The 71421-nt window shown below is 37.0% G+C and overlaps 7 protein-coding genes, 1 long non-coding RNA gene and 1 pseudogene across 8 annotated transcripts; 7 read left to right on the top strand and 2 right to left on the bottom strand.

Moving 5' to 3' along the window:
- Positions 1–11520: 11520 nt before the first annotated feature.
- LOC148690055 (S-protein homolog 5-like) lies at positions 11521–14731 on the top strand. The gene is made up of 2 exons (XM_088687168.1): positions 11521–11638; positions 14379–14731. The coding sequence occupies exons 1-2, from the start codon at positions 11521–11523 to the stop codon at positions 14729–14731; spliced, it is 471 nt and encodes a 156-aa protein (XP_088543294.1).
- A 2886-nt stretch (positions 14732–17617) lies between these two features.
- Positions 17618–21683, top strand: LOC137732159 (beta-glucuronosyltransferase GlcAT14A). Its single transcript, XM_068471459.2, has 4 exons — positions 17618–18964; positions 19072–19147; positions 19266–19381; positions 20921–21683. The coding sequence occupies exons 1-4, from the start codon at positions 18289–18291 to the stop codon at positions 21433–21435; spliced, it is 1383 nt and encodes a 460-aa protein (XP_068327560.2). The 5' UTR covers positions 17618–18288; the 3' UTR covers positions 21436–21683.
- A 143-nt stretch (positions 21684–21826) lies between these two features.
- On the bottom strand, positions 21827–26445 carry LOC137732160 (protein PAM71-homolog, chloroplastic). Its single transcript, XM_068471460.2, has 10 exons — positions 26089–26445; positions 25287–25440; positions 25009–25192; positions 24487–24534; positions 23680–23776; positions 22982–23145; positions 22831–22896; positions 22527–22577; positions 22329–22433; positions 21827–22231 (listed from the first exon to the last, which is right to left on the bottom strand). The coding sequence occupies exons 1-10, from the start codon at positions 26204–26206 to the stop codon at positions 22166–22168; spliced, it is 1053 nt and encodes a 350-aa protein (XP_068327561.2). The 5' UTR covers positions 26207–26445; the 3' UTR covers positions 21827–22165.
- A 972-nt stretch (positions 26446–27417) lies between these two features.
- Positions 27418–28744, top strand: LOC137732780 (uncharacterized; annotated as a pseudogene).
- A 7358-nt stretch (positions 28745–36102) lies between these two features.
- LOC148690054 (senescence-specific cysteine protease SAG39-like) lies at positions 36103–37282 on the top strand. The gene is made up of 2 exons (XM_088687974.1): positions 36103–36526; positions 36690–37282. The coding sequence occupies exons 1-2, from the start codon at positions 36103–36105 to the stop codon at positions 37280–37282; spliced, it is 1017 nt and encodes a 338-aa protein (XP_088544100.1).
- Positions 37283–45393: 8111 nt separating this feature from the next.
- Positions 45394–46962, top strand: LOC137732344 (GATA transcription factor 1). Its single transcript, XM_068471654.2, is given in 3 exon segments — positions 45394–45722; positions 46390–46783; positions 46786–46962. Coding segments are annotated over 3 exon segments (576 nt in total). The 5' UTR covers positions 45394–45575; the 3' UTR covers positions 46821–46962.
- Positions 46963–62746: 15784 nt separating this feature from the next.
- LOC137712268 (uncharacterized) lies at positions 62747–63986 on the top strand. Its single transcript, XM_088688111.1, has 4 exons — positions 62747–62960; positions 63074–63172; positions 63258–63338; positions 63440–63986. The coding sequence occupies exons 1-4, from the start codon at positions 62781–62783 to the stop codon at positions 63878–63880; spliced, it is 801 nt and encodes a 266-aa protein (XP_088544237.1). The 5' UTR covers positions 62747–62780; the 3' UTR covers positions 63881–63986.
- A 3417-nt stretch (positions 63987–67403) lies between these two features.
- On the top strand, positions 67404–68965 carry LOC137749225 (uncharacterized). The gene is made up of 3 exons (XR_015957422.1): positions 67404–67553; positions 68283–68456; positions 68737–68965. It is a non-coding gene; the product is annotated as an uncharacterized LOC137749225 (long non-coding RNA).
- Positions 68966–69778: 813 nt separating this feature from the next.
- Positions 69779–70256, bottom strand: LOC148690053 (S-protein homolog 5-like). Its single transcript, XM_088687256.1, has one exon. It carries the CDS (start codon positions 70254–70256, stop codon positions 69828–69830), a length of 429 nt encoding a protein of 142 aa, XP_088543382.1. The 3' UTR covers positions 69779–69827.
- Between the last annotated feature and the right edge of the window lie 1165 nt (positions 70257–71421).

Raw genomic sequence — 71421 nt, 5'->3', positions numbered from 1 at the left:
AAAATTTAAAAACCCAGGTGAGAGCCTTCACGTGATAGCACTCACCATCTTTTATTAAAAAGTCAAACAATTTGAAATTTAATAAAAACCCTTGGCTTTTCATTAGTTTGCTTTCAATCAAAATCAACTTTATCAATTATAATATACCTAATTGTCTGCTGCTCCTGTTCCTCACGCCACCCAAGCTAGGAAGGCCATAAACAGCAATTTCAGAATTTCTATAAGTTTTCTAGTTTAGTGTTAGTTCATACATATTTATTGTTAATTTGTTAGGATTTTTAGTTTTAGTTTTTTATTTTTATTTTATTCGTTAGGATTTTCTGATATTACTTAGATTGTGTTGCAGTGTTTTTTTTTTTGTTTTTTTTGTCGAAGATTGTGTTACAGTGTTAGTTCATACATATTTTTCTAGCTTCATCAATTGATATAGATTTTATTATTAATTGATATGGGTAGAAATTAGAAGTACGGAACGATATTACAAGAGAAAATCATCATCGATTAGTTCGGACAAAGATTATAAATGAAAAGTTGTAGTTTGCCATTTATTATTCAATGTTATTTTCGTTTTTTTTTTTTTTTTTTTTTGGAGCTTTTATATTAGGACCACCTTATGTTAAAATCCTGGATCCGCCACTGGTAAGGTGTTGCCAAGCCAAGGCCACAGACACCACAGTGCCCTTTCAGTTCACCACTATTGATTTTAATTCCCCTTAGTTGATCTTGTTTATCGATGGTTGCTGATGTTATACAAACCTATAAGATTATGCTATGTGAAAATATGAACAATAAAGTAAACACACCACGCACAAACACAAAGAATTTAGCAAGGGTCGGCAAACTTTGCCTACTTCTCATGTGATCTCTCTTGAAAAATCACCCACACTATGAAGGATAACAACCTGGTTACAAGAGAAGCTGACTTGTCATTTGAGTTCACACTTCCTATCATCTTCATCATCATATTATTCTACATAGCTCGTTGTTACAACCAAATTCACTCACCGCCGTGAGTGGTGGTTATGCACAAACTCAAGCAACCCGCAAATCATTCAACAACACTACTACAATATTAGCGTTAGGTGGCGAATGATGGTGGCGGATATTAGAAAAATCATGTCGGATAAATTATATCCGACACATCATTTAATTAGTGGCGGATATTAGAAAAATCATGTCAGTTATATCCAACATAAAGTTGTCACATCTCAGCCCGAGGCGGATCACTTCCCGGGCCCGCTCTACCATCGTAGCACGATATTGTCCGCTTTGGGCCCCAACCACGAGATTTTGTTTCTGGGAACTCACACGAGAACTTCCCGACGGGTCACCAATCATGGGAATGTTCTCGCGCGCTACTCGCTTAACTTCGGAGTTCCCATGAAACCCGAAGCCAGTGAGCTCCCAAAAGGCCTCGTGCTAGGTAAGGATGGGAATATGCATTTAAGGATCACTCCCCTGGGCGATGTGGGATGTCACAATCCACCCCTCTTAGGGGCCCGACGTCCTTGTCGGCACACTCGCGACCAGGGTTAGGCTCTGATACCAAACTGTCACATCCCGACCTGAGGCGGATCACTTCCCAGGACCGCTCCACCACCGTAGCACGATATTGTCCACTTTGGGCCCCAACCATGCCCTCAGGGTTTTGTTTTTGGGAACTCACACGAGAACTTCCCGATGGGTCACCCATCCTGGGAATGCTCTCACGCGCTACTCGCTTAACTTCGGAGTTCCCATGGGACCCGAAGCTAGTGAGCTCCCAAAAGGCCTCGTGGTAGGTAGTGATGGGAATATACACTTAAGGATCACTCTCTTAGGCGATGTGAGATGTCACAAAGTACCGCCGGATATTTAATGGCGGATATCAAAAAAATCCTTTCGGTTATAACCGATAGTATTTTTTTAATCCTTTTTTAAAAATATTTTTGACATATTCTGACAGTTTTTAAGTTAATGGTGACGGTTATAACCGACAGAAATTGACTATTTTATTATTTTACTTTCTGGTGGTTATTATTTTAGTATTCTGGCGGTTATAAACGACATAAATGAAAATTTTATAATTTTAAAATGTTATATTGATTAAAAATAAATAAATAAACACATATTTAAAATTTTTTTTTCACTCATGACCCTAAAGTCTAATGAACCCAATTCCCACAAGCCATAAATTTTCTGAGAGAAATAATACCAACATACTACAATTTGAAGCTCAATCATTTTTGTAATAAGGATTATGCTCCCTCACAGGCAAGCAACAAGATACAAATTCAAACAATTTTTTTCAATGCATCACAAAGAACACTGTCTGGCACATAAACACACATGAACATCTAGTGTACTCTATCATGTTTGATTTTATTATTTTAAAATGTTATATTGATTAAAAATAAATAAATAAACACATGTTTTAAATTTTTTTTTTCACACATGGCCCTGTCGGATATAACCGACACGAACAAAGGAAAATTTTGGACGGTCACTAGAATCATCTCTTAGTGTTTTTTTTTGGTGATTTTTTACACATGCTATCTCGGAGTATATACAAGCATATTTGACGGTTGGATCATTGAAACTAGTTTTGTAGAATGCATATCCTATCAAATTGATAGATTTAACAAACACTTAAGAGTTAATGTTATACTTCCATTAAATATAAAATAAGATTTATCCAATATTTTAAATTGAAGATCGAATTCATTCATTACATTCTTATAGGGTCAATGAGTGTAGCTGTAAAAAAATCATCAAAATCGGAGCTAAAATAACCGTTAAATTGTGATTTTTCGTTTATAACCATTGAAATCTTTTGTTCCGTTACCTAATCTCTGAATGTTTGTTTTTTGTGATTTTTTACTTATGCAATTTTGGAGTGTTTACAAACAAGTTTGACGGTTGGATCGTTGAAATATGTTTCGTAGAATGCGTATCGCATCAAAATGGTAAATTAAACAAACACTTAGAGTTAATGTTATATTTCCCCATTAAGTATAAAATAAGATTTTGTGGTATCCACTAGTGTAAATATTTTAAATTGAAGATCGAATTCATTCAATATATTCTTATAGGGTCGAGGAGTGTAGTTGTAAAAAAATCATCAAAATCGAAGCTAAAATAACCGTAAATTGTGATTTTTCGTTTATAATCGTCGAAAACTTTTGTTCCGTTATGTAATCTATGAATGTTTGTTTTTTACGATTTTTTACGTATGTGATCTTGGAGTGTGTACGAATAAGTTTGGTGGTTAGATCATTGAAAAAAGTTTCGTAGAATGTGTATTGTGTCAAAACGATAGATTAAATAAACACTTAAGAGTTAATGTTATACTTCCATTAAGTATAAAATAAAATTTATCCACTAGTGTGAATATTTTAAATTGAAGATCAAATTCATTCATTGCATTCTTATAGGGTCAAGGAGTGTAGCTGTAAAAAAAAAAATCATCAAAATTGGAGCTAAAATAGCCGTTAAATTGTGATTTTTCGTTTATAACCGTCGAAAACTTTTGTTCCATTACATAATCTCTGAATGTTTATTTTTTACATATGCAATCTCGAAGTGTGTACAAATAAGTTTGACGGTTGGATCGTTGAAAAAAGTTTCTAGAATTCATAGCGCGTCAAAACGGTTGGTTAAACAAACACTTAGAGTTAATATTATACTTCCATCAAATATAAAGTAAGACTTGTGGTATCCACCAGTGTAAATATTTTAAATTGAAGATCGAATTCATTCAATGCATTCTTATAAGGTCGAGGAGTGTAGCTATAAAAAATCATCAAAATCGGAGCTAAAATAACTGTTAAATTATGATTTTTCGTTTATAACCGTCGAGAACTTTTGTTCTGTTACCTAATCTCTGAATGTTTGTTTTTGTGATTTTTTACGTGTGCGATCTCGGAGTGTGTACAAACAAGTTTGACGGTTAGATTATTGAAAAAAGTTTCGTAGAATGTGTATTGTGTCAAAACAGTAGATTAAATAAACACTTAAGAGTTAATGTTATACTTCCATTAATTATAAAATAAATCCACTAGTGTAAATATTTTTAATTGAAGATCAAATTTATTCATTGCATTCTTATAGGGTTGAGGTGTGTAGCTGTAAAAAATCATTAAAATTGGAGCTAAAATAACCGTTAAATTGTGATTTTTCGTTTATAACCGTAAAAAACTATTGTTCCATTACGTAATCTCGGAATGTTTTTTTTTTTATGATTTTTTTATGTATGCGATCTTGTAGTATCTACAAACAAGTTTGCCTATTTGATCATTGAAACTAGTTTTGTAGAATGCATATCTCCGTTAAATTTGCCTAAATTTTTAAGTGGGAAAAGTAATTTGTGCTAAATTTTTATTTATGTTTTTCAAGTATTGATTAGACAATATTTAGTTTGTGTGATAACATTTTCATTGTACAATTATCTTTTTGTTTCTTTATTGCATATTTTACCAGGGTTATTATCTATTAAACCAAACAATTATTTATTTAATTTTTAAAAATGTATTCTATTTAAATACATATTATTTATTTATTTATTAAGCCAAACAATCATTATTTTATTTTTTTTAAATCATAACAAAATTTTGAGGGGGAAATTAAAATTTTGGGAGGGAATGTTAGGGGGATTTTTGCCGCCTTTTTTTTTTTTTTTTTTTCTGTCGGTTATAACCGACAGTAATGAAAATGTTTTTGTCGGTTTAATATTTTAAAAAATGTTTCTGTCGGTTTTAACCGACAATAATGAAAATGTTTTTGTCGGTTTAATATTTTAAAAAATGTTTCTGTCGGTTTTAACCGACAATAATGAAATTTTCCAGAATAAAATCTCTTCCTTGCGCCTGTGCCTTCTTCCTTCCCCCTACCTTCCCTCATTTCCTTCTCCTACTCTTCTCCTCATTTACTGTCCGCATCTCCATTCTCCTCTTTCATCACAACAAAGTCAAGAAAATGTTTGGAGTCGTCTTCCCGAATCGCAGCTTCCTAATGGACATATCCTCCTTCTCCTAAATCAACAACTTCCACTGGATTCTCTCTCTCTCTGAGAATTGATGACAATTTTTTGTAACATTAAATTCCTTATAACTGATATATTTCTTACTTTTTTTTGGACAGGAAAACGATCATCTTAGGTGCAGTGTTTTCATCAAGCAGTAGCCTTTCGAGTATGTTTCCTGCATAGGAGAAACAGAATGAGGGTAACAAGGAACCACTTAGAGCTATGGTACAGGGGCATTTTAGAGCTCTTGTATCACAATTGTTACAAGGTAAGGGTGTCCAAGGCGAAGCCAATTAGTTCAACAAGAAACCATTGAAAACCCTGATGTTTTTCGAAGGGTGTCCAAGGCGTCTTTGCTGCACAGTAATGTTTTCCGTATACAACATTTTGTTATTTCTTTTACAGTTCGAGTTTCTGCTGTTTGTTTAATTGTGCTTATTGCAATTTATTCATAATCTACATTCTGATAAAGCATAAAAGGTTTTTAGAGCCTGGTGGGTTGATCTCTTATCTTATCAGTTTCTGTTGCTGGTTCTGCTGAAGGGTGCTTGTGTTGAAGAACTAAAGAAAATCAAGCATGTTGTCCAGTATGCAGTGTTTGCAGCTTACCATTTATCCCTTGAAACTTCCTTCCTTGCTGATGAGGGTGTTACTCTACCCAAGACGACTCTGAGACACATCAATATATATATTTTTTTATTATTAATATATTTTATGTCGGTTTTAGCCAACAAGAATGCTTTTATTTATTCCTTATTAATATATTTTATGTCGGTTATAATCGACAAAACTTGTGTTGATTTTAGTTTTTTCTATTAGTTTTATCCGACAGAGAATGCTCTAATTTATTCTTTATTAATATATTCTTTTTCGGTTATGTCCGACACAATTTATGTCGGAAAATTCATTTCCTGACGCAGACAATTTTGTCGCTTATTATATCCGCCACTGCATCCATTTTCTGTCAGATTTTACATAATTTTCGACAGTATTATACGTTTCTTGTCGGTTTTTAAACCGACACTAATGGGTACTTTTGTAGTAGTGCAACTGTGAGCAAGCTGTAACCAGGGGGTGTTTGTGTCGGCCAAAGGTTCTCCAATGGTCAAGTTAGTGAATGATTTTAGACTCAAATAGTGGGCAAGAGAATTCAAGTGTTTAGGTTGCATTTCTAAGACATATTCTGAAATCATAGAAATTAGACATTAGGATCAGGAATAAAGCAAATCAATATAAAATAAAGATGAACTAATTAAATTAAACTTCTCTATAGAATACGGAAGACATGGTTCTTCCAAATGATAAAGGAATCGGTGTATGCATAAAAATGTCTTCTATCAAGAGGTCAGGCGCAAATCCAAGGGCCGAGTGCTTGGAAGGATGTGACATCAGGTTGACGTAAGCATGATGTCAACCATGTTCTAAAAAATTTTGTGCCAGGCACGTGGGCAACACGCGCAAGTGGGGGCGTGTCTCTGACATATTTTCAAATGGTAGGGCCCGAGTGTCAACCCCACTCGGTTGCCATTGAATTTGAACCACTTGATTTCTAGATCAACGATCCACGTTTTTCAACTTTAAATTTGTTTTTTTTAAATAAATAAAAAATTAGAAAAAAAAAAAAAAAAAAAAAAAACAAGCAATCATAAATGTAACGGTGGGCCCCATGTCAAAATTTGGACTGTTGGATTTCAATTTTTTTGTAATCCAACGGTCCAAATTAATTAAGTCAATAAGAAGGTGAAAAATAATTAAAAATCCGAAAAAAATTCAAAATTTTAAAAAAAAAAAATTCTATAAATACCGTACAATTTTCTCCCACCTTACACCATATTTCAATATTTTTAACGATTCTAAACAGGTAAGGACACGTCACTTGACAAAATTGATAAAAAAAAATCTTATTGAAATCTATCTACAAAAATTGAACTTTCGGATAATGACATGAGGTGTGACGATATCGGTTAAAAATCTTATCAGAAATTAAAATAAAATTATTTTTATTATTTCATAAAATAAAAATTACTAATATTTTAATACGAATTGTCTGGGGTATTCAGTATAAGGGTGGAGATATAATTGGCAATTACTGTTCATTAAGGGCAGTTACTATGACCTTGAGGGGATTAAATTGCCTATTGCCAAAGGGAGCCTTTACACACTAGAAGTGCGCTTATTGTGAGAACATGGACAATCCTTATATAGTTTCTAGGATATCTCTCAGTTAAGCCTATTATTAATTGAGAAATACCATAATCACAATTATATATTTTATATCCCACCATAATAAATCTTACCAAATAAGAGTTATGGAATTGGTCAATCAGAGTTTAGACTCTATTATTCTAACCATATTAGGGCTGCAAGATCACCCGAATCAAGTGATGTAATTGACAAAGTTATTGACACTCACAATAATCCTTACAGCGTTACCATAGATAGGTGTATTTATACCTTGAGAGAGAGACCATTTTAGGATAGAATCCTCGTTTTAAGCTGAGAGAATCCTAGACGATATCTAGAAATAGATATTGCACCCTCTTAGGAGTTGCGATTAGTTGCGGCGCAAGCTAATCCATAGAGTCCAAGAACTCCAAGACTTAAGGGAACTGATTGTGTCTATATGTGGATCAAATCACGTGTCGTGCGAAACAAGCAAGGTCATCAAGTGGAGTCGTAAGGACTCCGCCTATTGCCCCTGAATAGGTTGATGGTGGCACTGCTACTTCATTTAATACAGCTCCATCCAGAGTTGGTAAGTCCATGACTGGACTTTTGAGGTAACTGTATTCGGATTAACCTTACTCTGGCCCTGAAAAATCATAGTCCCACACTCGTGTTGGTCCTCCTGCCACAAGGAGGTGAGCTAAAAGGATGGAGCTGCCCTTTTGTGAAGACTAAATATATCTCCAGCTCGTGCAAAGTAAGGTTGCACAAAGGTATAAAGCTGCTCCTTACAATAGATCTAGGAATTGAGCTTGTGGTGGTACTTTGTATGAACCTTATTACACTAGTGGATTGGACTCTGTGGAATCCCTAATTTATTAACCTAGTTAGGTGTTTTTCCATTCAAAACTCTTTGTGTTCTTAGTAGATTAAACTTTTTCACATATCTTGATCATTACCATATGCTACTCACTTTATATGATTAGTTGTTTGATATGTGTTTGTTCCTACTTCTCAAGTTTATACTACATGATTATGAGACAATAACTGCGTAGTGTTGACTAGGTTAACTTATTGTAAACTAAGTTTATTTGTTGGTTTTCTGGTTTTATAACTAACGAATCTGTACTTAGTTGACTGGTTCATTTGGCTAGTCAATTTACAATACATTAGATCATAAATGTCGGATATTCGGTTTGGTATTAATTTCAAGGGCTATCTTTAGAATACCCTATCACGGATGACCATTTATCCAATTAGGCCTTAAAGGAATTTAGTGTTGTTTTTAGTTCAATAAGGAACCCAAAACAAAAGGCTCAAAATGTTAACTTGAAGCTTTATGGAAACACACTGAACTGCTTCTTTATTTGGTTTTGAGTTTGCAATAATCAACCACTAAGTTAAAACATAATGAGTTGCTCAAATTTATTTATATTTGATTCATTCAAAATACACAAATGAACGTGCATGCTAATTTGTATTATGCATCTTGTTTATGTAAGCAACTACATTATTTGCATATCCAGTGCTAAATAGTAGATGTTGTCCTATTCCTTCTCAAGTCTGTCTTATTAAGCTTAGAGCAACTCCACCCCTAAAAAAGCGCTAGCATCCAGCCCATTTAATCCACTCAAATGAATAGTGATTGACCCCAATGAACAGTAATTGGCCAAATGCATCTCCACCCTTAAAAAATGCCCTGGTACCCAGCCCATTAAAATATTATTAATTTTTTTAGAAAATATTTAAAAAAATTAGTTTTAATTTCGGATAGGATTTTTAACCAATCTTGTTACGCCACGTGTCATTATCCGAAAGTACTATTTTCTGGATAGATTTCCGAAAAGATTTTCAACTAATCCTGATGCGCCATATGTCACTATTTGTTTACAATATTTTAACTAAGATTTCGATAAGATTTTCAATCAATCCCGCACGCCACGTGTCATTATCTGTTTACAATAATTTAGCTAAGATTTCAATAAAATTTTCAACCAATCACGTAGTGCCACGTGGCATTATGCAAAATCTCATCCTTTCTTTTTTTGTCCATATAAACCCTACATCCATCCTAATTCATACACCAATCTCAATCCTTTAGCTCATAATCCTTCTTCATCGTTTTTAAATCTTGAGTTCTTACAATGTCTTCTTCAAGGAGATTGTATGAAATCGATAAGCAACAGAAAAAATTGTTGGCAGAACAGAACGAATTGTTCAATCTCGAGGAAGATGGAGATGAGGCTTTCGCAATGAAAGAGGATGAGGATGATGAACATAGAAGGCAGAAAGCCTCATATTCCCTTCGTGTCATGGAAGCTGTGGTTTAGATATCCAAACCCAGACATGCCGCAAACTTGGATAGAAAGAGGGAAAGATGAGGTAAAGATCTCTTGGAAGATTATTTTATCCCCAACAGTTTGTTCCCTGATCATCTTTTTAGACGTCGTTTTAGAATGCAACAAGTCTGTTCGACAAAATCATGATTGTTATTTGCAACCATGATCCATACTTTGTGCAAAAAAATGATGCTTTTCATGTTCTACGTCTTCTTCCAGAGCAAAAAATTATTGCTATCTTGCGGTTGCATATGGAGCATCTGCAGATCAAGTGGGATGAGATAGCGAGGATGGGAAAATCAACTGTTCTGGAGTCCCTGATGAGGTTTTGCTCCGCAATCGAAGCCCTCTACATCAATGAGTACCTCTAAAAACCCAAGACAATGGACTTGCAAAGGCTTTTGAAGAAGGGTGAGATGCGAGGCTTTCCTGGCATGATTGGAAGCATCAACTGTATGCACTCGACCTGGAAAAATTGTTCAAGTGCGTGGCAATGAGCTTATGGCGACAGAAAATGAGCCAAAAGTATCATTTTGGAAGCAATGGCTTCATTTGATACATGGATTTGGCATGCTTATTTTGGTGTTCCGGGAGCTCACAACGACCTCAATGTCCTTAGCCAATCTCCATTGTTCAACGAGGAGCTGCAAGGAAAAGCACCAAGAGTCACATATTTGGTCAATGGCCATAAATACGAAGAAGCATACTACCTAGCAGACGACATTTACCCAAGGTGGACAACATTTGTCAAAACAGTACCACATCCACAAAGTGAAAAAGAAAAACACTTCGCAAAATGTCAAGAGGTGTGTAGGAAAGATGTGAAGTGTTATTTTGGCATCTTGCAAGCTCGTTGGGCGATTGTCAGGGCTACTACCAAAATGTTTGATGTCGAGGCTCTTCGATCCATCATGATGACATGTATCATTCTCCACAACATGATTGTGAAAGATGAGTATGATTATGATGCCATCGATGAATATTAGCCGAACACGATGAACAACTCCAGAACACGTATATATTGTGCTTATGACCGCACCAAAGATCCCATACAACATGAGCCATTGGAATGGGATGGACGTTACACATAATTTATCATTGATCAGTACACTTCAATGCAACGACCATACATGCACTTAAGCCATCAAAGTGACTTGATTGAGCACTAGTGGGGATTGCAACAAGGTGAAGAAACTTAAAAGGAGTTTGTGGTGGAAGAATAATCTTTTCTTTTTTCCATTGGGGTAGGGAAAGTAAACCTTACCTTAAAGTTCTAACTAACAAGGATGTTAACACAAATTATTTGTGGTTCAATCAAGCAGATGTTCATCGTGAAGAAATATACCAAGAGAACATCAAAAGGAACTGGAAATCAGACCAATGGCGATGAACTAAACACCAGTTCTATCACATTAATTTTTCTAACATATTACTACAAGAAAAATCATTACAATTGAAATGCAAATGCTATTTTTGTCTCAATCCCACTCTTCCCTTTCCCATTGCACCATGAAGCAAAATGATTTCACTCCTATGAATTATGATTTCATACGTTCAATGCAATCTTTCTTCTCTATCAGGATTTCTACATATAAGCGCTTCCCTTCCCATTAACTAGAAAGAGTTGTCTACAAATGCAGACTACAAACGACGGGCTTCCAATGTCTCCCTATAACATTTAAGTAGCATTTGAAAAGGATATTCATAGAAACACCAACTGAACCACATTTGGTTTGGATTAAAATGCACCCTGTTCAACACCAACAACAAATCTAAAATTTGACCCCAACAGCAAACCCTAAAATTTGAAAATTCTAATTAAAACACAAAATTACATAATCAATTGCATAATTAGAGATAAAACAATAGCTAGATTCAACCAATTGAAAGAAAATTGCAACAAAAATAGGAGGAGGGGAAGAACAGAGGGAGGGCGGAACTTGGGAAGAAGAAGACAAATGAGAAGATGAACTGGGATTCAAACGAAAAAGAAGAAGACGAACCTGGATTCAGATGAGAGAGCAAGCACGCAAGAGGCAGAGAAACCATCTGGAGAGGAAAAGACTACGTCTGGAGAGGAAAAAGAGAGCGACCAAATTGTCCTGTGGTTTTGGAGAGTATAAGGAAGCAGGTATTCACTCTATAAAATAAGTGAGCCCGAATTATTTAATTAATACATCGAACATCGTGTTCTGTATTATTAGTACCATCTGATGCCTTATATGGTGTGCCAAATGACGCCATAAAGTACGAGAAATAAATACGAAATTATACAAAGTCTAAGGAGCTAGGATATGTGGTGCTAGGATCTTCGTTGCTAGGATCTGTGTAGCTAGAACCCCCTCGACTTGATCCCTCGTCTCTCGCACGCCTCATTCGCACCACGTCTCTTTTTTTCAATGTCCAAAAATATTTAGAATTCGGAGACATTCCTACTAGAAGCTTGTTCATAGTATCACAATTTACTTGAGCCATCATTTCTTCTCTAAAAGCTCCATTTCTCGATTAAGTATTTCTCTTTGTCTCTTATTAGCCGCATCATGTCTTTCAGTAGCTGCTAAGATTGCTTGCATAGTCGTAGCTTTTGATATTGATGTGGGTGGAATACATATAAATAAATAAAAATATTGTCACATGATCCGCTAACCTTCTCCCACTACTCAAATTAGTGGAAGCATGAGAAAGAGCATTTTTCCAACAAATAAGCAAGTTGCTGAGTTTTTTCCAACGACCTTGACTACTTCTTGTGTCTTTTCCAAGCCTATCGCAAAACACTGTAGTAATTCTACTCCACAGTTCTCACAACTACATCTCATTACCCATAATTGGGTCATGAGTAATTTGAACCCAGCATTGACACAGTGTAACATCTTCGATGAGCTTCCACGTAGCCATTTTTTTCACAGAAAAGTATATGAAACATTTGGTTGAAAGTGTTGAAAATATTGAAATGTGGTGTAAGGTGGAAGATGATGGTTAGGTATTTATAGGAAAAATTAATAATTTTTTTTTAATTTTTTTGTATTTTTAGTAATTTTTATTAATTTTTATTAAGTTAATTAATCTGGACCATTGGATTTGAAAAAGATTGAAATCTAACAGCCCAGATTTGGACCGTGGCCAACGGTCATAATTCTGACCGTTTCCTTCTTCTTCTTTTTTTAATTGTTTTTTGGACGAAAATCGTGGACCGTTGATTTAGGAATTAGACGGTCTAGAACGCTCCATGTCACTAGCCATTGGTTTTGAATTTCAAATTTTTTTTACCGTTGGACAGAAAACTAGCCCATTGGAAATCTAATGGTCCAAAACGAGCCACATGGCTTTTTCTGCTCCTGTTTATAACGCCTGCAGCAAGCCCCGCCACCTTTTTTCTGTCAGAAACGCTCGCCCAAGCGCTCGTGTTTCTCACACGCCTGACACATAAAAAATCAGTAGTGCCATGTGATGTCATGCTGACGCTAGCATGACGTCACATAGGCTGGGACATTGCTCAGCACGTTTTGGACCGACGTACAAGCTGGCTTGGGCTAGGTGCCAACTTATTTGGATCAATTGGAAGGTTTTTTAGGGAAGCCAGCCTATTTTTTAGGCTTTGTGCCAGCCTACCCCAATGGGGTGAAGTTACTCGACCTGACGCCAACGAAACTCGAAGCCACGTCTGGCACGGGTTTTGAAAATTCTAATTTTTTTTTCTTCATAATAACTAATTCACAATATATGCAAAATAATATTTTCTAAAGGGAATTGTTATTAGCACTCCTAAAATCTCATTTGACACTCCAAACTTTCTACAATTAGAAAGAAAAATACATTTGTGAGGAGTGTAGAAGTGTTCGGTAAAGAATACAAAAACAATATAAGCAAAATCTTAATATGGAACGCATAAAAGTTGGGTTCCTACATCATGGTGAAGGCTTATGCAATGACGACTGAAAAAATATCGACAGTTAAGACCACGTTTTAGAAGAACTTGGATGCGTAATGATAATTGTGAATTAGTATGTAGCACCGTGTTGTGTCCAATTTTCTACAAGGAGAGAAAGGGTGCAGCAAGAGAGAATGGAGAGAAATAAGGCGGATGGAAATTATAGGATATATTCAGTGCCTTTATTATAGTAAACAACGAGGAAAGAGAAACTTGTTCCTCAATAAAATACAAGTCTAATAGAAAAGAATCACTAGAAATGAGTAATCTTAAAATTCACAATAATTCTTGATTAAAATTCGCCCAATGCGAATCTTTGGTCGTTGATAAACACGATGAGGGAATGATACTCATTTTCTTACAAATGAAATTCCTTTTAAGTAAACATGTCATTGATGTAATCCAATAAAATTTCCCCTTTTTTTGTACAAAACAAAACAAAACAAATTTCATTCCTTTTAAGTAAACATGTCATAAATACGTGCTCCATACAATGTACTCAAGCATATGCTATATACGTTTGATTAAAACATAAGCTATATACTCTTCAAATTGTATGTTATAACATCATATCAAATACTCATATTCAATACACCTAAAATTAAATATTTATAACATAACAATAGCTATCAACAATATTATTATGGAAGGGTTTTTTTAGCAAACAAAAATGTTTTTTTTTTTTTTTTTGGTGATAACAACATAATTTCCTTTTATTCAAATAAAAAATATGTATACCAAGTTCTATGAACCACATTGATTTAGACTATATAAAACTTATCACATTAAAGAACATTTTGCAACCCAAGTGTCCTCCCAGTCTCCCACCAAGAAACTCTCCAGCCTCCAGGGGTTTCGAAAATTTTCACTATGGCTTTCTACATTAGAAATGCATTTCTGCTGACGGTGTTGGTGTTGTTCCTAAGTATTACGTGCGAAGCAGGGATTTTGCCGCATAAAAGAAGTATCAATAGCACCAACGATGTGGGCGCAGAGTTGGCGATACACTGTAAATCCAAGAACGATGATCTTGGTGCCCAAGCAATTCCTGATAAAGGCAGCTACGCATTTTCTTTTAGAGCTAATATTTTGGGGACTACACAGTTCTGGTGCAGTTTCGCATGGGGGTCTGAATTTCATTATTTCGACATATACATACATAATAGAGACGATTGGTTGTGTAATTACTGTCCGTGGATTATAAAGCCAACTGGTCCATGCATGTGGAACTACGATACCAATGCGTGGGACATTTGCAGCAAGTGGAACGAGAGAATTAAGTTGAAATTATATTAATATGCTAATAAATTTTAATTAATCACTTTGTCATGATGTGAAATTGAAACTGTTAAGTGTCTTTAATTTGTGATATGCATATGGAATAAATAGGAGCTTGATGAATTGGTTGCTTTTATTTCTGAAATTAACTTTTTTTAGTTTACTAAATTCTTGATTAGATTTTAATGATGTGAAATATTTGTCTAGTGTCATGTGGTTCATACGTAGCATTAGCAAGGACACTGGCAGAGGCGTGCGTGGTAGAGGGGTTGCCGAGCCAAAGCTGCACCCCCGCGCCGCTTTTGAACATTGTTTTGGGTTTAGGAACCACTCCAAGTCCAAGTACTTTAATCGAACAAAATCATCCAAGTGCAAGCCATCGAAAGAAAACCGCAAATTACAAGTAGTCATTTCTTAACGCAATCTTTACTCCCCACTGCCTTGCGGTTATCAATTAATATCCAAACAAATATGTCTGTTTTGCTCCCCACTTCTTAGATTGTGATGATGGGAAGTTGGACAGTTTCCAACTGCTGACCTATAAATTTCTCACCAGTTAGAGTTTCAACACTGTTAGTTGGAGTTGGCTTATTTCTTTTTGTTTCCTGAATTTTTCCTTTCCATTCTTCCTTCAAGTTTTTGTCTCGCACTGTTTTTTTCCTTACCACTTCTTAAATATTTTGATTTGTTAGCTTGATCCGAAAAATTACAATGCCTATGTGATGCGCAAACCGAGTAATTATGAGCTAACAACGTTCTTCTTGTGAATGCAAGCATGCCAACTTGCAATCGAGCTCAGTCGGGCGAGTCGAAGAGATGGCCGTCTTATTAAATGTTATACGCTTAAACGGTAAGTTTAAGAAATACGTAATTAAGAGAATATGATATAAAGAAGTTAGATTCATAAGACCCTTCTCTTTCATACACATATCTTAAACGTTTCAGATCATAGGATTATCAATTGGGCATTGACGACTCGGATAGATTAGTACATGCTATATCTTCTCTCACAAGATAGGGATTGGTCTTGAGTAATTAGTGTGATGACACTAAGACAAATTTGTAGGTGCCCAATAAAGAGTGAGTCCACTAAACATGATCAATAAGGAGTTCTCATACTCATGTCACATGAGAACTCATGGTTGAGATAATGCAAAGTAGTCATTTGACTTGAGACATTGTAGTTGTCTTGTAGTTATGTCCTTAGTCTTTGACAGTGTTAAAGGCATTCCATTTGAGGGTGTCCACGATATCGTTGGGGCTAAGCTACTTAATCATGTGGGCATGTGAATGTACAACAAGGGATCTTTAACCTTCAAATCGTGGAGGGAGAATACTCTAGATATGATTAAGAATCTTTGATCAGAGTATAAATGAGATTTAGGAAGTCATTCCAAAAGACATTCATTGTAATCATATATAGAGAGAAGAATCGCATTGGATAGTAGACATGAATAAACTATCAACCAAACAATGTGATCAAGAGTATTCAAATAGAGAATGATTTGTGGAAGCCCTGAAGATTTATAATCACTAAAACAAGAATTGAAAGTAAATTTCAATTCACAATCGATTAGTAAGAGTTCTAATCGCCCACTGTCTTGCTGAAAGAAACCTAAGGAATCGCACACCATGTAAAGTAATGATTGAAGAATACAACGGAGTTGAGTAAAGAAAATTAAATAGTGAAATTGTTTATGGCTAAGAATAATTAAAAGTTAATTAATAAAAGACGAAACGTTCATATTGGGCCTTAAGTTAGTTTCGGGCTTCATAACCCAAATGGGTTTTGATCCACAAGACCATTAACTTTAAGTTGTATTACAACTAAAACAAAATGGACAATTAATCCACTAAAAAAGGGAAGCCGGCCATGGAGGGTAAGTTGGTTTAATTTCAAGTTTGCCATTCAATTGTTAAGTAGTATAAAAGTGAAGTTATAAGGCTTAACCTGATTAGGGTTTCTTTGAGGAAAGATGAGAGAACATCTATCTCTGCGTCTGTGTAATTATACATCCACAGATTCAATGGCTTTGTAATTATACATCTCTGCGTCTGTGTAATTATACATCTATCTAGGCTTAACCTGATTAGGGTTTCTTGGAAGACTATCCATATGGTAAAAAAAATTAAAATTTAAACCCTTGTGGTGAAAATTATTAGCAAAATTAACCCAAAAAACAAACTTCTGTTAAACTCAAATAAGTATAAGGATAAATATGTCCAACCGCACTCTTTATTTCTGCTAGCCTTTTCTTACTTTCTCTGCGTCTGTGTAATTATACATCCACGGTGCAATGCAAGGCCACGATCAGATCAACACGTGTCTCCTCGCGAGCTGATCGTCGAGGTCTTCCGGCGGCTTGACTCCAAGCCCAGCCGTGATGCTTGCTCCCTCGTCTGCAAGCGCTAGCTCGCCCTCGGGCGCCTCAGCAGCACCGCCCTCTGCATCGGCACCACCAGCGGCCCGGACCTCATCGTCGGCCTCCTCGCCGCCAATTCTGCAATGCTTGAAATCTGCAATTCTTGGGTTAATGCTGATTCCACCCATTTTGTGTGTTTGCTTTTGCTCATTTGAAGATCAAAGAGTCAAGTGCTTGCTGTTCGTTTTATCCGAGTCATAATTGCCTGAACATGTAAGAATTTTAATGCTTGAAGTCTGCAATTCTTCGTTTGAATACTTAATTGGAAATTATTGGTACATTCCTAAATAGGTTTCTTTTGGGGTAATGTCTTGCAGTCTTGCTTTCATTAAAGGTGTAATTTTTTTTCGTAAGCATTCGAATAATGTTATTCCTACATTTTTAAGATTACAGAGACAGAAAGAAAATGGCTAACAGAGAATAAATGTGTGAGAGCCTGGAGAGTGAGCCGAGAGGAAGTAGAGAGAAGAAGGCTAAAAAGAAAGAGTGGTTGGACACTTTTATCCCTACATTTAACTGAGGTTTAACAGAAGTTAATTAAGGGTGTAAAATGTAATTAATCCAGAACTAAAGGGTGTATTCAATTGAGAATTTAAGAGATTTTAATAGATTTATAAATCCATGGATTTTTATGGAGTTTAATTAATTTATAGAGATTTCATATAAAATTTTGATTCAATTCTCTCAAAATCTCATGAGAATAGATAAAATTTGTAGATGCTTAAAATACACTACGAAATCTCTCAAATTCTTTCAAATTTCTCAACTCTATCAAATCTTAAAAATCAATTTCTAATTGGATACACCTAGAATGTTATAAATTTCTTTAAAATCCTAATTGAATACACCTAGACTTCTAATGATTTGAATAAACTATCTTAAAATTTTAATTAAATACACCTTAAATTTCAGAAAAATACTTGAAATCTTGATTGAATGCCTATAAATTCATTAAAATAATTAAAAGTCCTCAAAATTTCAGTTGAATACATCCCCTAAAATTAGGTGTAATTGTGAATTTGAAAGGGACAAAAAAAAGGGAGGAAAATAAAGAAAGAAGACACAGAAGAGGGTATTAGGTAGGCAGAGAGAATCGAATCAAAACCTCATTGTCATCAGATCGTCCATCCGCCACTCTCACAGTACCCAGCAATGCATAACTCCACCCATTCCCCATCGCCACCGCCACCAACACCAACACCAACACCGTCTCCATTTCTCTCCTCCACACCCACCGCCGCCGCCCCCGCCGCCGCAACCGCCGCCGCCACCGCCCCCATTCTCTCAATCAAAGACCCCAAAGCCCTCCTCTCAATCATCCTAGTCTCTTCCCTTTTCGCCCTCCTCCTCTTCCTCTCCTCCTCCTCATCATCATTATCCTCCTCCGCCGCCCCCATCCATTCTCGACCCGACCCATTTCTCTTCCCCAACCAGCAAGCCCACCGCATCATTTACCACGACAACAACTCCTCAGATCCCATGCCCCCCTCCATCGCCTACCTCTTGTCTGGGTCAAAAGGCGACTTGGGTCGGATCCTGAGGCTCCTCTACGCCGCTTACCACCCCAGGAACCAGTACCTCCTCCACCTCGACCGGTCCGCTTCCGATTCCGAGCGGGAAAAGTTGGCTCTGAGAGTCCAATCACTGCCCATTTTCAGAGCTGCCCAGAATGTCCATGTCATTGGTAAGGCTGATTTTGTGTACCCAACTGGGTCTTCTGCTATCTCTTTTACCCTCCATGGCGCCTCGATACTTCTGCGTCTGTCGCCAAATTGGGATTGGTTTATCAGCCTCAGTGTTCGTGATTACCCACTAATCACACAGGATGGTACGACGCTTTCAATCCTTGGCATTTTAATTAACATTTCTGATTTTTGTTTTTAAAATTTTTATTTTTTGTATGATTTTTTATATGGGGTTTTCTTGGTCCTGTAGATCTTCTTCACATTATGTCGTTCTTGCCTAAAGATCTCAACTTTGTGAACCATTCAAGTTACATCGGCTGGAGAGAGTACAATCATTTGCCGTTTCTAGTTTATTGATTTCGAGTTCTATGTTATTGTTACTCTTAACTTTTTTGGTGGATGCTGTAAGTGAAATGTAAGGTTTCTATTTGTTTTTTGCTACAGGTCTAGGAGATTGAGACCGATAATTGTTGATCCGGGGCTTTATCTTTCGGAGAAAACTGACATGTTCTATGCTACACAGAAAAGGGTGTTGCCTAACGCTTACCGGTTGTTCTCTGGTACATTTTTTTTATACTTTTTGTTGACTAATTTTTGCTTAAATTCTTTCCGGTATTTCATTTATCAGAGCGGAAATTGTAAGGTTAAAGGCGTGATTGCCTGTAAGTTAGTTTGAGCTATAATTGCATGCAGTGTGCGTTGTCTAGGACCCGAACAAATTTCAATGGTCTATCTAGGTTAGCCTTGCAAAAAGTTGACTAAAATTTATTCATCTACTGCACTTCCATTAGTAAGTGTTATAATTTTAAAGTGGTGGGAGCTTGTAGAATTGTATGATTAGGCTAGATCAACAGTGGCTAGATCAGCAGTCCCACTGCTGGGTTCTCATGTATCCTTATGTAGTTAAACAAGGATTACCATGTCAGTTAATGTTGGTTGACTTAATAACTAATAGTTTTAGAACAATAACAATGTCGTTTTTTTGGAGGATGGGGCTCTTCAAGTGGTTATTGGATTGAAGCAATCATTCCCTTGAGCCTAAAGGGTTCATCGGTTCTGCTTGCATTTCTAGAGATGAAGACAAAGCCAAAAGGAAACAGCCTTCCGGTTTGTTTTATCACTGTCATTGGTGTCAAGAATGTTGAGGGAATACGTTGTGGACCTATGGTTTTGGTGGTTTAGGAGAAAAACAAATCTTGGTAATAAAAGAACCAAATTCTGGAACATCAATCTAGTGGTCAATCCTTTGGTTTGGAGGTGGAGGACCTAAAGATGAATAGAGAGGACCTCGTATGCTGTATATGAAACCCTGCAATTTCCACTCCAACAAAGTGGGTTTGAGTTCCCAAACAACTTTGTGTTTTAACTTTGAGTTCAGAACTGATTACTGGTTACCGACAAACATAGTGTTGGTTTGCCATCCATAGCATCAACTGCAGAAATGTACAAGGAAGAATCCAGTTGTGCCCTTTAGTTATCAAACATTGAGTTAGTGATTCTCTTTTCCTTCCCCATTGAATGCTATACTACTCGTCTCCAATCAGAGACACCAGGTCTCTTATCTCTTTCTCACACACACCTCTCTACATTTATTTGTGTAAAAAAAAAAAAAAAAAAAAAAGCAAGTTTGCAACATAGAAAGAGCTATGCATGAATCCTGATGATGTAATATGCAAGATTCATAAATTTACTTTCGAGTTTTGACACAAAACGATGGTCTTTATAAGTTAATATCATCTTTATACCTGGGTTAAACTTGGATAGATTCAAGAGTAATTGACTATACTGCAATGAATACAGTTTCCATTTATTTTGGGACTGAGACCATGGAACAACTGATATGTACCAGTTACTACTCGCGCGATGCCTTTAAGGTATCCCGAAAGCACAATACTTGGGAGATACACTGTAATGATAATTCATTCGTAACTGTTTGATTACCACTGTCGTGTAAAACTTAAGTATTTTATCTCTTTCTGTATTAGATGGGGATCATTTTGGAAACTGAGTAGTAGCACTTTATGATAGGAGTAATAGCACTGTATTATAGGGCAAATAATAAATTGTCAACATAACTCGTTTGATAATTTTTTCTGCAGGTTCTTCTTTTACGATTCTGAGTCGCAATTTCATTGAATTTTGTGTTGTCGGTATTGATAACCTGCCAAGAACTTTGTTGATGTACTTCTCAAACACGCCTTCTGCTCTTTCGAATTACTTCCCTACCATTCTTTGCAACTCCCAGCAGTTCAATAAGACTATCATAAACCATAACTTAGTATATGCTAATTCTGAGACACCCCCTAGAGAGAAGCCCCAGCCAATCAGTTCCGCTGATTATGATGCTATGATTCAGCATGGAGCTGCCTTTGCCACTGGACTCCGGGTAGATGATCCGATTCTTGACCGGGTGGATAGAGAAATTTTAAAACGCAGGCGAGGAAAAGTTGTTCCTGGCGGCTGGTGTTTAGGTGGGTTTGCAAACGACACATGTTCAGTCTGGGGGGATGCTGATATTTTGAGGCCTAGTCCGCAAGCAAGAAGACTTGAGCAACTTCTAGTCGGATTGCTCTCAAATGGCACATTCCTGTCTCATCAATGTATATACGAGTGACCTGGGGCATCAGTCCCACGACGGATCGAGAGAAACGGATAACATAAGTTGCCCGCCCCTTGAGCATTTGGAAATTTTGGAAGAAGAGTAACTGCTACGGGCTGATTCTTTTAGCGGCGCTAGGCTCAGTTAAATCGTGATTATTGTAAAATGTATTACAAATCATTGTGCTATGAGTTATGTCCCTGTTGTACAAGTGGCGTTTGCCTCCATTCTCTCAAAGTAAAGTAGTTTGTGTTTCTTTTTAACTCTCAAGATTACGTTCTTTGCTGGAAGTCAATTGCTTCTTGGAAAAGCACATGGAATTGCTTCTTGAAGGAGTCTCTGTCACTAAACACAACTACAAGACATTAACAACATCCAGAACACCGCTAACATTGCGAGTAAAGAGTGTTTAAGACCGTTAATTTTGTCATTCAATTTCTAATGATGGCGTTCATAGGAATTGGAGGAACATTATACTTATAGAACAAAGAATCCAGAGCAGCCACTGAGGAGATGCCGAACATCTAGCCACTGACCTCTGCCAAACTTCTAAACATTTCACTACGAAACCTTTTGGATACGAATTAAGTTACCTGCAAGGATATAAGCCATGCGAATACTCCACTAACACATCCGCAGCTCTTATATATCCCTCCAATCACTATTCCACGCCCGTCTCATGTGCATCGATGTTTTCTCTTTATGCACTGATGTCTCTCTCTCTCTCTCTCGCTTGCGAGAATTTTCAGAAAACTCCGAAAAATGTGGCTACTGCAAAAACTAGAAACAACGCACCTCCCATGTAGCCAACCTGATTGAAAGATACGGTGAGTTTGCAGCCTTTTAACACAGCATCAAACGACAAAGTTTTCAATCTTATTAACATCACGGAGAGTTGTGGATCTTACCAATTTTTCGGAAATGTAGTTGGCAAGAAATGCCCCTCCTAGAACAGCAATAGATGTTGCAAGTACATGTCCAGCAATGGCTCCACTTGCCACGCCCCATGGAGACTGTATTTAAGAAGTGTTAGAGGAAACTATCACCAAGATTAGTAGACCATGGAAGAAAGATTTTCATGCGACTGAAATTGAACAAGGTTTCACCTGCGCAGCACCGAGAGCGATCGTGGCGAGCATTGAGCGATCTCCCCATTCCTAGAAGCAAAAACAATGTAGTCAGGTTTGAAATCTGTTCTGATGACACAGTGGCAATAATAAGCTTCATCCCTTTTATTGCAAATGAAGGCACTGACATTCGCATTGATATGCGGTTGATGGTAAAAAAAACACGACAATGTAGGAGAACAAAGATTTCCATGATGTCTGGCATTTCTGGGAAAATTGGTAGCTAAGCAGACATTAGATATGCATGTAAAGATGTTGCTGCAAATAAGTGAAATATGCTTACGGCAACGAATACAAGGGTGAACGATTTCCAGACAATTTCAAGTGGATTAGTGAGCCGCTTTGACACCTGAGAAAGGTCAAAACAATAAGGTGCATAAGAACAGAATCGTCTAAAATGGATCTGGAAAAATATACGACAGCACAGAGTCTACCTTCTCTTTCACAAGCTCCTCGGCCTCGGTATATTCACCGAGCTCAGGGCTGCTCTTATCACCACTCTTCACATCCCTTGATGGAAGGTCCCATGCATCTTTTATTGATTTGAGACCGAAGAATAGTAGAAGAGTTACTGCTGCATATTCTCCAATTGGCAAGGCTGTTGACATGACCACAAAACAACAAAAACATGAGGAGATTTGAGATAAAATGTGGTTATAGATAATTTCATCAGGCCATTGCAGAATGTATCTCAAAATTCATCGAGATTTAAGCACCGGTATTGACATGCGCGAAAAACAGCCAACTATGGGAGGAGTTTGTAATGGAAATTTACAAGTAACTATCTCATATCATACAGTAACATCCAATCATATACAACTCCAACTCCATATACTTGCATTACTACTCATTAATGAATTTACAAACGAAACACTACGTCGAAAGAGGTGAGAAGTTTATCTCAAAATTCAAATTCTTCAAACAAAACTTATAGGCACCCATGACGGTTTGACAATGGCTTTGATGCACCGTATTCAGAAATTAGGTTTCTCTGATTTGGCGGTTTTCTGGTAGAATTTAGGATGGGAAATAGGATTGATAGAGATCAAACGAATATTTCAACCTGTTCCTGAACATGCAATAAATTATGAAAATATGTCCTGGACGAAAAATACTAAGAATTACAACTTACTTGTCTGGAATTGAGCAGGGACCGAGTTAAATATTCGCCCAATAATGACAGACAGGACTGTCATAAGTGAAAGAGCACCAGTTGACCCCAACAGAACCTGTTCAATTTAAGCAAGCAACCCTAGTATATTCTTCAATTAAAACTGAAGATAAATATAGCACGTGCAATATAACCAACACCATTTAACTAAGTTGTTCCCACAATGGTGCTTCGATTGTTTTGTATTAAGGGCGGGTGAAGATGATAGACAGAGATTCAATTAAACAATGGAACTCGAAACTCATGTCCAAGATATCAACAGGTGATTACAAATCACAAAATGAACAGAATCTTGCGATAAGTTTTCAAGATTTTTTTAATCTCCTAACAGTCTATAGTAAAAATTGTAAAAAGTAAAAAATCACATTGTCCAAGTTCCAACCAATTCTCTAACACAACATTCCTCCCACGAACGTTTTGGAAATCCAGGAATTAGGAACTTCAGTTGATAATTAGGAACCTATTATGATATGCCAAACATAATTTAGTGTTTTAGTTACGTTATGTCCTTCTCTTTAGTAAATTAGGGGAAGAATAATCAGAAAATGATAGATCTTCTGTTGGATGAGAGACCATTTTCCCCATATAGAAAGTGAAGGTTTATCCATATATTAGTATAATTTTATCAGTTACTAGGCGTAAAAATTCATCAAAGCAAAATATACATGCATGTATCCATGTCTGTAAATAGAGGCAAAATATGTAACGAAAGAACAAATCAAACTTAATAGATAAAAAGTAAAACTTTAGAGAAAGAAAAAGTCATACCAGTACTTTATCATATTGCATGGCTAGGAGTGCAGCAATGAAGAATGTCTGGTCAATAGACAGAGTATAACTTTAGGTCCAGTTTCGTCTAGTAGCATACATATGATTTGAAAAAATTACGGAGAGTTTCATGTCTTGAAAACTAGCTTTATGACATTGATTTCAGGTTCTACAGTTTAATTGTATAACCCATCATAGTATATCTAATCGTAGTTAACACAATACAAAGTTATTGACAATCAACTAGTTAAAATTTAAAGAGACTTCCTCAAAATAACAAAATAGAAACTATTATTTTCTTAACCCCATTACCCAAGTCAACTGGAAATTTCCAGCTCAGTAGGTTTAGTTACATGGATCTTTTGCCCCGTGGCACATTACTAAGGGTCGCCATTCTGCTCTACTTAGTAACTTATCTTGGAAACGCAGACGCTTATTTACATGTAAAATACACGGCATCCTTGCCACTTTTTGACATAAATATGGAGAGAAAACAGAAGCAGAGGGGAAAAAATTAGTTACCTTGTCACCAATTTCAGAAACAAATATTAAAGAAAATGCAGCTGTAAAGCCTGATTTTGCAATTGCTGCTAAAAGTGCTGAAGGTCCTCCTTTCACAAAGGCAATCAGAGCAAAAACTAAGGCGCACCCTAGTAGCACAAGACCCACAGAGAGAGGATAAGGGATTTGAACTGGATGCTTCTCACTGCCAAATCATGAAATATTAGTATCGTTCAGGTGACGGTAGCAGTTTAACATCCAATAATTCAAAGTAATCTAATACATGGACTATAACTCACATTTCAAATGAACTGTCACTGGGTGCATCACTGGGAAATATTTTCTTGTTCTTGTTTTCCTCACTGTCTTCATAGCCTCCAGATCCGATACTAACATTAGATGCTTGGACTCGTACGTTTCTGCCAGCACACCTTGATATCACTCTACATCTCACTATAAATATGTTAGCCAGCGTATTGCTTAGAACATGCTATAAACACGCAAAAGATAAAAATCACCACCTCGGAAAGTAGACAGTGTGATGTATTCAAGCAAAACAACAATGTATTCCTTAAACCATTTCAAACCCGTCATAATTTGTTACTGGGTAGGCTGTAGGTACCCCAAACAACTGTTGCCATGAAAATGCAGCTTGCAAATAACCATTGGGAATGAGTCACATATTTTTATTTATCCTAACAGAAGCAGTTCATGTCCTCAGTCCACTACCACAGTACCAGTGTACCACCACTACCAAAGTAACCGCCTCCCTGCACCGAACTCTCACACTCAAACAATACTGAAAACGGATAAACTTACTATGATTCTCCCAACCCAGGATCAATTCACAAGGTCAACAACCCACCCAGGTAGCCATTGAATCTTGCAGTTGCCTATAACTTATCAAAACCATGATACCCCAACTTCGAACCAACACAACTAGCAGTTAGCCAAATTCTATGCAAAGCAATGTAAATTCGAAAAACCAATTAACCAATATGCATTAACTTTAGCTTCAATTACAGTGAGAGTAAAGATTAAAACTTGAAAAATTGACGTAGTTATAGCAAGAGAGCAACAAAAAGAAAGATAGGAACTTACACGATGGTTTTCTGGAAGGAGTGCGACAGCTTGGAAGAGCGTCCGTAAAAGCTGACAAGGGAAGCTTCTTGCTTGGATTGAATGGCAATGGTGTATGAAGAATCCCCAGTCCTTGCATTCTTTCTTCTTTTGCTGTAAGACTTCGTTATTACAGTTTTTTCATCTCCTTTCCTTCTCTGCAAGTGCAGATTAAACCCAAAAGAAAGACTGGTTTTTTATAAGTTGAGTTTTGGGATTTGGTAGGATTGAGCTGGGGAACCGTTACCCAGTTGAGCAAGTTATCGTTTCGGAGTTTCCAAAATGTTCCAACTGCAGTTCTGAGGGTGGGGATTTTGTAGCCTGCCACGTGTCTGTTGTGGGAGAGATAAAATGGAAGGGATGCAACTTTGTAATGTGAATTCCACGCGACGGCAGAGGAGGATTCTCTTCTTTCTTATTCTCATCCTCTTTCCTTCTTTTCTTTCACATATTATTTTTTGTTTTATTGTCTCTATCAAAAAATCAATATATAGGATGTTTATTAAGGGTACAGTAATATAGTTAATAAAGTTGTTAGAATTTCTCTTATAAAAACAGTGTGTGTAATATTCATTTAGTTAGTTAATACAAATCTTATTTCCCTCTCTAAATCCCCTCTCTAAAATCTTTGTGTTCATCTTTCTTCTTGATTTTCTTTTCAATTCCTAAACATTTCAATGTAGTTAACATGGTATCAGAGCCACTAGTCTTACGCCATGGATTCTGGTGGTTCCGTTTTCATTAGATTTCATCGTTTTCTAGTTTGATTTTCTATTCAGTTTTTCAATAGAAATTCTGTCAAGTTATTCGGTGTTTCCTCGATTGTCCTATAATTTTTTGGTTGATTTTCGTCAGGGCTATGAACAGAGATTGTCGATGATATCTAGATCATCAAAATATGCGTTGCCAAAATTGTTTCTTCAAATTTTCATCGAGTTCTTGATACAAGGAAGGAAGATGGGATGTCAAGCAATTTTTTGGATCCAGTGGAATCCTTTCATCTCAATCGGCGACTGCTACTACCATTAGGTTCCAAGAAGAGCATTGTCTTTGCAGATTTCTCCACTAATCTCGAAGAAGTTGTATTTGTCCTTCGAATGCTACAGTGCCACCCCAACACCCTCTGGTGCCCAATTTTCTCTCAACAACGTCAAGATCACATCAGGGTTCTTCATCTTTTGTGCGTAATCTGTAATTTCAGAGATGAATTGTTTTTGGGTCTTTCATCTATCTTGTTCAGGGTTTCATAATCAAGTTGTGAATTGGATGCAATTTTCAAGTGCATTCTTGCACGTTTATGTATTTGTCGAAATGCCCAGCTCAAAAATCTCATATGAAGGTTAAGTTTTTCAGTAAGGTGATATATTTGGAATTTGGCTATGATTTCATTCTGAATTCTTGGTTCAATTTCACTTTCTTGAGAATCGTCCATGTGCTTGGTTCATTCTGTATTCTGCAAAATATGGAATTGTTCTTTTTGGTTAATTTTTGAAGTAGTGTACTCTAAAATTTTCCATTTTGCTTGGGCAGTGAAAGTTGTGGCACGAAGCCATTAGTAATTGAAATCTGTGTGCTTTCTCTGTCGCTTCTTCCGATTTTCTGGATTCATGATTGGGTTAGTGATGCCATGTGATCTGCACACCGTTGGGTAAGGGGTTCTTGCATATCACCTGTTCGATCTTATGCGTCAATGAAATTTAAAGTTAGAACAATGTAACTACAGATCTTGGATGCCTAGTGTTCAAGGTTTTACTCACCTTTCTCAGTCATTCTTTTATTAATGAAGATTGGTGGATGAGTCACATTCTCTAGGTACATAGTGGTAGACGTGGAGTTCATTGCTGGCTTTGTGATGGGAAAACAAGAAGGCTCACAAATGAAGACAGTCAGAAATAAGGTTTCTTTTCCCGGTCTTGCTTTCCATATGTTCCTTGCGAGATCTTATACTGGAGTTCTTACAGAGTTCTTTCCAAAATTGCTTTTGAGTCTAAAGATATTTTCAATTGAGGAGAGGTATAAAAAGATCTGAGATATGATTCCCAATCCTGATCAATCTATTACTTCTAAGCTTCTTGGAAGGTGTAAGAGAGAGATAAACCTTTGGTTCAAAAGAAGACATTAATGTTGTTAGATGGGAGCAGCTACAAACTATGTTGCAATCTGGAAAACTTAAGCTGCAAGGACTGCATAGATGCATTGAAGAGATTGTGTTCTCTTTTATCTACCCTAGGCTTGACATGGAGGTTTTGAAACACATGAACCATTTGTTAAAGGCACATTTCTGTGTACACCTAAAAACAGGTCGTGTTTGTGTTCCAATTGATCCAAATCATTATGAGGACTTCTATCCTACTGCAGTACTAACCCTTTCCACTCTCTTAGAACAACTCAACATTGGCGGTTTGAAAGCAGAAGGTGATAATGAATGGGACAGAACGTCATTCTGGAAATGAATCAGGTTTTTCAGATCGTCGTTTCTTGCCTCAGCCTATAATTTCGTAGTCTAACCAACTCAGTTGTTAGCATGAATCTACAGTAAGTCCGGTTATACGATGAAGTTTGAAGAAGTTGTAAACGGTAAATCCCACGAAGGGTAATTCCGTGATGTGAATAGGTAAATCCCATGAAGGGTAGAAGAAGTTGTAAACGGTAAATCCCATGAAGGGTAATTTCGTGATGTGAATAAGTAAAACCCATGAAAGGTAGAAGAAGTTGTTAATGGTAGATCCCACGAAGGGTAATCCTGTGTTTGAGTAGGTAAATCCCATGAAGGGTAATCCTACATAGATGTTGATTTTCAGTTGTTGAAATTGTGAAGGCCAATGCCATTGTTAAGAGTAGTTGGTTTTTTGGTAAAATCCACAGAAGGCGATCCCTTGGTACTATAGTTAAGGCCAATGCCACACTATAGTTTGTTAATTTTCTATTTTAAAGGCCGATGCCAATGTTAAATGAAGTTGTTGACGATAAATCCCATATAGGGTAATCCCGCAAAAAATTGTTATAACTGGCATGAGGGTGTGTTACAACTTTATAAGAGGCTATTCTTTGATTAAAGCTCTTGCACAAGGTAGAGGAGTATTAAACTTTTGGATGTGCTTCCTATTGAGCTTGCAGATTCAGTTTGTTGTAGTGAGTCAGTGAATATATTTGGGGCAGATTGATGTTCAATGCTGCTCTGCAGCTTGTATCTGTCATAAAAGGTTCGTGTTGATATAACACTTGTGTCTTCGCTCTGCAGCTATAATAAACTCTTTATTTAGAAAAGGTTCGAGAGAATTTTCATATTTGCAGAATCAAGGTTGCAGTTGGTTCAAGCTGTTCTGTTTTTCTAGTTTCATAGCAGTGATTACAGATGTTCTTCCAATGTCAAACTAGGTTTCCCTAGTTGAGATTGAGGGGGAGTATTAAGGGTACAAGTGTAATACAGTTAGAAATACAGTTAGTAATATAGTTAGTAAGGTTGTTAGGATTTCTCTTATAAAAACAGTGTGTAATTTTCATTTAGTAAATTAATACAAATCTTATTTCCCTCTCTAAATTCTCTCTCTAAAATCTCTGTGTTCATCTTTCTTCTTGATTTTCTCTTCAATTCCCAAACATTTCAATGTAGTTAACAATGTTGACGTGGCTACACCGTAACCGTTCAAATAGGAGGAGAGGGAAAGGGAGAGAATCCTTCTCCCATGACTATAGATTGGCTGGAGTTTGTAGGGCCCCAGGCTATTACAAAAGGTCAAGGGTTTGTTTTGTTATGGAAGGGATCCTCTCCGAATTGCTTCCTCCTAATGCACCAAATCAAGGGATATGTGCCGTTAAAATTTGATCCAACAGTTGAAGTTAATATAACTTTTAAAGTGAGCCCTTGTTTGTAGCTGTTGGACCAAATTTCAACAGAACAGATTTCCTGATTTGGTGGATTAGAAGGAATGGATCCTCTTTGGATCCTTTTCCTTTCGTTATCCCTAATTCGGCTAAACCACCTAATGGGTAACTTAAGAGTATCTCCAATGAGGGCTTTATCCACCACGAGACTACCACATTTCAAGCCATAGTGAGAAATTTCATCCCCAATGAGCTGGAAAATGGGCGAGATCAACCACTTGGGTTAGCAACTTCCTTTATTGAGTGTCATAAAATTGGGCTACATCTAGCCCCAAAAACAATGGATCCCATAAGAAAAAGTAACAACTCATGTAAGCAAAATTCTATCATTGTCACTCCACTTGCAAATACATTTATACTCTCCTTTAATTTTTTTTAATTCTTTTTTGGCTAATTAATGATTGTTTTAAATTCCAAAAAACTAAAATTTCAAATTGATTTAATGTTCATGGGCATTAGTGGGTGAAACTTTCAAATAAATTTTTTAAAAATTGTATGATACTAATTTACCAATTGGTGCTAGTTAAAGTGTTGTATAGTACATGAAAATCAAATTATTTTATAAGGCGAATGGGGGGGGGGGGTGGTTTGTATCATTCAATGGACAGAATTTGAACTGTTTTAGATTGAAAGGTTCTGTTTGGGCCCAAAATAATATTATTGGGCCGAGCTTAGGTTTATGTTCGGCCCAAAGTTTTTAAATGTATTATGGGCTGTCTAGTGGTCCTAAGCCGCTCAGTTGGGGCGATCGAGTCCTATTGCAAGAATGAGTGGTTTGGATAAGAGTAGATGGGTCGAAGTCCTAGTACAATAAGGGGTCCTAATGCAATGAGGATTATTGGTCGGAAATGAATACGGCCTGAAAAAAGGGGTGAGTTCAAAGTCATAATAGAAGTAGGATTGGTCGAGATAAGGTTGGATCATAATAAGAAGTCCTAATTTGAATATGGTTTTAACTCGATCGTAAGGAGAATTGGTTGCTATAAATAGAGAGCAGAGTGCATCATTCAAGCCCCCTTCAATTCAACACACAAATTGCCCTTCGCAAACCTCTCATACATTTTGAGATTTTTTATTTTATTTTTCCGCCAACACACCTTCAGTTTGGATAAACAGCACTGTGAAGGCAACCGACGAACATCTTCGGTTTGGATAAACAGCACTGTTGCCGTAGAATCAGCCGACCGAGGAGCACCTTCAGTTTGGATAAACAGCACTGCGTCGCGGCCGACTGGTTACCTATCCAAGTCTCAGTCGAGAAAGGTTTTCGAATCCTTGTTGGCAGAGGTCATCGTATTAGCCTTCCCGGTGAAGTAAGGTGTTACAAGTTATTACATTCGGCGCATTGAACGCCGAGTCATTTTATGATTGGATACTCACAAGTGAGTTTCAGAGTTCGACATTCTAACGGCCGAACCACATTTACCATCAAGACATACATCTCTTTTGACTACCTATATCTGTATAATTTGGAGCCAGTTCGACGTGCTTATACTCTTACGAATATAATCACCGTAACCGAACCCGGCGTCGACGATTCGTGAACTTCGTAGAACTAGCAACCTTGCCTTCAGGCTCAAGAACCCAAAGGCCGAGACATGTTCCTTCCTCGGTTGCAGTTACAAGATCAAGAAATCAATAGCGCGCTTAACGCAACATCAACAAATTTTACTCCTCGGTTGAGCTCGGCCGATGAGTTGGCATACCCCGCATCAATCGAAGGACGTAGTTAGCTCATTAGTTACTCGGCCTGCACGCCACGTAGGCTTGGTAGTTTTTAGGGTTAACATTTTGGCACGCCCAGTGGGACCTAGTGCTAAACCTTCGGAGTTCATAATCATTAAGACATGGTCAGTAAAAAAGAAAACAGTCATGGGAAAGTTAACGACCGACCTGCCGGTTCAGGGCCTCGGACAAGATTTATCACAGGCACAAAATCCTTTCATTACTGTGACACCTGAGGCTGCAAGTAGGACACACCGAGAAAATGAAGTTTGTCTCGGCGGCCAGCCTCACAACGTAGAAATTCCCAACAAAATCGCATGCATTTTAATCGAATGAATAGTGGAAGACTGTGACGAAGATGGTGGGGAAGGTTCTGATCCCCCGACTAGGTCGTTTCTTCGAAGACAACTTGATGAGCAATCTCGGCAGGTCGAATAGTCGGTCGTCCAAAAAATGAACAATTTTTGCTCGAAGTGATACGAAGAAATGGTGATACACACACTAGATTGCTTGAACTATTGGTCAGTAAAGCTTTCGAAGATGGACACATAGGTTAACCTTTACATCTTCCATTTAAGAGTATTCCACTGCAAGCCGAGACAGGATCCGCTCGACTCCAACGGATTGACTTGGAAGGGGAGGATCAAGTAGTAGGTCGGACGGACCTGACCAGGGGGTGGAAACAACATCTTTCAATATGACTGAGGTCCAAAGGATGATTGATTCGGCCTTAAAAAAAGGGCTGAAGTTCCCAAAATTCATCTATCCCTACCCGGCTTATGTGGAGAAGTTTAAATATCCTAAAGGCTTCAAAATCCTAGATTTCAGCCTTTTCGCTGGAGAATCGTCATTGTCTTTGTTAGAACATGCAGCTTGGTTCACTGCGCAATGTGTAGACGTTAACAGTGACTTCCATAAACTGTGACTATTCAACTTCTCACTAACAGGTTTGGCATTCGCTTGGTACATCAACCTCCCACCTAACTCCGTCCAGAGTTGGGAGAAACTAGTCGAAAAATTCCATGAACAATTCTATCGACCGGGGATGGAAATGTAAGTTTCATCATTAACTAGGATGGCTCAAGCATCAGACGAGTCACCAATGGAATACTTAACAAGGTTTAAGTCGGCCAGAAATTGGTGTCGAGTACCTCTCCCTGAAGTTGAATTCGTCAGAATCGGTCTAAACAACCTGGATGTGGAATACAAAAATAAATTCCTGGGGGCAAATATTCGAGATATATATGAACTGGCCTAGCACGTTGAGCAGTATGATTATTTGCTCCGAGAAGAAAAGATCTCAAAATCCCCATCCTGGGAAACGATATACAAGAATCCTACGGTTAGTTACGTATTGGCCGAAAGCGAGGATTACCAATACGCCAATGTAGACGCGGCTGAAATAGTAATAGATAAACCATACGTTTACAAGGCATTAGCTCAAAATAATTCCAAGGATGCCAAAACCCGCTCGGCCTCTGAAGAGACAATTAAAACATCAAAAGTCTACACTTTTGATATCACCAAGGCCGATGCAATTTTAGACCAGTTATTGTTGGCAAAGATCATAAAACTTCAGCCAGGACATAACATTCCTAAGGCCGAAGAGTTGAAAGGAAAAACGTATTGCAAGTACCATAATTCGAACAAGCATACCACCAACAATTGCATCGTGTTCCGTGATGCCATTCAAAGCTGGATTGATGATAGGAGTATATTTATGCTACTTAGCTATGTTGTTTCCTTGCATTTAGTGAGCTAATTACTACTTATTATAGTGTTTTAAGCTATTTTCGTGTGTTTGTAGGTCCTAATGACAAAGTAGGCAAGAAAGTGCATTTTGGAGCCATTTGGAGCAGTTTTGGGCATGGAATGGATAGCTTGCATATGGAGCAAGGTGGATGGACGAATTTGAAGTTAAAAGAGGCTAGGAACATGCTACAAATCTGGACAAACAAGTTCAAGACAATGAAGATAAGGAAAGAGCAAGAAACATGGAACATTATCCAAACAACCTTATCTTATCCAAACCTTATCCAACCTTATCTTATCTTATCCTATCTTAATCTTTTCCTACCTTAATTCCAGCTGCAAAGAGGACTCATTTTCACATTAAATCACCTAAATATCAGGTTCTAGAAGCCCTATTTTCGTGCCCTAAGTTTATGCCACATGTAATCCTTCTAGAAGTTCTAGAATCTGCCACAAGGACCATTCATTGTCCTCCTTGGAATCTGATTGAAAGTGACCTTGTTCTTTGGTGATTTGGAGTCCTAATTCCTCTCATTTTAGCCCAATTTCATGCCTTCCCTTCACCCTATAAATATATGATGCCGCACCCATCATTCACCACCACCCTTTACCACAATTGCACACCACACCATCCACCACACCTGGAGCTGTGCTTGTTATTCAAAATGTTGGATTGTTGGAGCGTTTCTAGGTGTATTCTATTCTTTGTTTTCAATGTTTAAATTTAATTATCTTTGTTTTGCAAACATGAGGAACTAAATTCGTTTTAGTTAGAGGTGAATTCAAAGCCATGAACATATATGTGATATGAATTGATTTCATCCAATTATTGTTTCATAAATTGTGAATGCAATTTGCTTAACTGCTTGATTGATAACTTATTCTTGTATGTTGATTAAGGAGGCCTACTTAGTTTGCAAGCATGAATTTGATGCTAGAATATAAGGGAGTTTCACATAATAGTTATTCACTTATATTCACAAGTAGTGGAAGTCACTAGTCATGATTGTGTTAAGTGAATCCTTGGCAGGAGTCTCATGCGTTTCATAGTGATGAATGCCTTGTCAAAGCTTATGATTTTCATAGAACTTAATGACTTTTGATATGTATCTCTATCATGCGTTTCATATAGGGAACTTGAGAAAGATAATTTGGTTGTAATGCGTATTCATTCAATTCAATGAAATAAGGAAAATCTGATGGTTGGTTGAACGATGCCATTAACTTGGGGCATCGACATTCATGGTTTAAAAGAATAATAACTGGAAATCGATTTGTATGCATGTGTCATGTGTGGATATGAACCCTCTAGCTAGCCATTCACCCATATTTTACCCAGTTTCGTCCAAGTTGTTTAGAGTCTTTACAAACTGCTTGTTTTTACCTTAATTTCGTCCAAAATCCAATCCCCCTTTACTTTGTTGTGTCAAATTAGTTAGAATCTGTCCAAACTTGTGTTTTTAAGTGTTTTGAGTCAAGTTCAAAGTAATTTTCGTCCAAATCATCCTTTAGTGTCTAGTTTGAGTCTATTTGATTATTTTGTGCTATTTTGAGTCTTTTTAGTTTGTTTTGAGTCATAGAAGTCTAGTTAAGTGTTTTTAAATTTAGTTTTGTGTTTTTAAGTCAGTTTAGAGTAGATTAGCATCTCTTCTAATCCCCTTCCTAAAACGATCCATACTTTCATATACTATAATCATAGGGTTTTAATTTTCCCTCGACGACAATTAGCATGGTGGATGCTCATCTGCCTAAAAACAAAGGGAAAGAGATGGCCGAGTTCATCCTAGTACAGCATGTCCTTAAGCAGAACTCTCAGCCATGACTCAAGATTGATTTATTTTCAAATGAATTGCCCACGAAGTTTTCGGGACCAGCCATAGTCGAATCTATGTCAAGCTCCAGTACCGAAGAGGCTAATAGATCGATGGTTTTGTGCAGCCGTTGTAAAACGCGTGTCATCCTGACCAAACCTAATAAATGTAAAATATAACAATTACATAAACTTACATGGAGCTGCTCAATGGTCTCATCGCCGAGTATTTCGTAGGGAATTGTTATTGGCAATCCAAAAATCTCATTTTGCACTCCAAACTTTCTATAATTAGAAAGAAAAATACACTTGTAAGAAGTGTAGAATAAAATTTTTGGAGTGCTAATAATAGTTCCCATTTCATATCCACAACATTTAGCGATGAGATGCTCTTCAGAACATCATTCAACGAAGTCCTTGATGAAGTCATGCATGGCTTGCATCGGGTGACATCCAATAAAAAGTAGCAGCATGCATGAGAACTTCTGCATATAAAACAAAGGTATTTGTATAGTCTCACGTAGTTTACTGTCAAATAGCACATAATAAGCCCAATATGAACCAGTATGCACATAAGGACATAAGTTTTGCTAGTAGTTTATCGTGACTTTAAATTAAAACAATAGTCATAGAAGCAAAACCTTGCAGGTTTATATCAGAACATTTTATAGGGCACGAAGTTTACAGACCAACTTTTAGGGCACGGAGATAGGAACGTCGTCTCTTATCTTTATAAACCGTGAAGAGTCTACCATTTCAGTATACCTTCTCTTGAATTCATTTACTCCATCAAATCCCTAGTTGCTTCCCTTCCTAGCTATACCATGGAGTACTACTGCAAGTGCATGTGTTTTGCCTTGATATTCATGTTGGGAGCCTTGTCTTCTCACGCCACTTCTCTCACTCTTCAAGATGCATCAATGTATGGGAAATACGAGCAATGGATGGCTCGTTATGGACGTGTATATACCGACATTAACGAGAAGGAAAATCGTTTCAATATATTCAAAGCAAATGTGGATTTTATAGAATCTTCCAACAACGATGCAAATAAACCATACAAATTGAAAGTCAATCAATTTGCAGACCTTACAAATGAAGAATTCAAAACATCTAGAAATAGATTCATGGGGCATGAATGTTCCACAAAGACGACTTCTTTCAAATATGAAAATGTTACAGCACCAGCTACTGTAGATTGGAGAAAGAAAGGAGCTGTAACACCCATCAAGGACCAAGGCCAATGTGGTAATCAATTTTATTTGGAAACAAATTTGGAACTTGATCAGATAGTTTCTTATGTTCTAACTAGGATTGAATTGCAAATTAAAACTCTATGTCTGTATCTAACCATTATTTAATTCATCCATAAAAAACAACAAAATATTTAATTTCAATGAAATACTTGCAGGATGTTGCTGGGCTTTTTCAGCTGTGGCAACTATGGAAGGGATTACTAAGCTTACAACTGGTAAATTGATATCTTTGTCTGAGCAGGAGCTAGTCGATTGTGACACAAGCGGTGTGGACCAAGGTTGTGAGGGTGGTCTAATGGATGATGCATTTCAGTTCATCACTCAAAACCATAGGCTTAGTACCGAAACTAATTACCCTTACATGGGTGTTGATGGTTCTTGCAACACCAAGAAGGAGGCCAGTCATGCAGCCACGATAATTGGCCACGAAGATGTGCCTGCAAACAGTGAAGCTGACCTTTTGAAGGCTGTTGCTAATCAACCAATTTCTGTTGCCATTGATGCTGGTGGTTCCGACTTTCAATTCTATTCAAGTGGTGTCTTTACAGGAACTTGTGGAACAAGTCTTGATCACGGGGTTACCGCAGTTGGTTTTGGAGTAAGTGCTGATGGGACCAAGTATTGGTTGGTGAAGAACTCATGGGGCGCAGAATGGGGTGAAGAAGGGTACATAAGAATGCAAAGAGATGTTGAGGCAAAGGAAGGTCTTTGTGGCATTGCTATGGAAGCCTCGTACCCCACTGCATAATATGATTACCATCAAAATCCATACCTACAATGTATAATATTAATACCTCCAAGGTATATATGTCATGATATGTACACGATCAACTTGTACGTTTAGTACAATATGCCTTATATATGTATCTAAACTACCAAGTGTTATAAATTAATTATCAAATGAACAACTTATCCCAATCCTTTTCGTTAAAGAAGAAGATAATGGATATGCAAAATAACCCAACTAATACAAAGCCCAAACAAACACACTAAAAGCCCTGGTATAACATTTTTATACCATATTTCAAGTAAAGAGTTTTGCTAACTTGCACTTTTTTTTTTCTCCAAACAATTAACATATTTAACCTTTTACACATGAACAAAAAAAATGTGAAAGGACCCTTAAATAAGGAATGAGGTATTTTGTTCGAATCCTTGGAACTTTGTCCAAATTCCCACCCCAGTGAAGATTACAGGATCCAAAATGAAGTCCATGGCCGCCCTCTTTGACATCTTGAAGAAGGAAGAAATAAGTGCTGATGTTTGGCATTTTGCTTAGGGAACTTTGGCCACGGGTCTGCAGTCCCTAATTTGGTTTCTCTTATATGCCTCATTTCTTATTTCTTTGACAGGTGTCCAACCATTTAAACCTAACCTTAACCCCGTTAACTTTTAATAAAATTAAGAAACTAAAACTAAAAATAAAGAAGCTCGCAGCCACCGCTTTCCCACCCACCCCGGATCCCGACAGTCTCTAGCCCTAGCAACCCAGAAAGTCACCCACGCCAGCCAACCCCATTCCAGGAGCGGCTACCCCAACTCTTGTCGCCAAAGCCTCCTCCATCTACACTTAAGAATAAAAAAACAAAGAAGTAGCAGATGCTGTCCACGCAACCAGATAAACCTCATCAGTCGCCAGTAACCCGATTCTGGACACTCCTACTCGTTGCCGCCAAAGCCTCCCCTTGGATCCTCCCTCTATCTCTCTTTCTCTCTTGGCCCAAGATTGAAATAATTATCTTCCCATTCAATATCCACAGTCAAATCAAACTTCTGTCAGATTAATTTCTGGGTAGAATCTATTGCTAATTTTCTTAGGAATAATGTCACTGATTAGGGATATAATCTGGGCTTTGGTTGAAAATCCCAATAGAACATATCTTCTGTAAAAGTTCTAACAAATCCTGAAAATAATGAAAGAAATTTGGGGATGATTTGATGGTTATGTTGGAACTTAATTGGATTTTACTAATTATAATTAAGGTTAATTATCCATATCAGACATTAGAGTTCAGTTAGAAGTTAATGACTTGGTTAATTGAATCTCCTATAATGTAGGACCAGAGAAAACACCTCAGGCTTCAACTTCATGGCAACTGTCCACGGCCGCAACAACACCTCCAAAGGAACTCGGTGCCGGCCAATGCCAGAAGGTGTTCGAGAGACTCGGCCATCAGGTACGAACAAATGGTCCAACCTCAGCCAGACGGCGTCTTGACTTTGACGCGCTGTTTTATAATGAGGACTATTACTCGCGTAACGCCAACAGTTTGAGTTCATCAGTGAGTCAAAAAACCTTCAAGCCACCTAACCCATGCGACCAACATTGGTATAGTTACAATTCTCCTACTAGCATGTATACGGCGTTATCCAAATCTCAAAAACATCGCCACCAGCGGATAGACTGCATGGCTCGACGACAAGAAGCACAAGCTAATTCGACTACTAGATGGCAGCCAAAAGAGGCAGTAGGAAGTGGCGATAGAAGAAATAATGCTTTTCAATTGATATATTATTTCATCTCAATCAAGGGTATATATACAATCATATACAATCCTATAAGAATAAGGGAAAGAATAATTACATCCTAAAAATAGGAAACCAAATATGGTAGGAATCCCACAATTGTAGGAATCCTAATACAAGTCAACACTCCCCCTCAAGTTGGTGCATAAATATTGCATATGCCCAACTTGTCTAGAAACCTCGAGAACTTGTCACTTGAAATCGCCTTAGTGAGAATATTTGCTACTTGGTCTTCCGTTCCTATAGGAGGAACCTCAATTACTTTGCTATCTAGCTTCTCTTTAATAAAGAACCTGTCAACCTCTACATGCTTGGTTCGATCATGTTGCACTGGATTATGAGCAATATCACGAGCAGCTTTATTATCACATAATAACTTCATTGGCTGACCATGTTTGACCCCCAAATCTTGTACCAGAAACTGAATCCACAAGATTTCACAAATACCAAGTGCCATGCATCGAAATTCAGCTTCTGCGCTTGACCTTGATACGACATTCTGCTTCTTGCTTCTCCACGTTTCTAGATTTCCCCCAACAAATGTGAAATACCCGGATGTTGAGCGCCTATCATCCGTTGATCCTGCCCAGTCAGCATCCGTATAGCACTCAATTCTGAAATGCCCATTTTTTCGAAACAAAATTCGTTTACCAGGGCTTCCTTTCAAGTAGCTCAGTATTCTCATAACTGCACTCATGTGTTGTTCTCCTAGATTGTGCATATATTGGCTAATTACACTTAAGGCATGAGCAAGATCCGCCCTAGTGTGAGCCAAGTACATCAACCTTCCTACTAACCTTTGGTACCTCCCTTTATCAACCGGTACTTGGTTCTGATCAATACCCAACTTCATTCCTTCAACCAACGGAGTAGACACTGGTTTGCATGCCGCCGTACCTGTTTCTTCCAACAGGTCAAGAACATACTTCCTTTGTGATAGAAATATCCTAGACTTGCATCTCAATACTTCAATCCCAAGGAAATATTTTAAAGAACCAAGATCTTTCATTTCGAATTTTGTGGACAAATAATTTTTTAAAGCTGCTTGCTCAACGTGATCGTTATCGGTAACCACCATATCATCAACATATACGATGAGAGCTGTAACCTTTCCGTTCTGACGTTTTAGGAATAACGTATGATCCCAATTACTTTGCTTATAACCGAATGCTCTCATGGACTTGGTAAATCTACCAAACCAGGCTCTCGGAGATTGCTTTAACCCATACAATGATTTCCTAAGCCTACATACCTTCTATTTCTGTGTGTCCGGATCATTACACCCTGGTGCAAGATCCATGTAAATCTCCTCAGTTAGATCTCCATGGAGGAACGTATTTTTTACATCGAACTGTTACAAAGGCCAATCTAGGTTTGTTGCTAAGGACAATAGAACATGAATTGTATTGATCTTTGCCACTGGTGCGAACGTATCAGTGTAGTCAATGCCATATTTCTGTGTATACCCTTTTGCCACCAATCTTGCTTTAAAGCGATCTATTGTTCCATCTGCTTTGTATTTTACTGTATAGACCCATTTGCATCCCACAGTTTTCTTTCCAGCTGGCAAGTCAGTTATTTCCCAGGTAGCACTCTTCTTCAATGATCTCAATTCCTCGCTCATTGTATCTTTCCAGCAGGAATCTGCTAAAGCCTCATGCACACTGTTAAGAATAAATACAGTAGATAATTGATTTACAAATGACTTATTTGATTCTGACAGGTAACAGGTAGACACATAATTATTTAATGGATATCTCACTCTTGAATCCGAATTTAGCTCACTCACAGAATACTTGTGTTTACACTTAGGATCTACCTCATAAGTAGGTTCGGGAATACCTCGATTAATAGGCTCTGGAAGACGATGGATTGGAGGTGCACCCGGTGTAGAAGAGGATTGGTTATGAGAATTAACAGAATATGGGTTCATATTTGGACTTGATATAGCGTCAGGAGGAAAAACTCGGGACAATTGTTGCGGTTGCTGCTCGGTTCCATTACAAATAGTGGGCCGCTACTCATTTTCAAATCCAAACTCCATAGGACTCGCGGGTTGGTCTTCCTGCCGATTTGGTTGTTGCCGCTCAGTGGACATATCACCAAAAAACGTGGGCTGTTGTTCTGCTTCATCTGCCGTGGACTCCATAGTGGACTGATTATCAACACACATATGCTGCTGCTTTTCTCCAGACGCCGTGGAGTGCAATGGCTGCTCTTCATGCAGTTCGATTCTAGCACTAGGAGAGTAATCAAAGGTCAAAACTTCATTATTATCTCGGGTCAGCAGGTTACTCGACCTGCTAACTACATCAACCGAATGATGTAGTTAGCTTATTAGTTACTCGACCTGCGCGCCATGCAGGCATGGTAGTTTTTAGGGTCAACAGGTTCATAAAAAATAAAAAAATATTAAGATAACAAGTCCAAAAATCCTCTTAGGAAAAGTTAACACAAAAGAAAATTATCACATAATCAAATTACTACATAAATAAATATATATAGCCCCATATACAACCCGAAAGAAATAGCCCCTCATTGGGAGAGATTCTTTTATAAAGCCCTAAAGATTCTTCGGAGCTCTAAAATTGGCTATATCCACCACTTATTCAGCCCCATATAGAGCCTCTTACTGAGGATGCTCTAATGGATGGTGCTAACCCATTATATTTAGGGCTAGCCCTGAAATTTTGGGGGCCCTGTGCAAGACTCCAAGGAAGGCCCTTAAAAAGTATAGAATTTTGGTTGATATGTTTCTTTTACCACCAGACTGTAGTACTGAATGGCAACACAACTCGTGCTTTTAAATACCAAAAAACAAAATAAAATGAAACATAAAATAAATTAAAATAAAACACAAAAAAATAAATAAATAAAACACAACTCATGCTTTTAAAATACCCAAAAAATAAAATAAAACACAAAATAAATGCCACTGGGCATATTTGTAGAACAGTGGCCAAAATGGTCTCTGAGATTCTCATTTTGGTCCCTAAGGTTTAAATCAATAGAACTGATCCCTAAGTTTATCCACCGTCAATCATTTTGATATTTTCATGAAAATCTTCATTAAATAAGGAAAAAGTGACAAAATGCCCTTAATCTTTGTCAAAATTTTAGCTCATTGTTTATTAAATTAATAATATTTTTGTCATTTTAATCCTTATTTAATAGAGATTTTTACGGAATGAATAATATGATTGACGGTTGACAAACTCAAGAACAATTTCTATCAATTTCAAATTTCAAGTACCAAAGTGAGTTGTGACAATCTTAGAGACAATTTTAACTAAAAAGCCTTTATAAAACCAAAATATCCAACAAAATCATCAAATTATGCACTAGAGAAAAATAGTTCTTTTTTTTCTTTAGATCCAAAAATTAGAAATGAGGATTGTCAGAATAAGTTGACACAACTTGATTTGTTTTAACAAAGGAGAGTGATATCTACACACTTCTTTTTTACTTTTAACACGTCTTCTTAATTTTCTGTCGACGGATCGAATGAAGGATCAAAGGATAAAAATTAATAAGGGGTGTGTGAATATCACATCCCTTAACAAAAAATCATTTACTCTTTACCGAAACGTTGAATTTTTAGTGTTATTTCGTGTTTTGGTGGTGTGTAATATTTGTCACTCAGTACTACGGTCTGGTGGTATTCATTTTCAGCTAGAAGTGAGATGTCTTATGTTCGAATATCGTGAATCACAAATTCGATACCAAATTAAGCTGTCAATTATGCATTTGTGTGACTTAGCCAAATTTTCTCTCCATGTAAAAATATTAATGTACTAAAAAAAAAAAATTACCACATCCACAGCATGTGCTTTGTGAAAGGAGTCAATCACAAATCTCTTTCATCAAGAGGATTAGCTGGCAAGGCTAAAATTCAAATAAAAAAATAGAAAAGAAAAGAACTGTATTTCCACGTGCTGCATGTTGATTGGACAAGATACGTGTCCTTTAAATGGGAGTGCGACTTCGTTGCAGTCATCCATTCTAGGCAATATTTTGGCGGCCCAACCTCGACCCCTCTCTTTCCTTTCGTGTAAATAAAGTTTTGTCCCCATATTACCCCTTGTGCCCTTCCCACCACTACTTGTAGTTTATATTTTAGTAGATACCGTGGATCCTCAAATCACATTCGTTCATCGTATATTGTACAGTTAGAAACATGGTCGACCTAGGCCCAGTGTAGGCAGGGGGATCGTCCGGGGCTAAAAAAAATTGGGGGCACCAAAATTATTAAGGTGGTATATTTATATATGTTTTTATAAGAGTATATATTTCTAAAATTTGGTTTAGTGACAAAGAAATTTAACTAGAACTAGTGGTTTTGTTGTTTAAAATTAATGATGAGGTCTTAGGTTCAAAACACCATGTGTGCTTATTAATATTCTAATTTTTACAAATTTCTTTTCATAATAGTATAAATTTATAAAATTTAGCTAAATGATCAAGAAGTTTAATTAGAAGCAATGATTTTTTTTGTCTAAAAATAACGAGAGGTCCTAAGTTCGAAATGCTATGTGCATGTTTATTTTTTTCAATTTTTACAAATTTTTGTTTGGTTGTTAATTTATTCAAGAAGTTTAATTAGTAGCTATGGGGGTTTTATTTTTAAACATCCGTTCCAATTCAAGTCTAATATTCAACAAAGAGTAATGCATAGACTAAATTTTTAGACCAAATTTGCAAATAATATTACGTGTCATCAAAAGGTTTAATTTAGTGTTCATTCATTACTTATACATATCCTTAAAGACTCAAAAACATTATTATTTTTTTAGTCTTATATTGACGAGGTTTGTAAATAAGAAAAAATACCTCACGATTTATACAAAAACACTTTAAAAGCTCATATGGAAAACAAAACTCATAATCTATCTACTTGTAAGCCCGAAGTTTTTTTGTTTCCTTCTCTCGATACAAAATAAATTAGTTATTCCATGTTTCTAAATTATTGAGTTTGAAGTGTTTTTCTAAATATAATTTTATCGATGTCTTATGTGTGTAAACAAATAATTTTTTTATATGAAGTGAGGGCACATTTTTTGGCGTCGCCTTGAGTCTCAAAAATCTCTGGATCGGCCCTGGTCAGAAATCATTGTAAATTTTTTATTTAAAATTGAATATAAACAGAACCTGACGAAAACTGGCCGCACGATATATGATGAACAGATGTGATTGCAGGATCCCCGAAATCCTCACAAAGAGGATCTGGCAAGGATCCTCTCTCATATTTTAGTACCATTGTTTCCCAACATAATTTTATACTTGTTCCATGAAATCTTTTATCTTCTTTTAGCATTATCACATCACTTATTTATACCACATCAGTGTACCATCTTAAAATATCGCACATTCTAAATTCACTTAAGCGGTGTTGGGGGTGTGCTAAAGGTGAAATGGAATAGGGCCTGAATTTCTAAGGACCCCAAAAATTTTCTTCCTCCTACATGTTACATATGAGTATAAATTTTCTTATAAAAAAGTTTTTGACTGAAAAGAAAAATTACGATCATGTTATTTTATCTATATTACAATTGATTAAGTGGAGTCTATACTTTCCTCCACTTGTCTCTAGCAGTAGAAAAACTTGTGTATTACTTTCTTTCACTTTTCTCTAGCAATAAAAATGATGTATTACTTTCTTCCAAAAATACAAGCGTATTTTCGTATCTCTTTTCCAGTCATACTCCATTTTTTCATGGATGAACCCTAAATCGTAATTTCATGGTAGTTGGACATTATTTAATTAATAAAAGTGAAATGCTGATTTCAATTAAGTTTGAATTTAAATAGTTGAATTCTATATGAATATATTGTTAAAAATATTATTATTTTTCTAATAAAGAGAATCTTTTTATTAAATTCGCACATGTCCTTTAAAATGTCATAAACTCCGTGCACTTAAGATGGTACACCCTTCCTATTGGCAAACCCAATAATCAAGAAATGTATGTATATTTGCTTTAATAAATGATATTATTGATATTAAAGGAGAGGGATGGGCTTCACCTCATAATGAATTAGCAATAATATGGTTCAAATTCGTCTTTAACGAAAATTGAACATAAGATTTTAAAAATGCAAATAACAGTTCCAAGAAGTTATGTAAGACTTTTCAATTTGTTGGGAAACTATGAGTTAGTATTTACAACAACAACACGTCTGGTTACGCAACTTTTTAATTTCTCCACCATACATTACCAAAACAAATAGAAAAAGAAAAAGAAAAAGAAAAAAGAAAAATAATTAACGAGGGGTTTAGAGAGAGAAACTTTCACAGCCCTTCATTCCCACCCAAAAACCCTCATCAAACTTCAAAGGCATCAAAACGTGACCCCCTCCCTCTCTATATCTCTCTCTCTCTCTCTCTCTCTCTCTCTCTCTCTCTCAGATAACATAGTTTTTGAATACAATAAAAAGAACCCAGAGAGACTTACAAACCCCTCTCTCTCTACAAAAACCAACCCCAAGCCAAAACCCTTGTGTTTCTCTCTCTAGAAATGGAGTCACTGGACTCGCTCGACGACATCCTCAACTTCCACTCCGACGACGCCGGCGCGGAAGATAAAGCCCATGACTTTAAACCCTCCATTACTCCCTCTGCGGTTTTGTGCCCGGATGATCCTAGCCGTCCGTTTTCTCAGACTGTAAGTTGCTTGATTAACTACCCACCATTTCTGGCTTTGTTTTGTTCTTTGGGGGTTACAGGCCGTAGCGAACCGATTCCGTTTCTGAATCGGCCGAGACTCGGCTTTGTGGGTGTTTGCCACGTGTGCACCTGGGTTGGTTTGGGTTTGGACCGAGTTAACTGGGGCGAGTTGGTCCAAGTTTGGGTCTTGGTGTGGGGATGGCGGCTTTGGATTTGTGATTTAATTAACTGCTGTTTGTGTATAATGACGTTTTTGCCCGCTTGTTATAGGAGCATTTACGGAAATACCGGAGTTTTTTAATACAAATGGTCAATACTCTCGCCCATGGATTTTCCCACCCATTTTATTTTATTTTATTTTATTTTTTTGAACAAAATAATATTGAACGGGACGGCGCTAAACTTCACAATATAATGTGATTAGAATTCGTTTTTTTAGGCGAGAATCGAATACCCTACAACTTGATAATGCCATTGCCACAAATGTGATAGGAACAGTGAACCAAGCCTTCCTTACTTTGTCCAACATCCTACGTGGCAAAACTCTTGGATTTTGTTGCCCTTTGTTCCCCAACACATGGCGGGGGATTAACCTGATGGGTTTTTACGCGAGTCAACTCAAAATCTCCACCGAGTCAACTCACTGTTTTTTTGTTCACTTGCAGGAGGAGGGTGTGGAGGAGGAGCTAGAATGGCTGTCGAACAAAGACGCGTTCCCGGCGCTGGAGACATTCGTTGACATTAACCTTCTGATCGGGCAACCAGCCGGCATTGGCACGGTCAAGCACCAAAGCCCTGTCTCGGTGCTTGACAACCGCACAACCCCCACCACCACCCTCATGAGCAGCTGTGGGACACTCAAGCCCCCTCAGGGTGCCCGAAGCAAGGGCCGCCGTAGGCGTGAAAGCTCCAGCTTCCCAGGCATTCTTGAGGAGCACGTCTTTTGGAGCCAATCTAACAACTGCAAAAAGGATGACAATACAATAGTGAAAAGAACAACAGGGATGGCGACGATTGGGAGAGTATGCCAGCATTGCGGGGCTGATGAGACCCCACAATGGAGGGCAGGTCCCCTTGGACCGAAAACCCTGTGTAACGCTTGCGGGGTAAGGTACAAGTCTGGAAGGCTTGTTCCTGAGTACCGCCCTGCAAGTAGCCCAACATTTTCAAGCAAGTTGCATTCAAATTCGCACAGGAAGATAATGGAGATGAGGAAGCAAAAGCAGGGGACGGGGATGTTAGTTTAGCCTGAGGATGATGGGTAGGCTAATTGTGGGTAGTCGACTTTTTTCCGTTTAAGATTAGTTTGGAGCTTGTAGGATTGCTGTAATGGGGGTTTAATGGTGGTTAGTGTTTGCTCCTTGTTTTGATGAAATGACCACAGCTAGGTGAAATTTTGAATTGTTGTGTTTGGTTATGTTGTAGACTGGTAAACAGGATCGTGTTTTTGGTGTTTATCAAATTTTAATTCTTTGCTCTGTTAGCTTCCCAGGCGATTCAGGGGAGCAGCTCTTTTCGAACCAAGCCCACAAGGACAGCAAGGATGGCCGGATAAAAGCTAAACAGCAAGGACAACAATTGGGAGAAAATGTCAGCATTGCGGGATTTAAAAGACCCTGCAATGGCGGGCAGCTCTCATTGGAAAGTAAACCTTGTGGGATTAGGTACAAGTCCGAGATGATTGTCAGAAAATGCCAGCACTGCAGGACCAAAGAGACCCTGCAATGGCTGGCAAGCTCCACTGGAAAGAAAACCTTGTGTGATGTTGCCGTGTTAGGTACAAGTCCAAGATGATTGGGAGAAAATGCCAGCATTGCGGGACTGAAACGACCCCTCAATGGCGACCAGGTCCCCATGGAAATAAAACCTTGTGTGATGCTTGTGGGGTTAGGTACCGAAAGTCTGGGAAGCTTGTCCCAGAATACCGCCCTGCAAGTAGCCCAACTTTCTCGAGGGAGTTGCATTCGAATAGCCTCATCAAGGTAACGGTGAGTACGCATTTTCATGTTGTTTCTTTATAAGGGTTAGCTCTGTGTTTATTTTGATATACTGACCAAAGCTAGGCAAATTTTGGGATTAGTGTGTTTGGTTGAGCTATAGACTAGTAAACAAGATAGTGTTATTAGGTTTTGTCAAATTTTGATTAATTAAATGAGGTTTTTGATGAAGTTTCTTTCTCTTTGGGTTTTTTTTTTTTTTTTTTTTTTTCTCTCGCGGTTTTGTTCTTTTTTCAGAGAAGCTTCTCATTATGCATTGCGTTTTTACTCGGCTAAACTTTAACTCTGATGCATAGTAGTGAATAAGCATATTGTTACGAAAATCTCATTTGTCTTGCGATTCATGAAGTCGGAAGCTTTGTCTGAGTACCAGTGAAGGTCCTGTAATGTGGTTTTACCTACACAGTTTTAGGTTCCAGGTTTTGGATAATCTGAAGTGTCTACTTATATCCTGTGTTGTTAAAAGGGAAGTGATTTACGCTCCTCTGTCTCGCCGCGCACTCATTTTCTTTAGCTTCCTCGTTTTTCCTTCTCGTTGAGATTGAGTAAATCAAACCATAAGCAACAGATACAAACCAGATGGAGAGTACACGAAGAGAAAAGGTGAATGCGAAAACCACTTTCAACTGTTTAAAATGTCGAATTCCCTTGTTTGCTTAATTGGTTGTGTGTTGGTTCTTCTAAATTTGGGCCATGCAGTTGGGGCATTTCCGTTTGTTGTCGTTGGGCTGATCTAGACTTGTTAGTTTGGGCTAGATTTTCTTGTGTTAGACAATGCAGTATTCTAAACTACGAAATTCGAATTTGAGTCACAGCGTCTGACCGCACTGCTCTAAGCCAAATCCATTTAACTAACGGATGCAAATGGTATTAAGTCTTCATAAGCTATGTCATTTTCTTGTATCAAATTACGTTAAACGGCTGAAAGGGACGATTAATATCCACCAATGGTTTTTATTGACACCCATAAAGACCTATTGAAGCCCATAATTTTAAATTGTTTAAATGACAATTCTATCCTACTACCAGATGATTCAAACGAACAACTTATATGTTAGAAAACAAGGGGGAGTTGCTATTAACACTCCCAAAAAGCAAATATCTTTTCCTTGCTTCCTTAAAGAAGTCACCGTTACTTATTTGCTAACACAGTTCGACACATGCAAAAGCAATTCATTGAAATTACAAAAAAGAAAACTTTTGTACACATTTAAGGAGACAAACCCTCCAATAATTTCACTATTTAAGGGGTTGCTTGATAACCATTCGTTTTCTCTTTTTAGAGTTTAGTTTTCACGCTTTTTTTTTTTTTTTTAATTGAAATCTTGTTTGGTAATTACTTTCTGTTTTTAGTTTTAAAAAAAATGAGAACTAAAACTCAAGGCTAATCTTTGAAAGATATGCCTAATATCTCATTGCCAAAATCTTGAAAGAAACTCTCAACAAGCCAAAACAATGGGACCCAAAGCATGATTATTGCTAGCAGCTTGAAACACTAAATGGATTGTGAGTCTACAGAGTGATTCCACCAGTCATTTATCAGTTTGTAATCTTCATGTCAATTGTAAGTCCAAGTAAAGACCCAATCGCTCAGCAGTGAGAATCTCACATGTACCCAAATTGGCACAAAATCCAGAAGTCTAGTTACCATCAAAATCCCTTAAAACATCACATGCTCTAATAGATTTATTATTTCCCTTCTTGCAACCATTAACATTAATCTTAAAACACTTTGAAGGATGAGCTTCCCAATGGAAGAACAACGATTCAATCTTATGAGGTTTATCAATCTTATGAGTTTAGGCTTCAACTATTCATGAAGATAAGTACAAATAGCGACTTTAGGCTCATTAGTCATTGCAAAGTCCTGCTAAAAAATAAATTTATTTCGCTAATACCAAATAAACTAACAAGCAACTGAAAAAAAAAAAAAAAAAAAAAAAACAAATTTAACCTCCACTCTAAATCTCCCAATATTGGTGAGGTCAAAATGAAGTCTATTGTGAAAATCAATGTGGTCTAAGTGTTGATTATACATTCTCAACCCCTGCCAAACTTCTCTTGCCTTAGGAAAATCTTTAAAAATATGACCCACTGATTCAAAGCCACAAGTACATCTTTGAAACTCAGGGTTATCAGTCATACCCCCTTTTAGCCTTTGATTGTTCGTTAGGAGCTTATCAAGAGAGAGCAACCACAAGAAACTTTGAACTTTTGAAGGAATTTGAAGTTTCCGAATGAGATTCCATTGCCAATTAGGAAAACCACTAAAACGATTGGCCAACATATAAGCAGATTTCACAGAAAAGTTACCATCACTAGTTCCACTCCAGATACACTTATCAACCAAAGCAACAAAACCAACTGTAATACTATTAATTTGTTCAACGATCTTCTTTGGTAAAATAAATACCATTTTACCAATATCTCAATAATTATTGTAATAATAATCAGCTACAGTAGCCTTAAGCATATCATTGGAGAGCAGACAGCTAGCATAATAAAGCAAAATACTACATATAGCAAATTTGTTAGCCCAAAATTTTACCGTATTACCATTTCCAATTCCCCATAGTAGCCCCTCATGCAAAAGTTTAGTCTCTTCAAGAACATCTTTCCAAGTGCATGAAGAGCCTAAAGTAGTTTTCATTGAGTACCTGATCCATATCACCTTTAATATGGTTGCCGTGGAAATTTTTTGCCCAAAGACCACCCTGTGTCAATCTCTAAAGACGCGTTTACTAATCCGTAATCAAATTGAGAGGAATTGAATTGAGGAGGAATTAGATTGAGGAGGAATTGGAATGAGGTGAAGTCAGAATCGGATTTCTGTTGAAGCTGTTTACTTAAATATTCTGGAATCGGAATAGAAATGACACTAATTCCATAAAGCTGTTTACTAATTTAGCAGAATCGGAATATAAACCAATATGATTACTAAAATACCCTTGTCCCAAATCAAATATTTTATATACTTTTTTTTAATAAAATTTGATATCCTATATAATTGTAAGAAAAAAAATGTATTTAAAATTTTAACAATTCCCGTGTTTGTTATTTTTAATAAAACTTGAATTCTTTTTACTCTTTTTTTTTTCTTCACCTTTTTACTTAAAAAACCCAACAACAAAAATAATAGGAGTTGGGAGAGGTTCTAGAACCTTCACGGTTCCACTTCCACCACAACCTTCTTTACTCTCCGTCTCTCCGCCCTCTGCATCCTCAGTTGGGTTTTACGATCATCTCCTGACCTTGTTCTATCGGCCTGAAAATCTCCTCCTGTCGGGTCATCGAGTTGTAAACGATGAACTCCTTGTTGGCAGCCATTCTTGGATCATCTCAGTGTGCAAATCATAAGGTTTGCTTTTATCTAGATACTCCTCTGCATCTGTCTCTCCACAACTGGAATTGGATCTACGGCTGTTGGGAGTTTATTGGTAGAACTGTTGGAGTCGGTTGGTGGTGGGTCTTCACAGTATATGAGGTGGTGCGGTGGTGTGAGTTGATTAAGGGATGGGGATGAGTGTGCTTTTCATGGTTGAATCGTGATGAAAGGGGCACGGTAATTTCGGTAGAGAAGTCTGATTTCGGAAATTGGCTTTCTTCCGGAATTCAAATACCTCCTCCAAGTTGGTAATTGGATTCCGACAATATTAGGAATCTGATAACTGATTTTAGGTGGAGCCCACAAATAATTTCATTCCCAAAATTTAGTAAATGCAGGAATCAGTTGGGGAAGAATTCAATTCCCTTTCTTCTACCTCTATTCCGGTTTCGTAAACAGGTCATAAGAGTTCTTAGCAAGAGCCAAATTCATAACCCTCATATTTTTAAAGCCAAGCCCAGCAAGAGACTTTGGGAGGCAACCTTGGCTCCATTTAACCAAATTAACTTTATTTTTGGATTGAGTGGGCCCCACACAAAATTCTTATTAAATCTGTCAAATTGATCATAGATGATAACTGGTAATTTCACTGTCTGCATACTGGGATAGTAGAGGTGAAAGACTGAACAAGAGTGACCCGACAAGCAAGAGATAACAAATTCACTTTCCAAGCAAAAAGTCGAGCACCTCCTCTACGAGGTCTTTGTTGGAGTTTTTAGTGATATGAGAATGAATGAGCGGAACTTCCAAATACTTCCCCAAGTCATTAGTTCGAGGAGAACCACAAATGTGACTCAGATCAGTAGCCATTCCACGATTATTATTAGGAAAGCAATAGATTCTCGATTTTTCATAGCATATTTGCAGTTCAGAAGTCAAACAAAATTTCTCAAGTCCGAGATGATTGACAGAAAATGCCAGCACTGCAGAACCAAAGAGACCCTGCAATGGCTGGCAAGCTCCCCTGGAAAGAAAATCTTGTGTGATGTTGCTATGTTAGGTATAAGTCCAAGATGATCGGGAGAAAATGCCAGCATTGCGGGACTGAAACGACCCCTCAATGGCGACCAGGTCCCCATGGAAATAAAATCTTGTGTGATGCTTGTGGGGTTACGTACCGAAAGTCCGGTAAGCTTGTCCCAGAATACCGCCCTGCAAGTAGCCCAACTTTCTCGAGGGAGCTGCATTTGAATAGGCTCAGCAAGGTAACGGTGAGTACGCATTTTCGTGTTGTTTCTTTGTAAGCAAATTTTGGGATTAGTGTGTTTGGTTGAGCTATAGACTAGTAAACAAAGATAGTGTTATTAGGTTTTGTCAAATTTTGATTAATTAAATGAGGTTTTTGATGAAGTTTCTTTCTCTTTGGTTTTTTTTCTCGCGGTTTTGTTCTTTTGAGAGAAGCTTCTCATTATGCATTGCGTTTTTACTCGGCTAAACTTTGACTCTGATGCATAGGAGTGAATAAGCATATTGTTGCGAAAATCTCATTTGTCTTGCGATTCATGAAGTCGGAAGCTTTGTCTGAGTACCATTGAAGGTCCATTAATGTGGTTTTACATACACAGTTTCAGGTTCCAGGTTTTGGATAATCTGGAGTGTCTACTTATATCCTGTGTTGTTAAAAGGGAAGTGATTTTCGCTCCTCTTTCTTGTCGTGCACTCATTTTCTTTAGCTTCCTCGTTTTTCCTTCGCCTTGAGATTGAGTAAATCAAAGCATAAGCGATAGATACAAACCAGCTGGCGAGTACACTAGGTGAATGCGAAAATCACTTTCAATTGCATTAAAATTTTCGAATTCTCTTGTTTGCTTAATTGGTTGTGTGTGTTGGTTCTTCTAAATTTGGGCCATGTGGCTGGGGCATTTCCATTTGTTGTCGTTGGGCTGATCTTGACTTGTTAGTTTGGGATAGACTTTTGTGTGTTGGATAATACGGTATTCTAAACTATAATCGGGAGAATTCGAATTTGAGTCACAGGGTTTGAGCGTACTATTCTAGCCAAATCTCGTTTAACTATTAGATGCAAACAGTATTAAATCTTCATAAACTATTTAATTTTGTTGTATCAAATTACGTTTAACGGCTGAAAGGGTCGATTAATCTCCACCAATGGTTTTTATTGACACCCCGAGGAGACCTAATGAAGCCCATGATTCTAAATTGTTTTAATGACATTTCTATCCTTCTACTAGATTTCTCAAACGAACAACTTACATGTTAGAAAACAAAAGGGAGTTGCTACTACCACTCCAAAAAACAAATTTCTTTTTCTTGCATCCTTTATTTATTTGCAAATCACAATTTGATACAAACAAAAGTAATTCACTGAAATTACATAAAAGAAAACTTTTGTACACATTGAAGGAGCCAAATCCTCCAACTATTTCATTATTTAAGGGGCCACTTGATAACCATTTGGTTTTTTATTTCTAGTTTTTAATTTTCACTTTTTAAAAAAACTAAAACCTTGTTTGGTAATTACATTATGTTTTCAGTTAAAAAAAAAAACGAAAACTAAAACTCAAAGTCAAAATTTGAAAACTCAAGGAAGTAAATGAAAACTTAAAAAAGTTACCAAACAAGATTTCAGTTTTCAAAAAAGTGAAAACTAAAAACAAAATGATTATTAAACGGTTTCTAAATGAAAACCCTAACTAGAAAGTCTCTGCAACTGACTCATGAATTGTTCCACCTTTTGCAGTTAACATACAAACAAGCGCCAAATTTGAAAACCTCCCAGAAACGCTTGCTACAGTCATCCCTTTTTTGGTCGTAGATGTCCAAATAGCGAAGTTGGGGTTCCTCCGGCCACGTAAAGCTGCAAAAGAATAGCGTGCCATTCCCAAAAGCGTTTCGTTTAAAACTAAATTCATATGTGTTCTTAGGAAGGAGTGTGTGAAAGCCTAGATCATCATTCTTGGATTACAGTGAACTGTACGTCCTGGTTGTTTTCCAAAGTATTGTTGATTTGAACAGTTATCTTCTTGAAGTAACCCGCCTCGGCAAGTGTTGTTACATGAACAACTAGAAGCGTCAGCATCAGCGGAAGAGCACATGTAGCATTAAAGGATGGACTCATTTTTGGAGGTATTCAAGACTGAAGGCTGAAGACTCGAGAGGGGTTAATTTTCTACGTTAGAATGACCTTCATTTATAGGATTTGAGTAAATCATTTCCTAGTTGTTTCTAAAAAATTAATTTCCCAATTCTCCAAGAAATCCTCCTATACATATATTCAGGATATGTTTTCCATGAGAAGAAATAGGAGATAAGTTTTCCATGTGTATTCCATGCCAACCAAGAGTCCAGACAGTTTGGTTGTAGAATTCGAATAATGTATATGGTAACAATCGAGGCAACCAAATTGAAAAGTTTACTAGAAATTAAAAATGGTTTACTCGATTATCCACTAGAAAATTTCCTTTCACTATCAATGGGTATTTCGTATGGGAGCCTTATATGTAGAGACAAAAATATACAATATGTTGCATTCATATTTAAAATAGGATTGTGATTGCGTAAATCCTAGTGTATCTAGGGATATCTTGGAATATTCTCTTTAATAGATATTATCCTATTAGAATTGTAATCCTATTAGTGTAAATATTTAACCTATCCTACTACTCTAAATAAAGGCACAATGAGATGGTACAACACACACCTCACAATTAAATCTCTCTCTTTTCTCTCTTATTGGCACCGACCTCCCCCTCTCTATTCCTCTAGAATAGTTCAGTTAATTAGGCCTACAACACGTTATTAGTAGACTCTTACCAGAAGCTAAGGAACTGAAGGATCGTAGGAGGAGGCTTTCTACAAAATTCAAAGGCTTTTATTTGTTTTCTGCCAAATAGATACGCTTAAAATAAAGTAAGATGTTTGAAGCGTCCACGAAGCATGAAAACATTCTCCATGATGCATGAACCACTATATTTATATTTTCCTTATGATATATATATATATATATATATATATATATATATATATATATATATATATATATATAGACACACACACACGCACACACACACACGTTTCATGCATTATGAAATTATTATTTTGCTATGTGGAATTTGTAGGTCAAAGCATATTAGAAGCAATTTAGGGTTTTTCAAACCCTAGAGAAGTCGGAAAAAAAAGAAAAAAAATTTGGAAATATGTGACATGGCTACGGCTCGCCGCTTTTGGCATGACTGTAGACCATTGCAGCTAGCACCAGCGTTGACCACAGTAGCTGGCCTGCAGCCCAGCCTCGTGGAGCACACATGGAAACGATGTCTTTTGACTCATTGGACCACACAACAGCAGCCCTTTGAGCTCTGTTACTCACGCAAGATAACCCAAGCTTTCGGCCTGGTAGGGAACTCACGGGCTTACAGCCCAACCCAACCCGAGAAGACCTGAAGCTTTCTTAGACTTGTCCTACGCGTCACTGGCCCAACACCGAAACCAAAAGCTGCTGGGCCTTTTGTTCCGTGCCTAAGCCTGCCTGCAGCAAGCTTGTGGCTTGCTGGGCTTCGCCTATGCCTCGGCCCAACTCGCTAGTAGTCTTTGTGCTATTGGGCTTAACCTGCCCCAGCCCAAAACCAAAAAGCCAACCTCAAATGTTCTTCCTTGCACCAACTCGCAAGCCAGCCTTGGGCTGGGCTTGTTCATGTGCCTGTTTTTTGGCCCAAACCACCAGCCCTTGTTGCTAGGCTCACCTTATGACCAGCCAAATAGCTTGCAACCATTATTGGGCTGCAACCGGAGCTCTCCCGGAGGCCCAACAGCCTGCAGCCTTGCTGCAGGGCTTAGACCTGCACCGCAGCTAACCTAATAAGGTGGGCCGCGTTACTCTTTCTACCTAATGCCAATTTTTGGCATCTCTGCGTTATAAATCATACCTAGATATTTTACTTGGGGTACTTTGATTTATGCTAATTTAATCTAATTTAATTAACACTTGGTTTATCGCTAACTGAAGTTGATATGATTGGTTTGTCATTATTTTTGCTTCTACGATTAACCCTGTTTGGTCCCGATTCATTGAATTAATTAAAAGTGACCAGCAGCCTATTAATCTGATAATTAATCCAAAATTATTGACCTGAAGATCACTTTTGGACATTAACGATTCAATAATTTATTTTTCTACTTTGAACCGTTAACATCCTTTTGTAGTCCCGAAACTCTCACACTTGAGTTCCCAAAGCAACTCAAATCAACTAAACAACATATTGCATTCTGTGTTCTTGTAGGAACCTCTCCTTTATGAACTAATCGTTCATAAAACTAAATTGAACTTGTAGCTTCATATTTAGTGCCTTTGAAACCCAAAGTTTTCATTCAAAACTTACCACATGAAACCTGTAGCTTTCATATTTAAATTAAACAAATACATCTCTATAGAATTCAAATGTGCTACTATGTATGTCTGTGGCTTATCATATGACTGATCACGTTTTTATTGTACCTTCCGTTTTAGGGACATGTCAAACTTGAACAAGCTTGATTTCACCAGTCTAGAACTATCTGAAAGAAACTACTTAAAGTGGGTGCAAGACGTAAAACTTCATCTTATTGCAAAGGGTATTAGAGCCACCATCGAGGAACTTACCGACGACAACCCCATCGATGAAGCTGAGAAAACTACTGCAATGATCTTCATTCAAAGACACATCCTTGATGCACTACAGACCGAGTACCTTACTCAGGAGTACCCACGCATCTTCTGGCTTGCTCTGGCCGATCATTTCGATCACTAGAAAGACATTTACTTGCCTGAAGCAAGACACGACTAGCAGCATTAATGCTTCCAAGACTTTAATTTCGTGAATGAATATAACTCTAAAGTTTGTAGAATTCGATCACTGCTTAAGTTTTGTATAGTGGACTAAACAGACGAGAATCTCCTGGAAAAGACTTACTCGACCTTCAATGCCATTAATATTATCTTGCAGCAACAATATAGGGTACAGAAGTTCATCAAATTTTCGGATTTAATCTCTGTTTTACTTCTCGCTGAAAAGCAGAACCAGTTTTTGATGAGAAATCATTAAGCTCGACCCACTAGCTCAAAAGCTCCGCCTGAAGCGTATACAACTAATTCTAGTAGCCACAAATGAAGAAAACATCGTCGTGGTGGTGGTAATGGGCGGCAAGCCCACTCACGGACCCAAGGTCAACAAAGCCAACGCTTATCCAAAGGAGAAAATTTGACCTAGAAGCGGCAACCCCTTGCCCTAAGGCCCCAAACTTTAAGAACAAGGGAAAAATAACTGTTCAATTGACTTCCACCGAAATGGACATGTGCTACTACTATGGATCAAATGATCATTCGTCACACATATGCAAAGCTACCCCCGAGGCCATTGTCAAGTATCATTCCTGCCGTGAGTCTGACTTTGCGAATGTATAACATCTCGAAAATGCTACTACATCCATGGAGATATCAGATTTTTAGGAGGCATCAACTTCTATGGACGAATAAGTTTTATTCTTCTAGACATGTTTTTTAGGGTACCCCTAGTGGCCGAACCCCCTCCCCTAATTTTTTAGGTTTATGGTTTAATTTTTGGACAATTTTTCTAAGTCTTTGGAATAATTTGTTTGGTTTTGGTTTGTTTTGAATTATGGATAATTATTTTTGGATACTATTTCACGTTGGATTAATTGAATGAATGAAATTATATTTATGCATGTGATCAATTCAATTAATTTTCTAGGTATGACTAGTGGGGAAGTTAGTTGTCTGGCTGATAGTGCTACCAGGCATATCATCTTGTGTGAGTGACCCTATCTTACTAACTTTGTACCTAAGAATGCACCTCTGACAACCCTCTCAGGCTCATCCAACCTGATTGAAGGATACAAAAATTCCTGTATAATTTTGTCTAATAGTATTGTCTTAATCATTAAAGAGGCCATCTATTCTCGACGTTCCGGAAGAACGTTGCTGAGTTTTAGAGATATTCGAGATAATCAATATCAGTTTGTATATTTTATTATTAGTATCAGTCCAACCTCTTCTCGACTATTTTTGCAGAATTAGTTTCAAATAACACCAGAAGATGTGTACAAGCTAGGTTCGTGATTTGACTCCACTAATTAATATTTGATTTAATGAAATAAAAGTAAATAAATCAATCTTCCCTAGTTTGGAATTTTTATTTGATTTAAATTTAAAGTAATTAAATTGTTAAATTAAATTAAAATCAAATAGTTCATTTCTGCCAAGTGTTGACAAGTGTCCCCCTTGATGGCTCGTTCGATTTTTTATGAGTCACCTGTCATGTGAACGGTGAACGATTTGAGAGACACATGGTGCATAACACGTAAACCCTGACATGTAAAAATTTAATGTGTTGGTGAACATTCATTTCACCGAAATTTTGATGTCTAAATATACATTTTAGTTGAACCAACTTGAATAGTTTTTAGTAGAATCAGTTTGTATACTTTTAACAAAACTACGTACATGTCATCAATCCAACCTCTCCTCAACTATCTTTGCACAATCAGTTTCAAATATATGTAGAATCAATTTTGTATACTTTTTAGTTGAGACAATTTGTATAGTTTGAGTAAATTCAGTTTTTATACTTTTAACAAAACTACATACATGCCATCTGTCCAACCCCTCATCGACTATTTTTGTAGAGTTAGGTTCAAATATATGTAATCTATTTTGTATGCTTTATAGTCTAACCAATTTGTATAGCTTTTAGTAGAATCAGTTTGTATATTTTCAACAGAATTACATACATGACATCGGTCTAACCTCGGCCCAAGTAAGACTGTCAATAGAGTCTTGCTCGCACAATGATGTATCTTGAAGCCTTGTGGACCAATTTTTTTGCCAAGTGGCTTTCCTCAAGAAGCTTCTCATCTTAGATGTATTCTACGATCTCATCCATCCTGTTTTCTCTTGTATCGATATCAGCAACCAACTCTGGTTCTAGTTCGTGGATGCTCAAAGTGGCGAAGTACTCAAATGGGATTGTTCATCGGACTGAGTAGTTCACAGTAGATGTAATGTTCACGAGTGAGTCTGCATAACCGTTCCCATTATGAGGAATCTGTTGAGCTTCATACTTCTTAAATCCTTCAAGTAATGTCTTGGCCTTGGCTGAGTAGAACCCTATGGTCGGATTATGTGCAGCATAGACAAGCTTGACTTGGTTGACAATTAAAGTTGAGTTACAGTGGATCAAAAGTTCCTTTCACCTGGAGCTATAATGTTGTCCTAAGTCCAACGAGTAGTTCCTCATACTTTGCCCTGGTGTTGCTTGCTAGAAATCTGAGCTTCAAGGCATACTTAAGTATGGATCTTTTGAGCATCATCAAGACCATTCCTACCCTTGCTTCGTTCACATTTGACGATCTTTCCATGTAAAGTTTCAAGAGATAAGGATCTTCGAGAGTCTACTGCAAATCAGTGAAATATTGGGCATCTTGACTAGCTAGAGTAAATTATGCCACAAAGTCCGCCAGTGCCTGGACTTAGATTGAAGTCTTGGGTCGATAAATGATTTCATGTTGTCCCAATTAAATGGCCCACTTGGTGAATTTGGAAGATAGATATGGGTTGTGCAAGATTGATCGAAGTGAAAATTTTGTCATGTTGATTATTCAAAATGACTAAAAGTAAGGTCGAAGCTTTCTAGCCGCCCTCACCAAGGCGAGGATAAGTTTCTCCATCTTCAAGTATCTGGTCTTTGGTAAAAGAAAGGGCTTTGGACACATAACATCAGAGCAGTTAATGGTATGACGATGGGACTGACTTCATCTTGTGAAACCAGTTCCAACCCATTGTGTGGGGTTTGGCAGTATATAACATGAAAGACTAACAAATAGTTATAAGGTTCCGTGTGAATCGCCAGTTTCACAGTTCCAAACAATTGAATTGGAGCACCATTAAAGGTATGCCTAGTAGCTTTACTTGAGTTGATGTTACCCAGAATTCACATGCTCTTCTCTGCACTCTCTCTTGCTTTCTCTCTTTCTTTCACTCTCAAGCTTCCACAAAGGTACGATATAAAAAAATTTCGAATTAATTTTTTTATCTTATAAATTTTATACTACAAAACTCTTTGATTTATACGTGAAATGTTGTGAATATTTGTAAACTTGTACGAGGAAGAGGGTGGGGTGGGTTAGTACTTCTATGTGCAAGTGGAAGCAAATTTTAACAAAATTATCAAATATAAACATTGTAGACAAAAGCTAAAAATAAACAATCTCAAAGGAACACAAGAGATTCAAGTGGTTTGTCATAAAGCCTACGTTCATGGGTGAAGCACGGCGATTAATTTCACTAAACAAATGGTAATTACAAACGTGTGTTTAACACTTACAACCTAAATCCCACAAATTACAAACCCTAAACCAAACGAGTAGAGAACCCAATATATTAGACAAGAATCTCCCAAAGTCTTCTCTAACTATCAAATTCACAAATGGACTCTCACAAATTTGCCAAACAAATGAGCCATGAATTTACGACACACATGACTCCAAAATGTCACCTCCACCAAAAACCAAAAGAGAAAAAACTCTCTAAAACATGGTGAGGCACACAAAAGAAGTAATCCTAGGGCCCTCTTTATAATGCATAGGACTTAGGTTACAATGAGAATCTCAATTCTAATTGGATGTAAATCCAAATCCAAATCCTAACCAAATAGGAATTAATAAAAAAAAAATCTCCACCAAGCAAGAAATCCAACCAAGAAGTCAAATCCGAACTCCAATAGGACCCCAGACGAAATGGGTAACACAAACCTAATTATTGGATCATCCTAATTTTGAGCCGAAATCGCAACAATCTCCACCTCGGTGAGAAATTAGCAAAATTCCAAATCAAATACAAACTTCAATATGGGATACAAAAATACAAATGAAAATGTGCACCAAATTCTTTCATAAATTGATATCCACCACGGCTCAAAAAATCCAACAAAAAATCTATGCAATGCTCGAACAAACGAACCAAAAATCACTTCATCAAAGTCTCGAACATCAAACTCCACCTTATGACAATGTAGATTGAACAAACGTTGCCTCAAAGACAACCAAAGGATTTGGTATACATACTCTCAAAATCTTTCCTCTTGTCACGTTCTTCAATTAAATTTTTTGTCGACAACATAGAAAACTTCATCATGACTGGAAAGCAAAGCCCAACTTAATTATGACAGGAAGGCAAAGCCCAAGCTAAAACCTAGAGCTCTAATACCACTTTTTGTACTTTTGCGCAAGCCGAAGTGAATTCTAACAAAAGTACCAAATATCAATGTCGTAGGCGAAAGCTAAAAACAAAAATCTCAAAGGAAAGCAAGAGATTTACATGGTTGGATGTAAAACTTAAGTCCACGTGCGAAACATGGCGAGGAATTTTACAAATTAAAACAAACGGAGATTGAAAGAGTTTAACTCTAACAATACAAATCCCAAAAATTACAAACCCTAACCAAACAAGCAGAGATCCTTAAAAAAGCAGAGAAAATTATCCCAAATTAGTCTCTAACTCTCAAAGCCACAAATGAACTCCCACAAATTTGCCAACCAAATGCCATAAATTTGCCACATTCATGACTCCAAAATGTCACCTCGATCCAAAACCAAAAGAGAAAAAACTCTCTAAACCAAGGTAAGACACACAAAATAAACTACCCCTAAGGTCCTATTTATAATGCATAGCACTTAGGTTACGATGAGATTCCGAATTCTAATTAGAAGTAAATCCAATTCCTAATCAAATAGGTATTAACAAAAATAAAAATAAAAAATAAAATAAAATAAAAAAAACTCTCCACCAAGCAAGGAATCCAACCAAGAAATCAATTCCAAACTCAAATATGACACCAAAATGAAATATTAACTCAAACCTAATTTACAAATCATCCTAATTTTGAGTCGCAAATCACAACAAGGTTTAGGGTTTAGGCAGGGGGAAGGCGGTGGGAGACAGGGCTCGGGTAAGGGGACAGCGGGATAAGGGCTTGTGGATGGTGGTGGGGGTGCGTACGACGAAGAATTTGGGGGTTTTGGGGAAAGGGAAAGGGCTAGGTTTTGAGGAAGGGAAGAGGTTGGGTGCTAGGAAGGGGTAGAGGCTGGGTTTTAAGGAAGGGAAAAGGGCTGGGCGTGAGCTGAGTGAGGGTGGGGTGTGGGGTGGATGGGCTTAGGTGGGTGGGATGGGCTTGGTTGTATTTCTAATTTTTTCTATCTATGAAATATTACTTTAAGATTTTTAGAATTATTAGGAAATTTTAAAAATATTATAAATTTTTAGAAAATATTAGATATATTTGAATTTTTTTTAGAATTATTAGAAGTTTGTAGCTAGGAGTTTTGGAATTATTTATTTTTTTTTAGGAATATTAGAACTTTTAGAAATATTTTGCAATTTTTATGAAATAATGTCATTTAATATAACCTTAGAAATTACTGTGATTGATTAGTATTAATGTAAATTTTTGTAATCATTGTTTCTGTATTGTAATTTTTCTTTTATAAATGTCGTTATTGAGGTTGATCACTAGGTCGTAGCGGGAAGAAGTTGCATGCCAGGGGAGGATGAGTTTTAGGTAAACATGCAAAATATGGCCTAGGCAACAATTTCTTACTATTATTTTATTGTTTTTCATATTCGTAGGTCATTTATGATCTTGAGGACATATCCCTTGAGGTCATGAACTACTTAGAGGAGACCTTAGCAAACCGGTACAAAAATTGGAAGAGCACTTTTCACACGTTTTTTAAGCGATGGGATGATCCAGAGATTGCTCGCCTACATGTTCCAAGCGAGTTAAAGGACCGGCCAGATGATTGGGAGTGGCTCTGCAAACATTTTACGGACCCAAAATTTGTGGTATGTACATAATATTTTAATAATAATTTATTATTGTTTTAGTTATTTTTTAAGCTTTTTTTATTAATTTATTTCAAATAGTTGCACTAACATGTATATTGTGTGTTTAACAGAAGAAATCTGTTGCTGGCCAAAAAGCTCGTGAGTCAAAGACACTTCTCCACCATTCCGGTTCGAAGCCCTTTTCGTATAGGCTTCAGACACGACGTCAGGTAAAAGTATATTAACTTTGAAATTTTATACAATTTATTATTATTATTGATTAATAAAATTTTCTTACTGTTTTTTTTTCTTCAGGAGGGTTTTAAGTTCCCAGCAATCGACATGTTCAAGGACGTTTACGTTCGACCTGGTCAAGAGATTACTGAGCAGTTTCATGTAAGTATATGTAATTATTATTATTCTTATATGTATGAATCATTCAAATATTATTTATATTTTGTTATTAAACATTATATGTTTTTTCTTTATTATTATAGGCTACTATGGTGGAAAAGAGCACTTCTGTTATCCAAGAAGCAACATCGCAGCTTCCCCCGGAGACCCCGATCGAGGACGTCACGATACCTGAGGATGTAGGTTTTCAGATCATGACTGATGTCCTGGATAAGAACTTAGGTCGTCGTCGTGGCAAGGTTGTTCGGTGTATGGGGAAAGCACAGATTCGTGAAACGGGTGCCTCTTCTTCCAGATCAAACGCAGAGGTAGATGCATTGAAGGAGGAAGTGACAACCCTAAAGGCCCAGGGCGAGCAGATGAAGGAGCAGCTGAGGGCCCAGGGCGAGGAGATGAGGTCATATGCCGGGGCGTGGAGAGACCTTGTACAAGCCATACAGATGTCCGGCCTTCAAATCTCACTACCAGCACTTCATCTTGGTCCACCTTCGACCTCAGAGCCACCTCGCCCTGTTGATACCTAGTAGCTTGATGTATTAAACCTAGTTCACTTTTAGTTTTTTCTTTTTTGTTCGGATCTTGTATGTACATTTTCATATATTTTATAACTAAATACTTTTGCTTGGTTAATTAATTATTCTTTCGAATTTAATTACAATATTTATCAAAAATTAAAAAAAAAAAAAAAAAGTTTGACCAAAACTACTCCCCACTTTGCACGACCAATCACTTTGCACGACGCATGGCTCCGTCGCGCAAACCCACTTTGCGTGACGCACTCGTTGGTTGTGCAAAGTGGGTTTGCGCGACGCACAAAGTGGGTCGCGCAAAGTGGGTTTGCGTGACGCAAAAAGTGGGTAGTGCAAAGTGAGTTTGCGCGACCAACGAAGTACGTCGCGCAAAGTGAGTTTGCGCGACGCACAAAATAGGTCGTGCAAAGTGTATTTGCGCGACGCACTCCGTTGGTCGAGCAAACCCACTTTGCGCGACGCACCGTGGCCGTCGCGCAAACCCACTTTGCGTGACGCACGCCTTGGGCCGTCACGCAAACCCTAGCGTCTCAGACTTTGCGCGACGATTAACGCGCGACGAAGGTTGCGTCGCGCAAACCCTTAGGCAACGATTTTTACTTTGCGCGACGAAAGTACCTACGTCGCGCAAAGTGTTTTTTTTACTAGTGAATAGCCTCTGGCATTCGCCTCCCTGATCCTCTAAGTGAGCTCCAGCTGCCATCCCAGCAGCCACCCTAAGAGTAGTTAGTTTAGGATATTTTATATACTTTTGTACGAATATTTCAGCTTTAATATAATTAAATATTTTTTAAATACTATAATTTATTTTGAGATTAATATAATTAAAACTAATTAATTTACTTAAATTAAACACAAGTAAATTACGAATTAAAAAAAAAATTAAATGTTTAGCCGACGAAAATTTTGTCGAATTATTTTGTCCTTTTTTTTTTCTTGCTTGACGGTTGTTTCGTTGGGTAAAGTATTATTTTATTTCTAAAAATACAACTTTAAAATTCATCGGACAAATTGTACATTTTTCTTCGTTTAAGATTTTATTCCAATTCAACAATGGGTTTCAGTAACAAAACATTGTTGTCGGGCAGGTTGGATTCATTGAGCCAAGTTGGTCAACGCACTTGGCTCGACGTAATTGTGAGCAGTAATTTTGTCAGGCAAAAAGTATCTGCTCGACAGAGTTTTAAAATTTGTTGGATAACGTGTGTTCGATGACATTTGCCCGAATAATATTGTCAAAAAAAAAAAAATATCCGTCGACCAAAACAATAGGCGACAAAATCTTATTTGCCCAACAAATTAAATTCTTTGATCTAAAAAGGGTGTTTTTTTTTATGGTGTTGTATTATTGAGATGGATACTCAATCGATTTCAAGGTTTTTAATATTTAGACATCAGAACTTATCGCATCTTGTATTCAAAGCATGCATGATTGAGAGAAAGATAATTACCTCGAATTATGTTATGGGAGTGGAAATACACTGTGAAGGGAACAGTCGATTAGAAAGAAACGTCGGAAAGAAACTTTTAATTTGCATACGGATATTAAAGGAAAAACCTGATATATAGTGCAAGAAATGAATTGTCTCTATCTTTGAAAGGTACGTAGTTGGGATTGAACATGCCAAATGTTGTTTGTGCGCTGATAAGTGATACATGCAATTTGGTGGGAGAGATAGACTTGCTTTTGTACCACTAAGCCAGACACAAGGTTTTGAATCGACATATAGCAATGTGATGATGACGCGTATGAGAGTTCTCGTGAAGTGAAAATCAACTAATGGAGAAGCGTATGCTAACATTTCCAGCTATGAGAAAGGCTTCTGATTGTGTTCGATTCAAAAACTTAAAAGTGTTTTTGGTTATAAAAAACTTTTCTCGACGAGCACCAAAAGAAAAGACATTTGGATATTTAATAAAAATATATAACATGAGCACTTCTGAGCATGAGTACTTTTTACGCACAATAGAATCGAGCACATGAATCGCACAATAGAATCTCTCATAAGAAGAGAGAATGAAGACAAATATGATTTAAGAAAATAGAAGAATTAGGATGAGCAGGTTGTAGTTTAGTTCTTAACTGTTTATAGGGGTCAAATACAATACATAAATAAATATATATGAGGTTTTTGAAGTTGTTAAGAGATCAAAGATAATCAATGATCCCATGTTAGTTTCACCCCTGTCTACAAATGTAAACAATCAAATATAAATGGCATGCATGTAAAGATGAAATTGTACTCTTTTGAACCTATGCGATCTTAATTAGTATCTGTTTTGGCACATAGTCTTTTGTTTTCCGTTGTCTTTTTCTTTCTAATAGATTGGTCATAAGATATTTTGTTGCTGGTACGGTTTAACTGCAGACAGAAAATAAAATACCTGAGGAAGACTGGAGCAACGAAAAATCCGAACTAACATAACCATTAAGTGGTATTTTCAGTTGCAATTTCTTGCGGAAAAAAGTACTGTTCTATTGCATTACTGTAGGAAATTATTATTATTTTTTTAATATTTTTATAACGAACCAAATTTCCACTACAGTCATTTCTAACATAAAATAAGAATCCGAATCCTTGTCAGATTCTTTTTGTGAGGATTCCAGATATTCGTGAATCGTGTCCATTTATCGTATATCGTGGATTATAAATCATTTTAAATTTTTTATTTAAAATTAAACACAAACAGTACTCGACAAAAACTGATCGCACAATGTACGATGAACGAACATGATTCACGGATTCTCATGATCCTCACAAAGAGAATCCGGAGAGGATCTTGTTGGATAAAATATTTCAAATGCTACCTCGCTAACATATAAGGAAGCAATACTAGAAAATATTATTTTGCCGACAATTTCTAAGCCGACTAAGTAAGAGTTTGTCGGCACAACAACTTTCACTCGACAAATTCTTTGCTTTTTCAGCTAAACATGCATACCATGGTTAAGATTTTGGGGCAAACTCTTCCAGACGACATAGTGTTATTGCCTACGAAATATTTTGTCGGTAGTGAAGTTCTTAGCCAAGAACTTGGCTTTGTTGGGCAGGATTTGGTGGGATTTTTCCCGCCTTCTTAAAATTTACATTTGAATACTAATGGCTCGTTTGGATGTGCTTTTAAATTGACTGAAAACGCTTATAGAAAAAATGTTTTTAGATTCCAAAATCACTTAAAGTGCTTTCTGCAAAAAGCATCAGTTATGTGCTACTTCCAGGAGGCATTTAAGTGTTTTTTCAGGATTTACTTGCATCTTTACTAAAACTTGGTTCTAAAAACATTTTCATCAAAAGTGTTTTCAGTCATTTTAAAAGTACATCCAAATGAACTCTAAATTTTTTACGATTAGGACTTTTTAAATTCCTAAGCCTAATTAATTAAGGAAATAAATTGCGATAACTCTCTTTAACTTTCATGCTGCTCCTTCTCTCTTAATCGATCATGCTTCTCTCTCTCTGGTTTCTCACATCCCTCTCACCACCTTCACTCATGGACTCGAATCTGCGCTCTCTTTCCTTTGAAAGGTAGGTGGCTTTCAATTGGTCTTTCTCATCTCTCACTCTCATCTTTGTCGCTCATCTCTTTGCCTTTCTCATATTTATCATTGTGCACCTTGTTGTTGCAGTGCGTGGCCCAAATTTCTCGCCGAATTTGATAATAGAAGGTTTGTGATGGAGATTTGGATAACTACACTATTAGTGGAGTTTTGTTTTTGGTCCTGTTTTGATTTTTGACCTAGAATTGGATATTGAATTGAATGGTTTGTTTGTTTGTTTTTATTTTTATTTTTATTTTTTTTTTTTTTCTTCTTCTTCTTTTTGTATTGGGTGTAAATTGAATGATATATTTTACATTTTGATTGGGTATGGAATTGATGGTATGTTTGGAGTATGAGGTTGAGGCGTGTTGTGCATTCACCTATTGATTGTTTTTTCCCTCAATTGATGCTATACTATTTGTTCAAATTGTTAGATTTAGGGGTCAGGTTTTAGGGATTTTGATTGTGGCCTGGGTTCTGATTTTTTTTTTAGAGAGATGGGGCTTGATTTTGGCTTCAGTTTATTTTTTTTTGGTATATTCTTTGAACATTGAAAAATTCTGGTACTATTTGGCGGGTTTTGGTGTTGCAAGTTCATTGGTTGGCTTATGCATGGCTTTATTAAGCTAAAATAAGTGCAAGCCTAGTGTGTGGTAGTCCTCTTCACTTGTAAGTGAGAGGTCTCATGTCGAATCTTGTGTATGGAAAATTCGATGTCAAATTAGGTTGCCCATTGTGTGGTTTAGCCTCTCCCTTCCCTTAGGGTAAAATATATCGTTGTACTAAGAAGAAAAAAAAATTATTGTGTAACTTTTTGTAACTCCTTTTATTCATTGTGATTTACATCTTATTCAGGGACTGAAGAGAACTTCTCAAATGGCAAGTGGTTTGAAATGTTGATTGCAAGGTTTGGATGAGCTATTGTCTTGGCCTTTAAGAATGTATGCATCTGGTACATGTTTTCTCATCCAAGATACAAGTGAAATTCAAGTTTGATACAGAAAGAAATACCTTATTACAGATATCACTGTGAGTAGAAATATTTATTTATAATCAGTTTTACGGTACACTTGCTATTAGGAATACATAATGAATAAGACTATCTTACTCTGAATTTGAGAAATCAGAATCTTTAAACTCTTTAGATTAGGTATTTTTAAATCAATTATGATGGTCTGTTTTAATTGCATGCTAGTTGATGTGTAAGATTGGATTTGGAGACAATTTGTTGCTGTTGTTTAGAATGGTCTGAATTGTTTTCAATTGCCATGTGTGTTGAAATTTATCTTTCGTCTTTTATTCTTTTCAGGTGAACTTTGACATAGACACCAAAATTTATGAATACTATGACTACCTCAACAGACTCAAGCTGGTTTGATACAAGAAGTTCAAGTTTGAGTTACATGAGAGTTTGGACGAGAGAACCAAGGCAATCGGAGCTTTTGTATGAACATTTTAGGCAGAGTGATTTTTTATATATGTTGGTTGGTTCATTTGTAACATTCCTTCAATTTTGTTTTTATGATTTCACCTATGATGCTTTTGTATAAGCACTGTAGATATGCTTTTGTACATTCAACATTTATCATTCAATAAAACATAACTTCTTAACAATTTTGTGTGTTGTATTTTGATATGCATATGTAATGGCTGAGCATTAAAGCATTTTATTTTTATTTTTATAAATTAAATGTATTCTTGACGAAATCAATTTGTCGGGAGAGAGAAGATTGTGCCGACGAAATAGCCATAGCGACAAACACATTTTGTAGATTGAAACGTATTATTTGTCGGCTAAAAAAGCTTGTACCGACAAAAATATTTGTCGAAAGATGGAAATGCTGACAAAAAGGATTTTGTCGTGAAGTTGAATCTTAGCTAACGAAATACCAAATTTTGTCGGGAAAATTCTGAGGCGACATGCTTTTAGCGAACAAAATTGCCGACAAACTTTTTTGTTGGGAAAGACACTTTGGCGACAAATTTTGACTTTTGCCGACAAATTAATTTTGTCGGTAAAGTCAAAATTTCTAGTAGTGAAGTGATTTTCTCATACACATCTTTTTTCTCGTGTGTGCATTTGTTTATTTCTAGTATTTGAATTAAAAAAATAAAAGAAAAATCAGTGGATAAAAAAAGGTGTATATTGGGGGAAAAAACTCTGCAAAATTATTTTCCACAAAAGACCCAAGATTACTGATTTTGGCATTCTGGGGCACCAAACTTCCAAAAAGCAAACGTGGTTTTCATCTGTATCTTAGCAAAGCAACATGAAAATATCGAATAGAAAAGGATAAAAAAGAAACCCCCGAAACACATACCCTTTAAATTATATTGAAGTACTAGATCCATGCAATTTGCAAATTATAAAAATTACTGCTCTGAAATACTAATTATACCTTACAACCATGAAAAATCTTTTTTCCAATTTACTTCATCATTGCTGAAATAAAACCCATCTTCTCTGACCAACCAAGAACACTTCCTCAAAGGACCGCACCTCTGAATATCCCTCGAAGCCTTAAACGCCTCAAAACTCCTCCTTATTCGGTCCCATTTGATGGTACATTTGAAAAGGTTAGTAGTGCCCCAAAGACTGGTCCTCAGGCTCCAGCTAAAATCGTCATGCTCTTGAAGCGCCCGTCCACCAAGATCACTGTTCTGTGATGCACACCAAATCACCAACGGCAAGGACGAGTTGTTTGTGAAGCCATTGACGACTCGAACGTTGTATTCGGTGCCGTAGAAATTCTGGGGTTCTAGTATTGACATGCAGATTACGACGAATGCAAGAGCAAAAATAAGCAAAATGCTGGTAAGGATCTTCATGTTGAGTGTGAGGGTATGGTGGAAATGATCGAATTAAATACAGGCCAAATACAAGCCATTCTTTTAAAGGTGGCCTCAAACAACTAAAATCATTTTCACTAGCTTGGAATGATAACGTCATAATGGTATGCCAATATACTACGTAGTATATTACCATATATACAGATATACACGATATTTTTTCTGCCTGTTTAGGAATAGGATTCAGTAAATTAAAGAAAGTACTGATACGACATGGAGAGTGAACCTAACAATTGTTTTCTTATAAAGCGAGAGTCAAACTCTTTTGGTGAATGAATAAAAATAAATTGTTTTATGGTATCTAATATCCTACTTTACTATGGTATTTTATTTTCTCTATTTTGTTTTCTTACAATAAACTGGTGCGTGAATATACACTAAATGTAGGTATAATTAGATTACAGTGGAACATACATAATTTTTTAAATTTTTTTTTTTTTTTGCATACCTATTTATTTATATCTCTTGATTCTTATGTGATTTTTTTCATTTTAAAGGTAAAAACTAAACATGATGTTTGCAACAGGCATGCACGAATCATTTCTTTTCTACTTATGACGAAAGTAAACAAAAAGTATATTCGTAAGATACGATAATTATTTAGTAAAAACTTGGTACCACACTACTACGAAATTATTTATTAGTGTCGCTATAATAACCGACAAGAAACGTGTATTACTGTTGGATATTAAGCAAAATCCGATAGAAAATGGATGCAGTGGCGAATATAATAAGCCATAGAATTGCTAGCATAAGAAAATAAATTTTCTGTCGGTTAAGTCTCTAAAACCGATAGAACCTGTGTTGGATATATGTGACAATAAATACTTAATGAGTGAATAAAATAAACAAAGCTCATAACAAACATAATATGCATTCAAATATAAATTAACTTACAATAATGTCGTCAGAATTTGCCATAACACATAAAGTAGACATTAAATATAAATTAACCTACAATATTGTCTTCTGAATCCGCCATAATACATAACTAGACACATAAAGTAGTTGTAATCTGAATAGATTTATAAATCATTTACCCCTCTTTGTTGTGACTATTCATCAATCCAAAAGCCATCTTTCCGGGTAAGGGTAGCTCGAAAAAAAGAGATGGGATCTGGCTCCTTTCCATGCTTGTTCTTCT

This window comes from Pyrus communis, chromosome 16 (genome assembly GCF_041283825.1).
Source record: "Pyrus communis isolate YQ-2024b chromosome 16, ASM4128382v1, whole genome shotgun sequence".
Lineage (NCBI taxonomy): Eukaryota > Viridiplantae > Streptophyta > Magnoliopsida > Rosales > Rosaceae > Pyrus > Pyrus communis.
This window is presented reverse-complemented; position numbering and strand designations above follow the sequence as displayed.

Bases quoted from the DNA above. Each gene is read 5' to 3' on its own strand.
- LOC137732160 (XM_068471460.2), bottom strand. From the start codon at position 26,206: ATGCAAGGACTGGGGATTCTTCATACACCATTGCCATTCAATCCAAGC. The intron at 25,441-26,088 runs GTAAGTTCCTAT...ACATATTTATAG, and splicing joins TCCTTCCAGAAAACCATCGT to TGAGATGTAGAGTGATATCA. The intron at 23,146-23,679 runs GTAAGTTGTAAT...TCATGTCAACAG, and splicing joins CCCTGCTCAATTCCAGACAA to CCTTGCCAATTGGAGAATAT.
- LOC137732159 (XM_068471459.2), top strand. From the start codon at position 18,289: ATGCATAACTCCACCCATTCCCCATCGCCACCGCCACCAACACCAACA. The intron at 18,965-19,071 runs GTACGACGCTTT...TTGGTCCTGTAG, and splicing joins CCCACTAATCACACAGGATG to ATCTTCTTCACATTATGTCG. The intron at 19,148-19,265 runs GTACAATCATTT...TTTTTGCTACAG, and splicing joins AGTTACATCGGCTGGAGAGA to GTCTAGGAGATTGAGACCGA.
- LOC148690055 (XM_088687168.1), top strand. From the start codon at position 11,521: ATGAGAGAGCAAGCACGCAAGAGGCAGAGAAACCATCTGGAGAGGAAA. The intron at 11,639-14,378 runs GTATTCACTCTA...CGTGCGAAGCAG, and splicing joins TGGAGAGTATAAGGAAGCAG to GGATTTTGCCGCATAAAAGA.
- LOC137712268 (XM_088688111.1), top strand. From the start codon at position 62,781: ATGAACTACTTAGAGGAGACCTTAGCAAACCGGTACAAAAATTGGAAG. The intron at 62,961-63,073 runs GTATGTACATAA...TGTGTTTAACAG, and splicing joins TTACGGACCCAAAATTTGTG to AAGAAATCTGTTGCTGGCCA. The intron at 63,339-63,439 runs GTAAGTATATGT...TTATTATTATAG, and splicing joins AGATTACTGAGCAGTTTCAT to GCTACTATGGTGGAAAAGAG.
- LOC148690053 (XM_088687256.1), bottom strand. From the start codon at position 70,256: ATGAAGATCCTTACCAGCATTTTGCTTATTTTTGCTCTTGCATTCGTC.
- LOC148690054 (XM_088687974.1), top strand. From the start codon at position 36,103: ATGGAGTACTACTGCAAGTGCATGTGTTTTGCCTTGATATTCATGTTG. The intron at 36,527-36,689 runs GTAATCAATTTT...AAATACTTGCAG, and splicing joins CAAGGACCAAGGCCAATGTG to GATGTTGCTGGGCTTTTTCA.